The 70309-nt window shown below is 33.5% G+C and overlaps 3 protein-coding genes, 2 long non-coding RNA genes and 1 pseudogene across 6 annotated transcripts; 4 read left to right on the forward strand and 2 right to left on the reverse strand.

Annotated features, from left to right (window-relative positions):
* Positions 1-7739: 7739 nt before the first annotated feature.
* LOC117932072 lies at positions 7740-8780 on the forward strand. The gene is made up of 2 exons (XM_034853110.1): positions 7740-7996; positions 8303-8780. Exons 1-2 carry the CDS (start codon positions 7740-7742, stop codon positions 8778-8780), a joined length of 735 nt encoding a protein of 244 aa, XP_034709001.1.
* Positions 8781-15647: 6867 nt separating this feature from the next.
* LOC117932074 lies at positions 15648-16958 on the reverse strand (annotated as a pseudogene).
* Positions 16959-22745: 5787 nt separating this feature from the next.
* Positions 22746-40529, forward strand: LOC117932315 (lysine--tRNA ligase, cytoplasmic-like). 2 transcript variants are annotated; one of them, XM_034853506.1, is made up of 18 exons: positions 22746-22910; positions 24192-24302; positions 24471-24546; positions 26036-26104; positions 26236-26401; positions 26498-26591; positions 27409-27494; positions 31783-31901; positions 31981-32043; positions 35987-36112; positions 36230-36512; positions 36629-36725; positions 36819-36975; positions 39130-39273; positions 39376-39444; positions 39535-39678; positions 39865-39943; positions 40236-40529. In XM_034853506.1, exons 2-18 carry the CDS (start codon positions 24220-24222, stop codon positions 40241-40243), a joined length of 1863 nt encoding a protein of 620 aa, XP_034709397.1. In that variant the 5' UTR covers positions 22746-22910; positions 24192-24219; the 3' UTR covers positions 40244-40529. The 2 variants fall into 2 exon arrangements, with proteins under 2 accessions (XP_034709397.1, XP_034709398.1); XM_034853507.1 differs by having other exon boundaries at positions 22746-22903.
* Positions 40530-41891: 1362 nt separating this feature from the next.
* On the reverse strand, positions 41892-43909 carry LOC117931787 (UV-B-induced protein At3g17800, chloroplastic-like). Its single transcript, XM_034852854.1, has 3 exons — positions 43718-43909; positions 43131-43417; positions 41892-42895 (listed from the first exon to the last, which is right to left on the reverse strand). The coding sequence occupies exons 1-3, from the start codon at positions 43826-43828 to the stop codon at positions 42058-42060; spliced, it is 1236 nt and encodes a 411-aa protein (XP_034708745.1). The 5' UTR covers positions 43829-43909; the 3' UTR covers positions 41892-42057.
* A 6742-nt stretch (positions 43910-50651) lies between these two features.
* LOC117931788 lies at positions 50652-51748 on the forward strand. The gene is made up of 4 exons (XR_004654091.1): positions 50652-50731; positions 51248-51447; positions 51524-51567; positions 51703-51748. It is a non-coding gene; the product is annotated as an uncharacterized LOC117931788 (long non-coding RNA).
* Positions 51749-57342: 5594 nt separating this feature from the next.
* Positions 57343-59013, forward strand: LOC117931582. The gene is made up of 6 exons (XR_004654069.1): positions 57343-57488; positions 57660-57759; positions 58291-58490; positions 58567-58610; positions 58692-58828; positions 58917-59013. It is a non-coding gene; the product is annotated as an uncharacterized LOC117931582 (long non-coding RNA).
* The last annotated feature ends 11296 nt before the right edge of the window (positions 59014-70309 follow it).

Raw genomic sequence — 70309 nt, forward strand, 5'->3', positions numbered from 1 at the left:
CCCTGTCTTAGAAAGTTTGTACCCTCTCTTACAAAGTTCATACCCTGTCTTACAAAGTTCGTACTCTCTCTTAGAATATCCGTACCATCTCTTAGAAAGTTCATACCATGTCTTAGAAAGTTCGTACCCTCTCTTAGAAAGTCCGTACCCTCTCTTAGAAAGTTTGTACCTTGTCTTAGAAAGTTTGTACCTTGTCTTAGAAAGTTTGTACCCTCTCTTACAATGTCTGTACCCTCTCTTAGAAAGTTCGTACCCTCTCTTAGAAAGTTCGTACCCTCTCTTACAAAATATTGATGATAATTTCATAACAAATGACTAAATGCTCTCAATTTGATTAATAATAACTCAGAAAAAAAAATTAAAAAATCTAGATGTTTTATAAATCATTACATATTTAAATGTCATTTAACACGACATTTCTACCTACAATAGTTATATGTAAATGGAAAAAAAAAATCAAATGTTACCTTTTAAATTGTAATCACTTGACATCCTTCAAGACATATAAAGCTTCATCTTCAAATTTAATCTATGAACAAAAAAAAATTATATAAAAATATTAATAACAATTTGATAACAAAATTTTATAATAAACTCATAAAAAAATCTAAAATCATTATTTAACATCACATTTCTTCCTACAACAATTATATTTGGATAAAAAAATTATCAAATATTAGGTTTGACACTTGTAATCACTTGAAATCCTTCATCTTCTTCATATAATACAATTTTTAAATTTTCTTTCAAAAAGTTTTAAACTTGATCTTGAAATTTGATTCATCAAAATACATCTTACATATTTTGTAATTTGATAGTTGAAATTATTTAATTTTCATATTAAATTACTATCCCTTTTTTTATACATGAATAATGAGAGTATAAGAGTAGTTGGTAGGATTTTCTTTTTTTAGATAGAGTTAGGTAATGCATTAAATAAAAAATTATATTTTATATTTAATAATAAATTATAAAAAAGTTGTAATATTTAGATATATGTGAAATGCATGTGATTATTTCTCACCAATAAGTCATCTTTACCGGTTTGATAAGTTTTTATAAAATTTTTAATGATATGTACTTTACACATGTTATCTTTTTATTGGGGTCAAATGTGGGTAGGTACCCCCAAAATGAAGAGTGGGTACCATAGAACCCTAAAATTTTTACTTCCTAATAAAGTAATACCCTCATTGGATCCATTTTCATATATAGGGAAACAATCAAGCAATATTAAAGATGAAGAAAGACCTTAACTTTTCCCCACAAATTATGACACAAGTATCATGATCATGAAACCTATATGTAGAGCAATGCTTGTCACCCTTGGACTAATAGGTATATCCCTATCCTACTTACTATCCCTATATGTTATAGATATGTTAACCATTTAGGTTGGAACTATATTTATGCATTTAATTGCATGGTTGTTTGGATTAAGAGATGAGAGAAAATGAAAGCAAATAAAGGAAAGAATGTATGGTATGTTCAGATCATGGACCTTATGCTTAAATTTTCTAGCTATGACTACAATGGCACTTCTAGTGGATGTCATCCAGGGCTAATGCGGGATTTTCTTGATAGGAATGAGCCAAAGGATGAAGGTATGTAAAGCTCTCTCCTTCTCTCTTTCTAAACAATAACTAGGAAAATCTAAAAATGATCAAATAAAGTAAAAAATAAAGGATAAGAAAAGGTTTGCTAGATTTATTAACAAAGAGTTGATTAAGAGTAGATAATATTCGCAACAACCAAAGACTAATAAGGAATATAGATAAAGAGAATGACCAATTTGAAAGTTAAAATAAAAGTAATGTTCTCATAAACATTTAGGTTATGTTTGGTATATGGAAATTTTGAGAAAAAATGCGAAGGAAAGAAAATATAAAAGATAAGTAAAACGAAAGAAAAAGTGAAGGAAAATAAAAAATATATTTTAAGTCAATAAATTATATTCATATGTTTATTCAAACTTATTTCACTTATTTTTCTCCATTATATAAAGATTAAATAATTTCAAAATACATAAATTTCTAACTAATTTTAATTATATTTGATTTTCTTTCTTATTTTTCATAGTGAAACCAAACATGAGAAAACCATTTTTCTTACTATTTTTATTCTTACCTTAGTACTTTTCAGGAACCAAACATAGCCTTAATGAGCTTGGATTGTTTTTCTAATGGATTTTAATTGTTAATTTTGAATTTGTATATTAAAATATAAAATAATATTTTGGCCTATTCTTTGTTTGTTTTTATGGATTGTTTACTACTTGTTATATATATATTAGGAGATAATTGATTTTCTATTTAAAAAAAATTTATATGGAAACTATGTTTGATTAGGGATATTTCCTAGTTTAGCTACTACTTGGACACATTTGTGTTTTTGGTACTTAGCTCTCATTTGAGCTCATTGGATTATTTTTATTAAGAATAATGATAGAGTCAGAAACCATAGACTTATAATCCATTAATTTTGAAGAATAATGACTTGAAACTCAGGCACATGAATTATAAGACTCTCCTAAGAGGCATATTTATGTTAGAGAAACCTAGTCGACTTAGTCTCAATTTAAAAATCATAATTTACTCAAGAAAAATAAAATAGGAAACTTAGATAATCATAGAAATATTTACAAATATTTTCTTTTTAAGTTCAATTTTTTTTTTTTTGAAGTACTGTTCTATTTTTAAAATTATCAACTTACATTTGTTTCCATTTTTTGTTTTTTTGTTTTTTTTAATTTATGTACAAGCTAGTCTACTCTATGTCTTTTATTTTTCATTCCTAATTAACCGATCAATAATACAATCATCCTCTGTTAAGCCTAGAGATATAATCAGTTAGGATATTATTTTCTCTCTAGTCTTTTAGCTCCACGTGTACAGTTGGTTAGGATGTGTATCTTCAACTTGTATATAATGCCTGCTATGTTATTGTAGAAGACCACTGAGATAAATAATATCAGCATCTTTTCCTCTCATCTCTCTATTTCCCTCTGTTTCATCACCTCTATTATCTTAGTATTAGAGCTTCCATGGCTTCTTTCAATGAAACCTCCAAATCACCTTCTACTAGCACTATGAATGTGTGAAACCCACTATCTCAGTCAAACAACCTTCATCCACTAGTAACCACACCTTCTTTTTCTTTCCCATCTATGAATCAACCTCTCACAGTAAAGCTAGATAATTGGAACTACCTCATCTGGAATAATCAACTTTTGAATGTCATCATCGGTAATGGACTCGATGATTTCATTGACAAATCTCGATCTTGCCCTCCTCGGTTCCTCGATGTGCAACAACAAATCATTAATCTAGAGTACTCGGTTTGGAAGATATACAATCGACTTCTGATGAGTTGGCTATACGCATCCTTGTCTGAAGATATAATGGCTCAGATTGTTGGGTATTCAACAACTATGGAGATTTGGAACGCCCTTAATCAGATTTACTCTGCCTCTTCTATGGCGCGAGTTACCAAGCTTCAAACACTCAAGAAAGATGGACTCTTAACTGGTGAATATATTCAAAAGCTCAAATCCATTTGCAATAGTCTTGCAGCAATAGGAGAACCAGTTTCTAAGAAAGACCATCTCATCTATTTGTTCAATGGATTAGATCATGAGTATAATCCTTTTGTTACCTCCATTCAAAATCGATCTGATCAACCAACTATTGAGCAAATCCATAGCCTATTGCTTAGCTATGACTTCCATCTTGAACAACAAAACTTTGTTTCTCTCAATTCTACTCAAGTCCATATGGCTCATCTGAACAAGAAACCTTATAAATCAACTCCTCAACCTCCATTCAATCGTACTCACATTCAACCTAGATACTCTCCTCCACCTTTTAAGCCAACCACTAGTCAATATCAACCCAGCATTTTGGGCAAACCACAACCACAATAGCCTCAACCTCAATGGAAACCACATTTTTCAATCTAGAATCAAAAGCCTCAATGCCAAATTTTTGGAGAATTTGGACACACTGCTCTTATTTGCTTCCATTGCACAAATTTGAACTATTCACCTCAATCTTCTCCTAAATCTTTCAATACTGTTTTTCCCACAAATTCCCAGTTCTGTAATCCTTTAGAATTTTCTTACCCTGTAATGGCTCATCCTATTGCTACATATAACACTGTTCCTGATTCAAATCGGTACATGGACTTAAGTGTTACACATCACTTTACTCCGAACATCAACATGCTTGACATTGTGACATCATTTAGTGGTTCAGATTAGGTGACAGTTGGGAACGGTAAGCAACTCTACATCTCACATCTTGGTACTACAAAACTACCATCCTCGTATTCTCCTCTTGTTCTACATCAAGTCTATCACACTCCAAAATTTTCAAATAATCTTATTAGTGTTACAAAATTGTGTTCTGATAATAAAGTTTTTGTTGAATTATATGCCACTCATTTTCTTATCAAGGATTAGGTTTTGAAAAGGGTTCTCCTTCAAGGTCAACTTGATAGTGGCTTATACAAAGTTCAATCATCATGCTCTTCTTCTGTTATTTCCCTTCCTCCTCGAGTTTTCATAGCCAACATCAAGGATCCAAATCTGTGGCACAAGAGACTAGGCCACCCAGCTTTATCTGTTGTTAATCAAATCTTGGATTCTTATAATATTGCTCGAACACAGAAAATTCGTCTTGATTTTTGTAATTCTTATCAATTAGAAAAGAGCCACAGGCTTCATTTTTCTTTGTCTCCATTCATTACAGTAAAACCTTTTAAGTTAATTCATACAAACCTATGGGGTCCTTCTCCTACTCGCTCTATTTTTGGTGCTTGTTATTTTTACTTTTTATTGATGATCATACTCACTTTACTTGGTTTTATTTGCTCAAAAAAAAAAAAAAAAAGATGAAGCATATCCTACTTTTTTCAAGTTTCAAGCTCTCATTGAAAATCATCTTAATACCAAGATTAAGGTCGTCTAATCTGATTAGGGAGGTGAGTTTCGATCTCTCTCCATATTATTTTCTAATATGGGCATTGTCCATCATTTATTTTGTCCATACACATCACAACACAATGGGCGGGTTAAGCAAAAAAATCACCATGTGGTTGAAATGGGATTATCCCTTCTTGCTGACTTAGGTATGCCCCTATCTTATTGACCTTATGCCTTTCAAACTACCACTTACCTTATTAATCGTCTCCCCACCCCTGTGTTGCACAATCAATCCCCTTACTTTGCACTCTATCACAAACTCCCAGCTTACACTCATCTTAAGGTTTTTGGTTCCTCTTGTTTTCCATATATACGCCCTTATAATACCCATAAACTCCAATACAGGTCATTGGAGTGTGTTTTTCTTTGTTATAGTTCACACCACAAAGGTTTTTGGTTCCTCTACACTATTTTGTAGGCTTGGAGGTTCATCGCACCCCTACTGGTCTTCACCTCAGCCAAGCAAAGTATATCATTGATCTTCTTACCCGGGCTTCTATGTTGGATGCCAAGCCATGTCTCACTCCTATGTCCTCTAACACAAAAAATCTCTCTTCATGATGGTGTGGCTCTTGAAAATGGTTTAGATTATCACAGTTTTGTTGGTGCCCTTCAGTATTGTACCATGACAAGCCTAGATATAGCTTTTACAGTCAATAAAGTGTGTCAATTCATGCACCATCCCTCTGATGTTCACTGGCAGGCTGTTAAACGTATTCTTCGATACTTAAAAGGCACATCTCATTTTGGTCTCTTCCTACAACATTCCCTGAACTTCAACATCACTTGCTATACAGATGCCGACTGGGCCTCCTGCCCTGATGACAGGCGTAGCACCAGTGGCTACTGCCTCTTTCTTGGCTCTAATCTAGTTTCTTGGTCATCTTCCAAACAAAAAGTGGTATCCCGATCCAACACCGAATCAGAGTACCAAGGGGTAGCAAATGGGCCTACTGAAATTGCTTGGATTGAATCTCTTCTTCATGAACTTTCCATTACTCCCACTCAACCTCCCCTCATTCTCTATGACAATATCAGTGCCACATACTTAGCTGCCAATCCTATTTTGCATGCCCAAACCAAACATGTGGAAATCAACTACCACTTTGTCCGGGAACGTGTTCTTCAACGCTCTCTCTTTATCCAATTCACACCTTCTGATGATCAACTTGTTGATTGCATGACCAAGCCTCTTTCCACCCAACGTTTCATCACTCTACGTTCCAAGCTCACTGTTCTCACTAGACCAATGAGCTTGAGGGGGGATGTTAAGCTCAGAGATGTAATCAATTAGGATATTATTTTCTCTTTAGTCTCTTAGCTCCACATGTATAGTTTGTTAGGATGGTATCTTTAGCTTGTATATAATGCCTACTCTGTTAAAGGTATGTAAGTCATATAAAAATATAAAGAATCCTTAATCAAGATGGATAAAACAAAATTATCAACTTAGTCTAACTAAACTAATACACTAACACTTATGTTGGGTTTTCCAGCTTGATATATGACTTGATCAAGCTCCTTTTTTCCTTTTGATTTGAGGTGCCATAAAAATTTATAATGACATGCTTTCTTGCGTATGGATATTGTTCATTATTGGCTTAAGATCAAATTAAAGCCATTCTAACCTTAGGCTCAAAGTAAATGATATTATACATGAGGGAGTCCATTATCATAAATGGTTTTAGAGCCAAATTCTCTATCTAAATAGACGAGTGAATCAATTGGTTTAACCTAGTAATGTCAAGAGAAAAAATTAGGATATTTTGTCTTTATGGGAATGATTATGTTGTCTTACATCGTTTAGGAAAGGAAGTTTTTGTTACTTTATATGTAGTAGGCTCCATTTATCCATATAGATGCACTAGAGAATCATAAAAAAACTTAGACTCGAAAGGGATAATATCTATATACATGACGATATGAGAGTCTATTCCTAACCAAATGTAAAAGTCAACCAATCTATTTAATCTCGCAATCTCATAAGAGATGATATGTAGCATAAGAGCAAATTGTTATAAATGATATCATAGCAAATCCACAAATGGATATGGAAGTTATAATTTGTATGGCCTCGCAATCCCATAAAGCACAATAAGGACATCATGACCTTATGGAGAGATTGTACAACCCATATTGGTTAGAGAGAGAAGTTCTTGACACTTTGATATGTTTCTCTTAATTGTATAAATATGTTTTAAAGTCAAGGAAATTTAAGCCTTGAAATGAAAAATATCGGAACACAAGGGAGTGAGTTCTTATTGATGGTACATATTAGAACTAAGCTTCAATTGAATGTGAAAGCAAGTATGTCTTTCTAACTTTACAATCCTATGGGACGCATCAAATTTCTTATTACTCATAAAAAAAATAAAAATAAAATAAAATTCTACCTTATTCTTTTACTTTTACTTAGAGGAGAGATGATATTCAGTTGGTGTCTTTGTAAGTGACAAGAGAACGATTAGTTTACCTTCATACAAGAAACTTTTGTCCACAGATGGACAAGTTCAAACTAGTTAATTATGAATTTTGCACTTACAATTTTGAAAAATGGTCTACATATATATACTCTCAGCTCTCTCATTCATTAGAACCATATAATTCACACATTTATTAGAAGCATATAATTCAATAGTCAATTTTATAATGTTCAAATTTTTACAATCCAATGTTGGAAGGAGAATTGAGCTCCAAACAGCATCTCAAAGGAAGGGAGACACCAATACTACTGGCAGCGAAGAATGGTATAACTGAAATGGTTTCGACAATCCTAGCGTCTCTCCCCATGGCCATTCCGGACAGGGACTCAGACGGCAAGAATATAGTGCTTTTGGAAGTGGAAAATAGGCAAACCAAACTGTACGCGCAATTAGTCCGGAATATCACTTTTTACGAGAGTGCATTTCGTGTTGCTGATAATAAAGGGAACAGTGCGTTGCATGTTGCTGCAACTTTACGTGATCATCAGCCTTACCAATTTGCTGCACTACAAATGCAACGGGAAATCAAGTGGTATAAGTTGGATGTATATTCATATTTTTTGGTTTAATTAGTTTGAAAAAATCAAGTATCCAGTACTACTTGTGATATACCACCACATTAACACCCATTCCCATTTATAATCTGCACCTTCTCATGGTGACCTATTTTATACTGTTAGCTTAAATCGCATTACTTGGAATTGACGACAGTACGTGTAGTATTCTCTACCACGAGATTTCTTTATTGGTTGCAACAATGAAAACATGACACAAAAGGAAATATCTACAGGAAGTCACACCAAGTTTTGGTAAAAGAATGAGGCAAATGGCTAATCAGCACCTCTAATTCATGCTCTGTAGTGGCAACGGTTGTGACAACAGTGGCCTTTGCCACAACAGCCACCCCACTAGGCGGAATGAAGGAAGGCAGCAGCAGACCAAACCTTGAGCATCATCCAGGCTTTATTGTCTTTGCAATTTCATCTCTAATTGCTCTGTCATTTTCTCTCACCTCTATCGTCTCCTTTCTGGCCATTCTTACCCCTAGACACAGACCAAAGGATTTTGAAAAACAGTTGCCAGGAAAGTTCTTGTACGCCTTAACATATCTTTTTATATCGTTAGCGGCCAAGTTGGTTTGTTTCTGTGCAGGCCACTTCTTTCTGATGAGGGATGACTTGGAGCATAATGCTTTTCTGGTGTACGGGATAGCATGTCTGCCGGTAGCATATTTTGCTATGAAGCAGTTTCCCTTCTACATTGATCTTGTCCTCGATACCTTCTTAAAGGCGCCACGATATAAGCCTAGCTCATAGTTAAGGGCCTGGCCAGGTTTTCTTTTCTTTGTTTCCCTCCTGTTGGTTGGTTGATTGGTTGGTTTGTGTTTTTAATTTTTTTCTTTTGTATTTAAGCAAATGAAATGGAAACTACCGAAGTCAAAATAACCAGTCCTCCTTCTTCCTTTGTAGTCTATTTTTTTACAAATTTGGCATGCCTAAGTGCTTTTGTTTAGATTACAATTGATCTATCTCTATGAAAATTTACTCAAATTGTACACAAAAAAATTATTTGCCTCTTAATTTTTTTTCATTTTCATCAAGAGCAAGAAATCATAAGGGGTGGAACTAAAAAAATTAAAGGGGTGGAACAAAAATACTAAGAAAAATAAAAGAAATATGAAAAATTGTTTTTACTAGTTTTTAAAAATAAAAGGAAAACATGTAGAATTTTATAAAAAAAAAAACATAAAAAGCAAATAAAATTAAATATGATATTTTTTTCTTCTCTCTACAATTTAACACCAATACTAAAAGTCTTCAAATATGATTTTGTTTTAATTACACGTATTTTCATAATTTTCTTCAACTTCTTTAAATTTTTTTATCAAGCAAATAAATTCTAAATCAAACTATACTTGATACATAAAATTTATTAATTATTAAAAAAATTGATATTCAAAAATCGATTTAGTTAGTACTAGAAGGTAGAAAACTTAATTAGATTAGAATGTCATATACCAAAACTCATTTTGAATTAACTTAGCTAGCTAGATTCTTCTTTGCATAAAATCAAATTTTTACAAATTTTTTTATTAGGAAAATAAACTTTAAATTAAACAAGATTTGATGTGTTAGATTTATTAATGATCTAACAATGTTTAAAAATAACTTAAAACTCAAATAGTAACCCAATTAATACCCGAATTAATTTAAGAACAAAAATTGGTCTAAAATGATTTAATTTTTTCTCTTTTACATAAAACCATGATTTTATTTATTAAAAAAAAAATTCACTAAACAAATAAACTCCAAATTAAGTAAAACTTACTACATTGGATTCATTAATGAGTCTAGTAATTTTTTAAAATAATTTAAATGTGGACCCCGCATTTCGGCTCATGCGTTTCCCACTCGATGGCGAGCTCGATTTTGATTTGAAAAATTATGATTTTTATTTATTAAGAATGACTTGGAGTCGCCACTTATTTTTGTTTTATTTTTAAAAGGGTAAACAAAATAAGAAAGAAAAACCTTAAGTGCGACTCCTGGTTTTGGAAAAGGCGGTCTGTGAAAAGCCGGATCGGGTTCGGGGGTCCGGTTACTTATCGGGAAGGTACGGTAAAGACCGTAGCACCCCTCTAAGCCCCTAAAGTCGGGTCTCTACTAATAAAATGAAGCAATCATGGCAATTGATGAGGAAATCAATGAATATCCTGAATGATCATGCACATATGCGAATCGGAACATGTATAGTGAAGTATCAGAATGAGGGTGTATGCGTACCTGAGCCACGAGCCACAATGCGCTTTCAAGAAATGAGATTAGTACACAATTAACAAATACAAATTATAGCTCATGCATATCGGGGTGCAAAACGAAGATCAAGCAGAATATATTAAGCACAACAGTTGACAATCAATAGGGATCAAACATAGGGCCCCCACCAAAGTCCAATTTATTGCCCACGAACTAATCCCACAAATCTCGTGTTTTAGAATTATGAAGGAACCATTATTGCTTATGCAAAATCAAGAAGACTAGAAAATTATTTAGGGACTGAAAAGAGATTAAAACTATTCGGGTGAAAACTGGATTATTGGAGTTTATTGGAAAGTTGGAGATTTCGGGAATTAATTTTAAAAGATTAGAGCTTTGGTAGTCAAAATGGAAATTTGCCAAAGAAAACAAGAAATGAACTTCAGGGAATTAAACTGCAAGGATATGGATTTTGAAAGTCGAAGTTGTAACAACAATAAGGAATGAACTTTGGGAAATTAAACTGCGAGAATATAGATTTTAATAATAATAATAATAATAATAAATGAACTTCAGGAAATTGAATGGCTAGAGTGTAAATTTTTAATAATGATAATAATAATAATAAGAATAATAATAATAATAATAATATAATGAACTTTAGGAAATTGAATTGCGAGGGTACAAATTTTAATAATAACAATAATAACAATAAATCACTGATAATAATAATAATAATAATAATAATAATAATAATAATAATAATAATAATAATAATAAATAAGATTAATGATGAGATTTCGAAAGTTTGAATTAATAGCAATAATGATAATAAGGTTTGAAAAGTTTGAATTAATAATAATAATAATAAGATTTTGAAGGTTTGAATTAACAATAATAATAATGATAAGGTTTTGAAAGTTAGAATTAATAGTAATAATAATAATAATAATAAGATTTTGGAAGTTTAATTAACAATAATAATAATGATAAGGTTGTGAAAGTTTGAATTAATAGTAAAGATAAGAATAAGATTTTGAAAGTGGGATTAATAATAATAGTAATAATAAGATTAATGATAAGGTTTTAAAAGGTTGGATTAATAATAAAAATAAAGATAAGATCTTGAAGGTGGAATTAATAATAATAATAATAATAATAATATGATTAATGATAAGATTTTAAAAGGTTGGATTAATAATGAAAATAAGGATAAGATTTTGAAGGTGGAATTAATAATAATACTAATAAGATTAATGATAGGATTTTAAAAGATTGGATTAATAATGAAAATAAGGACAAGATTTTGAAGGTGGAATTAATAATAATAATAATAAGATTAATGATAAGATTTTAAAAGGTTGGATTAATAATGAAAATAAGAGTAAGATTTTGAAGGTGGAATTAATAATAATAATAATAATAATATGATTAATGATAAGATTTTAAAAGGTTGGATTAATAATAAAAATAAGGATAAGATTTTGAAGGTGGAATTAATAATAATAATAATAATAAGATTAATGATACGGTTTTAAAAGGTCGGATTAATAATAAGAATAAGAATAAGATTTTGAAAGTTGAACCGATTGTAATAATAATGATGATAATAATAATAAGAATAACGATAATAACAATAATAATAATAGTAACAATGATAATCAATAATAATAACAATAATAGAAATAATAATAACGATAATAATAATAATAATAATAACGATAATAAGGTTCGAGAAATTGAATTAATAATAATAATAACAATGATAACAATAATAACAATGGTAATAATAATAACAATTGATAATAATAATTGCAATAATAATAACTAACAAAAATAATATCCGCTAATAATAATTATAATAATATCAGTTAATAATAATAATAGTGGTAATAATAATATCCGCCGACAATAATAATAATAATATTTGTTAATTATAATAATATTAATAATAATAATAATGCCTTAAAAGTTGAATTAATAATAATAATAATGATATCAAATTACTAGAATATTGATTTTGAAAATTGAATTAATAAGGATAGTAATAATAAGCATCATCCAGGCTTTATTGTCTTTGCAATTTCATCTCTAATTGCTCTGTCATTTTCTCTCACCTCTATCGTCTCCTTTCTGGCCATTCTTACCCCTAGACACAGACCAAAGGATTTTGAAAAACAGTTGCCAGGAAAGTTCTTGTACGCCTTAACATATCTTTTTATATCGTTAGCGGCCAAGTTGGTTTGTTTCTGTGCAGGCCACTTCTTTCTGATGAGAGATGACTTGGAGCATAATGCTTTTCTGGTGTACGGTATAGCATGTCTGCCGGTAGCATATTTTGCTATGAAGCAGTTTCCCTTCTACATTGATCTTGTACTCGATACCTTCTTAAAGGCGCCACGACATAAGCCTAGCTCATAGTTAAGGGCCTGGCCATGTTTTCTTTTCTATGTTTCCCTCCTGTTGGTTGGTTGATTGGTTGGTTTGTGTTTTTAATTATTTTCTTTTGTATTTAAGCAAATGAAATGGAAATTGCCAAAGTCAAAATAACCGGTCCTCCTTCTTCCTTTGTAGTCTATTTTTTACAAATTTGGCATGCCTTAGTGCTTTTGTTTAGATTACAATTGATCTCTATGAAAATTTACTCAAATTGTACACAAAAAAATTATTTGCCTCTTAATTTTTTTCATTTTCATCAAGAGCAAGAAATCATAAGGGGTGGAACAAAAATACTAAGAAAAATAAAAGAAATATGAAAAATTGTTTTTACTAGTTTTTAAAAATAAAAGGAAAACATGTAGAATTTTATTAAAAAAAAATACATAAAAAGCAAATAAAATTAAATATGATATTTTTTTTCTTCTCTCTACAATTTAACACCAATACTAAAAGTCTTCAAATATGATTTTTTTTTTTTAATTACACGTGTTTTCATAATTTTCTTCAGCTTCTTTAAATTTTTTTATCAAGCAAATAAATTCTAAATCAAACTATACTTGATACATAAAATTTATTAATTAATAAAAAAAAATTGATATTCAAAAATCGATTTAGTTAGTACTAGAAGGTAGAAAACTTAATTAGATTAGAATGTCATATACCAAAACTCATTTTGAATTAACTTAGCTAGCTAGTTTCTTCTTTGCATATAATCAAATTTTTACAAATTTTTTTATTAGGCAAATAAACTTTAAATTAAACAAGATTTGATGTGTTAGATTCATTAACGAGTCTAACAATGTTTAAAAATAACTTAAAACTCAAATAGTAACCCAATTAATACCTGAATTAATTAATGAACAAAAATTGGTCTAAAATAATTTAATTTTTTCTCTTTTACATAAAACCATGATTTTTTTAAATATTTTTTTTTCACTAAAAAAATAAACTCCAAATTAAGCAAAACTTTGTACATTGGATTCATTAATAAGTCTAGTAATTTTTTAAAATAATTTAAAATTTAAGTAGCGACCTACTTGATACATGAAATTTTTATAAATAAAAATTTATCCACAATAACTGTATTATTTCTTTTCTATATATAATTATATTTTTACAAATTTTCTCACTAGAGAAATGAACTTCAAATCAAAACACATTGTATTAAATTTATTAATAAGTTTAATAATTTTAAAAAATAATTTAAAACTCAAAAATAGATCTACACTATAATAAATAATATACCAAAATCAATATCATGATTTTACTATTTCTACTCATATACACAACTATATTTTCTAAACTTTCTCACTATATAAATATATTCTTAACTATAAATTAAAAAATTCATTAAAGAATTAATTAAATCAATGCATTTCAAAATACTTTGCTCATAATTAAGTACTGTGTGCTTTTAATGAAAAGATTGGCTTATTTAATTACATATTAAAAAGTTAAACTTTATTTATTTTTAAATTCATTTTAAATAAAATATTATTGATTAACTACTATTATTTTAAAATTATTATTATTATTATTATTATTATTATAAAAAAGATCAAATATGCTTTTAGGATGATGCTAATATCCATATTTGTTATGATTTTGTTTTAATACTATTATTCATTATTATTTTAATTACAAAACCATTTTCATTTTTAACAAGACTTGAATTAAATTTAATTAGTATTATGTAAATAGAACTTACAATATTTTAAAAAAAAATCAAAATGAAAAAATTATTTTTAGAAACAATTTATGTAAACAAGTTTTTTCTTTTATGTTATTTAACTTTAAAATAATTTTTAAAAATAAATATTAGAAAATCGTTCAAACTGCGCTTAATTTTCTTCCCTTATATTTTTCATCCATGAGTAAAAACAAGACAAAAACTTTTAAACTTTTAAATTTTCTAACCTTTTTCCCTCTATATGTTTTTCCCTCCAATAACTTGAAATGATTGACGCTTTGGAGACTAAAAATGTACAAGTTTGTGATTCCATTTGAAAGAGAAAAATAATTAAAAGTACAATAGATATTTTAAAGTTATTTTATTCAAGAATTTGATATATGTATGTGTGGATCCCGTATTTCTGCTCATGCGCTTCCACTCAATGGCGAACTCGCTTTTTATTTGAAAATGATTTACCTTTTTTAGAAAATGACTTGGAGTCGCCACTTATTTTTATTTTATTTTTAAAGGGTAAACAAAATAAGAAAGAAAACACTAAGTGTGACTCCTTATTTGGAAAATGTGGTCTGTGAAAAACTAAATCTGGGCTCGGGGGTCAGGTTACTTATTAGGAAGATACAGTAAAGACCGTAGCACCCTTCTAAGTCCATAAAAACGGGTCTCTACTAATAAAATGAAGCAAGCATGACAATTGGTTAGTAGATCAAGAGATACCAAAATGATCACACGCAAGGGTGTCAAAGTAATGCATAGAGAATGGCCAAAGTGAGAGTGCATGTGTACCTTAGCAGCAAGCGAGTAATGCGCTATCATGAAATGAGGGTTAGTGCATAATAATGAGCATAAAATATGTCACATGCATCACTAAACAAAATAAGAAACCACCAATGGTAAACAGGGCATTTCACTTAAATTTATTTTTAGAGAGAAAACATCACTAATGTTGGGTCCCTACCAAAGCCTAATTTATTTCTTGTACAAATTAATTTCATAGATTCCATTACTTGAAATTATGAAATTTTTTCGCGCTTATTTTAAAACATTTAAAAATCATGGAAGATGTGAAAAAGGCTTGCCGAAGAGAATGGCAACCAGTTTTATTGAAAATGGAATTTTTTAGAACCTAAAACACTAAAGAAGAATGAAAAGTTGGATTATTTTGAAACTGGATTTTCAAAAACCAGTTTTGAAAGCCGTGGGCTTTGAAAATGGGCCTAGGAAGGATAACCATGCAAACAGGGATTGTGCCTGTGGGCCCGGGGTGCCACTAAGTCTGTTCTGTAGGTAGCTCATCGTCAATGGAAAAAATACCATGCAGACTTCTGATGGCCTGAGGGGTCTTTTAGTGTTACAGTTCTCACCACCTTCATAAGAACTCCACCAAAGATAACGGTAAGGCAAGACCAAAGATCCTCCTGCGTCTCTATAATCCGATCCTCTCTTTTCACTGCTGATGGAGCTTCACCCCCTCTCATCCAACATCCTCCAGCCATTCTCATCCGAACCGTGAAACACTCTCTTCTTACATGATCCAAAACAGGAATTTTTATTGAATCCTTTATTTGAAAAGCAAGATTATTGTTGCCTCTTGGGATTACAAGGTCGATCACATCGTCAAGCTTGAGGAGATCAGGGATCTCCTCTCTTGAAGTCACAAGTCCAATTAGTTTCTTCCCAACACTGTCTGGGATGGCTTCAGTTATAACCTTGTGCAAGATTGCATTAGATCGCTTGGCCTCTTTTCCACTTTTCAAGAGAAGTCTGTTCCCACTTCGGATTGCTAATGTAGCCATCTGCACTAGAGCATCTGGTTGAGACAAAAAAAAAAAAACAATTAGAAGCACACATAATGGGCATGGCATCTTCTCTAGGATAAGTCCATCTGCAACCTTAGTTCTCTTTAAAACATGATCAATTGGCTCTTCCATGTTTGCAAGCACACAAATTGAGTTTGCAAGGCTTGAAATCTTTTCTGGCTTTAGAACCAGCCTTGAAACCAATGATTTTTCATATCTTGCCAATTGTGCTGCCTTAACATCAGCATCATTTTCAACTTTAATGAGTTCTTCATTTGTTTCTAGCACATTGGCTATGACCAATAAAATCTTCTTCTTGTCTTGTGAAAACATTGCCTAAAGCCGCCTGGAACTTTCCCTTGCTGCAATTACCATCTCACGCGAGCCAACTTCTTTAACTTGCACCCATTTATAGGCATCCCTATGAAAGATAGTACCAATACGCTCCTCATTAAGTGCCCTTAAGATACTTCCAGTAGCATACCCATTGATAATAACCACAAGAATGCCAACCTGAGATGAATAAACTGCAGATTTTACTTTCGTAGTCATACCCTCTCTTCTAACCCTCGACTTTAGATGGCAGGAGCTAGAAAATGTCATAGATCTGATCCTTGAGACCTCGTGAAAGCATTTCATCAACTTCATCCAATACAAACATCTTAATGTAATGGGCGAAGTGACTGTCTCCTTAATCATCTCATCAACTCCTTCATCAGTCAGTTTCTCCTCAAATTTCAATCCAACAGTTGAGGCTTCTGGGTTCGCAACTCCGTCTTCCAATTCTCTGAAATCAATGCTTCGTTTCATGATAGGCGAGGGTGACGAGGATCTTCTTCATAGACAGCTAGGATGTAACGGCAGAGGTGAGGAACCGACTCAAATTCCTCAACAGTAGAAAGACCCCAAGTTTTACTATCATGGCCTGCAGTGTGGGGACATCTTTTCCATGCCCCACAGGTACAAGCTAGACAGTAAACTCATTCAAGGAGGGAGGTGTCACAAACGATCGACATTGACCTCTAAGGATTAAGCATGATGAGATTGATAAAGTAACACGGTCTTGGAGGCAAATGGCACTTTAATCAAGAGAATGAGTCACGGACAAGGAACTGGATTGGACACTGATAGTTTCCCCCTCAAAACCATCTTCTCCTCCTATTGGTTCTGATTTTTACTTTCTCAAATAAAGGAGTGGAGGCATGACAAGACTGGATCCACTTGTCGGAGTATTGAGCTTCTGGCCTGCTTTAAGAAGTTCTATTTCCTTTATGCTCATGAAGTGCCATCACAACCCGCAATTTCAGCTTGAACTCTCGGATGACGTAAAACAGTTCCCTATAACCAGACCGTATATATTATGTAGGCTCCATCCTTCAACAATACCCCAAAGCCTAATACTCCAGCATGAGATGACCCTTTTTATGGGTTAGGAAGTGTCCCAAATTCCTAATTAGTATAGATTCCTTTTTGTAAAGAATATTATATAGAATATTTCTAGGTTGATATATTATTATAATATTAGACTTCCTTATAAAATAAGGAATGTTGTTGGAAATATCTCTATAAATATTCTAGGTAATGAAGGAAAAAAGTTATGAGATGGAGATAGACCTGTAGAAACTATACGAGGTGGATAGAGATGTGAGGAAGAACGGGAGGTACTCGGTGGAGCGAGAGCTCGTAGTAGGGTATGGATACAAGGAGTGGGGAAACATGGGATTTTCGGGAACCAATAGTTGTATCTAATTATGTCCTCTATAATATTCCCTATTGTATAGTGAAATCATTCTCTCTCATCTGTGGACGTAGCTATGGTTGGCCGAACCACATTAAAACCTCGTATACCATATGTGTGATTGTTTTATCTTTGTGTTCTTGAACTAACATTGTTGGCATCAAAGTTTTCGCTGACACAACAACTGGTATCAGAGCTTGGGTTGAAGATTTTTGGAAGAGTAAAAGATCACAAAGCACACAAGATGAAAACAAAAGGAATTTTCACTGAAGGTGGAGTCGATTGCTCTTTCGTGGTGATATGATACAAAAAGGTTTGTGTCATGGAGAGATTGAAGATTAACTTCATGGAATTTGGTCCAAGGTGGAGATTGTTAGGAAGTGTCCCAAATTCCTAATTAGTATAGATTCCTTTTTGTAAAGAATATTATATAGAATATTTCTAGGTTGATATATTATTGTAATATTAGACTTTCTTATAGAATAAGGAAGGTTGTTGGAAATATCTCTATAAATATTCTAGGTCATGAGGGGAAAAAGTTATGAGATGGAGATGGACCTGTAGAGACTATACGAGGTTGATAGAGATGTGAGGAAGAACAGGAGGTACCCGGTGGAGCGAGAGGGCTCGTAGTAAGGTATGGATACAAGGAGTGGGAAAACATGGGATGTTTCGGGAACCCAATAGTTGTATCTGGTTCTGTTCTCTGTAATATTCTCTATTGTATAGTGGAATCATTATCTCTCATCTGTGGACGCTGGCATGGTTGGTTGAACCACATTAAAACCTCGTGTACCGTATGTGTGATTGTTTTATCTTTGTGTTCTTGAACTAACATTGTTGGCATCAAAGCTTTCATTGGCACTACACTGTGGTCTAAGGCCTATCCTTTATCTTCTTCTTGTTAGCGCAAATTTCAACATGGAAAACCAAAGTGTTGTTGTCTTCAATCTTTCTCAACCTTCTCCTAGAGTTCCTCCTTAGCTTCTCTAGGATACGAATATTGAAAGATGTAGCAATTACCACTGTACAATTTTGACTGGTCATAAGTTGAAAGAAGAGTCTTCTCTTGGCCATCTACACGCCAAACCTGCAGATTTCCTGCACAATCAACCTACGCTTAAGGTTCTTCTTTTCTCAAAGCAGCTTTCAAGAAACCTTTAGCATTAACCCCTTGGCATTTTAAAAGTGCACTAGGAGGAGAAGAAAGTAGGGAATGGGCCATTTCTACTTTTCTTTGGTGCACATTGGCCATAGGCCATGTCCTCTCCAACTGTCTCTCATGTTATCTCTTTGCACATCAGAGTTCTGGGAATGCTCCCAAGAACATGCCCTCCACCATGATGAACAACTTGAGAAACCAGATTCATCAAGCCAATATTCCCACATTTTCCATGCTGGAAAATATCATGTGTGTCATGCAGATAGGGGAATGGGAAGGGTGACAAGGAGATCGGGTAGAGGGTAGGGCATAGGTGGATGGTGGTGTGGGGACCCTTGAGGGTGATTGTGGGCATGGGACTTTATGTATGTAGGAAATGAGCCAAAAATGAGTAGTAGTGAGAGAAATGGGTATGATGGGTAGGGGGTGTGAGAGAAATGAGGATGACCATGCATAGCCATGAGTAGTGAGAGAAAGTGAGAAAAATAGGTTAGTGATCTTGTTCATGGGTGGAATGGATGATTTGGTGGTTGGAGAAGATGAAGATATGGGTGGTGAGCATGGACAGTGATGGGTACATGAGGTGTGAGAAAATGGGCATGATGATGGGTATCAAAATATGAGGGATGGAATAGAATGGTAGAAACATTTGCAAAGGTTCATGTGGCCATGCATGGCCATCCAAAGTTGGGGGAATGGGTTTAATGGGTATTGGAAAATGGGTATGAAGGGTACATGGTGTAGAGAAATGGGCATGGTGAGTATGAGGATTAAAAATGGAGTGAGATGGACTAAATGTGGGTTAATGGATATTGGAAAAAAAAAAATATGGGCATGGAGGTGGGTGTGATGGGTATGTGGTGAATATGAAAGGAATAAGTTAAAGGTGGCGGCCAAATGAGGAAGGAAAGACATAGAGGACAGTGAGCAAATGGGAAACGAACGGTGATGTGGATATGAGGTAAGCACTGTGGTTGAAAATGGAGAGGAAATGCACCCGCCGGTATTTCGAAATAACAATTTATTCCACCCAAATTGCAATTCAAATGAACTGTGGAGCCCACCTCTGGATTCTCATTCCTTGTTGCAAGGCTCCAACATGTGCATAAGCTGGCAGAATGCTAACCCAAATCCCTTGATTAGGTATGATCTTCTTGCACTCTTCAAGAAACTCCTCCACATGGAATATGTCACAGTACCCCAGCTTTGGCGATGTGAGATGATCAATTGAAGGGACGATTTGCACACCCTTGCAGTGAGATATACGTTCTGGAAGTAGCATTTTGATATTCAGAACGAGTGATATATCCTTTTCCAGAAGATGCTCTTGTGCAAATCGATATACTAACTTCCTTACCAAAAGAACATTGGGGCGATGAGCATTGATCTTTGCAACTGCCATCTTCAAATGTTCCATATACACTCTCAATCTCATCAAAACTGACTGCATCATAATATTCATCAGCCTGAGAAAAATGTCTGGTTTAGGAATTTGATTGATAAATACCATGTTCATCATCTTCATCGTCACTCCTATTATTTGGTCTTACTTAACAGCAACTGGATCCATTTGGGCAGACTGACGACGGTTGAGTCTAGAACTACATTGGACATGGTGGTAAGGTCCAGTTAAGTATGGAATTGAATTAACAATGTTGTCGGTGCTGTTACAAGTGCAACTAGACATTGTACTGGCCAAGCTTGTAGCTGATGAAGATGGGCTGAGGCTTGGGCTGGATGCATGGAGAGATGAGGTTTATATGATTGGAACACAATGGGATAACATGGGGTGTGGCATCTGGTGTTTCAGGGGGTCTTTCGAACCAAAACTTGCAGATGTCACCACTGAAATAACTAATCACGCTGGAATCTACATTTTCCTGAGCATTCAGTGACCCACTTTCTATATTACAACCACTAAGAGAAGAGTCGTTCCCTTCATTCAAACTTGATTTCTCATTTTACTTTTCAAATTTCATTCAGTTTTCCCCTCTGGAAGCACTTCCATAATCAAATCATCATCATCCCATTTTCTGCTCTTTTCATTGGCATCCCCTGTGAACTTCCTCTGGCACAAAGCTTACCCATTTTTTTCCTCCCAAAAATCTCAACCCATAAAACATTGGTGAAGTAGTTACCAGGAAACTTAGAGTCTCTCTTTGAGCAAAAGCAAATAGTGAAAGAAAAACAGAAAATGGAGGAAGATAACAAACATGAAAAATAGAAACCCAGTGAAGCCACAATCTTAGGATGGATCAATGGGCTCATACTGGTGGAGAAAAACATAAATAGATTCAAAATAAAAATGCCACCCACATCTCTAGATGCCCCATAATGGATATGATAAAGGTCCTTATCAGTTTTTCAAGCCAAATTAATGAAATAGAGAAAGAATCAATAGCACAGGTGCATGAATAATGCAAAAATCCACAGTGACACCAAGTAAAATAACATCCAAAAATGAGGAATGCATAGTTCACAGTGAATATACCTGAAATGTCTCCTCGAACCAGATTTAATCGTCTTTGAACTCTCTTGACCCTTCCAAAACTAGCCCAGAAATCCCTACTCCGTAACTTCAGCTCTCCAAAAAAAAAACTGCCTCCCAAAAATCCCTCCTAAGCTACTGAAAAAAACGTTTCTCTATAACTTGCTCCAGAAAGAATCACCCTAGGTATCCTCTCTCCCAAGTAACCCCCAAAAACACGCTCCTCCAAGTCTCCCTCTATTTCTCTGCCTTGCCTCCCAAGCTACCTATACCTCTCTGTAACAACAACCAAAATATCCTCTCCCTCTAATAGCCTCACTGTCCCTATCTAACATAATACGCTCCCTCCAGAATCTTCCATAGCACGTGTCAACCTCCCATTGCTTCTCCAAACCATTAACATGATTCTCCAACTGCCAACCACGAGGCTAAACGTGGTCTTCCAAAGCCTTCCACCTGGCAAAAAGATCTACACAAAAGTGAGCCCCAAAATGGGGTCTATAATATGATATGATTTATCATATTTGATAATAAATATCGTATACATCAATAAAAATATGAATTTTATAAGTATATAATTATTATTAAATTATATCAAATATATTCCATAATAATATTGTGATATTTAATTATAATATGTCTAATTTTAAAATATATTTAATACTAAAATTATGATTCATTTAACTCAATTGTATTAAATGATATAAAATAAATGATGTATATTTTTTTAATATATTAATAATATTACGAAGAAAATTATCATTATAATTTTTATATTTTTGGTAATCAATTAAATGAAATTTTTACATTTAATTATAAAATAATTATAATTTGTTTGTACTTTAAAATATTCCTTTTATATTTTGTTTATATGATTTGTTTTAAATATATAAATTTAGAGCATCATATTCAAATTGCCAGAGTCGTTGTAGTGTAAGCCTCATATGTGGGGTTCGAGTCTCTGTCAGCGCATGGAGCTTTGACCAAGTTTGACAACGAACATGTCGATTTTTTTTTGGGAAAAATCGGTCCTCTGACATATCGCTGACCGCTGAAACACGAAATTTCGCCAAAAATTTTCATCCCTGCTGGTGTGGGCTAGAAATCAGTGCACACATAGCCCAATTAGTCAAAAAATTTGGGCCGCCCTAGGCTTAGCCTGCTCTCACCTGAACGAACTCACGTTTCCACATTTTGGCCCCGTCTGGCTCAGCCCACTGTCATCTGAAAGACTTCACGCAGAAACCTCCAGCTCTCTAGGGTTTGCCGGCGGCAGCTGCAGCAGCAGAAGCCTCCATCTCTCCACTCAAAAGCATTCTATCTTTCCTTCACCAAACGCTGAGTTTCAGTCGATTGTTGAGTTCAAGTTACTAGGTACACTTCCAATCTCTATACCCAATTTATATACAATCGTTTGGGTGCTGAGAAAATAATGAGAAAATGAAAGAAAAATTTGAATCTTAAATTTTGCACCATCTAGGGCTCGAGATAGTAATCAAAGTGTGGTTTTCTTTTAGTTTTCTTCATTTTTCCTGGTAATCCAAACAGAGGGTCGGATTTCACGCTCAAGTGTTTAATAAATTGGGAATGCTAAAGCTGTAAGTTTTGAATTCTAGTGCTTCTCTTTGAACATCTGAACTATTGGCAGTTTGGATTACAGCTCACGAAATTTTTGTTGGATTATCGGTCTTTGTACCTGTGTCTATTTATTTATTTATTTCTTTTGTTTTACTATAATTTCAGTTGTTGCGTCGATGATATGAAATTGGCACAGTTGGTGGTTTAATATATATATTTTTTAAATTTTCTGCAACAAGGCTGTTTTTTTGTTGTCATCGGAGTCCTTTTTTTTGTTGTGATCCGCTTGCATGGAGGAAATAATGTTGAGTTGTTGGAATGTATCTTGTGGTTTTTCAGAAAATTTTGTTTTGATTGCCTGTTTTGGCTAGGTACTGCTTTGAGTAGTGTCCTAAAGTGGAGAAACTAATGTGTATGATGCATGCATTTGTCTTTGATCTAATGGAGAAACTGGGTGCTTGAGATGATACATGCATTTCATTTATTTTGTTGCAAGAAAAACATATTTGGTAGTGACAATGAAAACTGTTTTCCTATAAGGAATTTGCTTTTCTTATCAAAAAAAAAAAAAAAAAACTGTTTTCCTATAAGGAAAATGAACATGACATGGAAAACATGCTTGGTAGCATTTTTTTCAAAAACATTGTCTCAAATTGGGTTGGTTTCGGAGGACTTTTAACTATTGAAAAATGATTTGAGATTAACAAGATTTAACTTGTTCACTGTTTTCATTTTTGAGCCCCAGGAGAAAAATCATATGCCTTGCATTTGGTAGCAAGATTCTTACAAATCAAGAAAATGATTTGGGTCCTAATAAGTAAATGAGGTTTCCCTTATGATTGTTTCATATTTAATCAAATCTAAATTATAAGTGTAATTTTTGGGAATTCTTTTAAAAGAAGAGTGTTTAGATCTAATTCCCTAAGACTAAAGCTTTAGTATAAGCAGATCCATTTGATGGTGGATTCGATCTATTCTTATCCAATCATGGTGAACAGGTGAAGTAAATAATTGATAGGAAACAAGGTTCAGGTGATATTTACTCCATAATAAAAATAAAAATCTTTATTTTTACAGCCTGAAAAAACCTAAAGCTATATTCCCAATGGAGGGTGCTGCTGAAGAAGCTGCCAAAGCAATCTTGGATTTATCCGTGGATGGTTCTTCATCTGAAACCACAAGCAAAAAGTGAGTTTTTCGTACTATAATTCTCTGTGTATTTCCTGAGAAAATACAAGAAAACCCAGTGAAAATGGAGCCTTTGTGTTTCGTTTTTTGGCTGCAAATAGTGGCAATGTGGAACTAAGGTTTTGGTAGTGTCTTGACTGAAATTGTGTTGTTGATTGCTTTTGGTAGTGCTCGGAAGAAGGAGTTGAAGATGAAGCAGAGGGAGGAGGAAAAGAAGCGCAAAGAGGAGGAAAAAGCAAAGCAGGTGATTAGTTTCTTAGATCCTAATTGTCTGTTGGTTGAAGAGAAAATTTGATTTTCTTTTTGTTTCAGTTTTTCAGCTTTCTAAAACAGTGAAATTCAGCTTGCTTAAGCCATGCAGTTGACATAGGTTCAATTGAGAGGAGCTTTTATTTATTATCGATGTTTTAAAAGGCTAAAGGTGGTCTTGAGGTGTTTTGCCTAAATGAAGCAAAGCATAACACTCGAGGTGGAACAAGGCGTAAGCCTTGACTTTAATAATAATAAAAAGAAAAAAATCTTAAAACTTAGAAAAATAATAATAAAATCACATGAAAATCAAATGATAAGAAAACTATACAATGTATAATAATTAGATTAATTGTATGTTATTTTCAATAGCTTCTAATTTAGTTTCCTTGTCTTTTCTAAAATCCAATTCTCTCATGCATTTATCAAATAATCTTCAAAACTACCATCACTATCACTAGTAGGATCCTCTAATGAATCTTAATTATATCCAATTGTTCTATTATTTTTTTGATAGGACCAATTGTTCAATTATCCTCCCCATCAATGTTAATGTCAATCCATTTTTCTTCTTTATCCATTGATTATAGTGATTTTTTTTACTATACCCATGAAAATTAAGATAATGATTATATGTAAGCTTGATCACTGTAGTGATCAACAATTCTTTGATTTCTTCTTCCCAATCTCATCCTTTCATTTCAATTTAAAGGGTTAATTGGTAGTCAACTAAGCCCTTATTTTTTAAAAGTTTTAACCCTAATATTGGATGCAAGACAAAACTTATAAATCTATACGAAAACGCCATAAAAGCACAAGTCAGTACAACCAATAAATATTGAGGCTTAAACCTCTTAACAAATGTATACAAAAAGTCAATAAAGACCCTAAACCCATTAAAACCTTTTGAATATTTGAGACTTAAGCCTCAATAGCCTCAAGGCTATAAGCCTCAATCAAGTGAGACTTAAGCCTCAATTGCCCTCTATTGAGGCTATAACCTCAAGGCTAATTTGCATGGCCTCACCTTGAAGTGAGCCTCAAGGTGTAAGCCTCAATAGCCTTTTAAAACACCGTTTATTATTATTATTATTATTTTATATTATTATTGCTTTGAGGAATCTAGGCTCTGTTTGGTTTTGGAGAGAATTAAAGGAAAGAAAATGAAAGAATTTTGAAGTTCTAAACTCGATCATGAATGGATTTTTTTTTTCTTCTTGTGTTGGTTTTCCACAACAGGGGATGATGGAATCGTTTTTTTTTCCATAACAATTAAACTGAGAGTTAGAGGTCTTAGTCCAGTTCTAATGGTCAAATTCACCAGCCTTTTTACTAATTGAATCACAAGAGAGGGTTAACATTGATTTTTCTATTTTTTTTTTAATAAAGATATTTCTACTTCTAAAGTTTTCTATTTCCTGAGAAGATTTTAGTCTTTAATTCTTGTTTTTTTCCATTCTATATAAGTCCCTTTCTTTTTCTAGGCTGCTGCAGTCTCAAGCTCGAAGGTTCAGAAACCCATGGCTGCTGATGATGAAGATATGGATCCAACTGTAGAGCTTTGTCACCCCCTGATTAAATAACGTTTTTCTATTAATGGTTTCCAAGTGGACCTTTCTATTAATGTTTTTCTATATGGTATTAACCTTCAATTGCTGCTCTTTTTGCTTGATTTCTTGTGCAGCAATACTTTGAAAATAGGGTGAAATATCTTGCAGCTCAAAAGGCTGCTGGGAAAAATCCATATCCTCACAAATTCTTTGTTACACTATCTATCCTTGAATACATAAAGAAATATGGAGCCTTAAGCAATGGGGATCACCTTGAGGATGTCACAGTATCATTGGCTGGTATTGGAAATTTGGGGGTTCTACATATTTAGTGTTGTACCTGTTGTTATTTTGCATTTCTTTACACTAATCTTTATAACATTCCTCTTATATTAGGGCGAATAATGAGCAAACGGTCGTCCTCTTCAAAGCTATTTTTTTATGATTTGCATGGTGATGGTGCTAAAGTTCAAGTTATGGCTGATGCAAGGTATCTAATGATTATTATTTCTTCTTACTTACATATCCATATTCCATGCTCTTTTTGTATTTATGTAAGGTCACTGGGGCAAATAATTTTCAACAGGGGTTTGTGTTAGTATTTTGCCTGTCTAAACCCTTGATATTTAGATCAAAAGCTAGCTTCCATTATGGTTGTTCTGGTGACTTATTTAATATGAACTTTTTTTTTCTCTTTCTTTGTTATACTTCTTGAACATCTTCTTGAATTTCCTGATGGGTTCTATATAGTTCAGACGAGTCTATATCTATTCTATTATTGGTCTGTTATCTATTTGTAGAAGCTCAACTACTGTTCCATACTCTATGCTAAGTTGGTTTTCAGCTATATGTTCTTCAAATTGGCATTCTAAATTTCAATATTAAAGGTAACTTAGAGACATGAATTTGTTTCCTGTACACACAAACGCAATCGGCCTTGCACAACATCCCAATTCTCCCCTTTTCCACCTACGACCTAACCCCTTGAGTGTTTAGGAGTTTAAGACGACCTTTGTTGGTCTGTTTTATGCTTGTTGGGGGTTATCATCTGTGTTTAGCTGTATATGTGTGTGCTCCATGTGCAGGAGCTTGAGATACAATAAAAGTTCTTATCACTTTAGGATATTTTTTTTGTTGTGTAACTCATGCTTCAATATGTGTATAGCTTTTGTTTGAATATGTGAAGGTGTTAAAATGACAGTATCTATGAGTTCTCCGAGTAGATTCAATTATGTGTTATTATGTGTTTTCTTGTGGCTTTTGCCTTCATGAAAAGCACTAACAGACTATGTATTTCATTGATTCAGGAGCTCAGATATGGATGAGGCTGAATTTTCTAGGTTCCATTCTGGTGTGAAGCGGGGTGATATTGTTGGTGTCACTGGCTTTCCAGGTCCAGATATTACAATTATTAATCAAATATAGCATCTTTGATCTATCTTTATAAATATTTCATGTGTCTTTGGTTGAGTACATGAAATAAAATTATGGCTATAAATCAAGTTTCAATTGAATATACGATTTTTTTTATTTTTTATTTTTTTTATATATCTTGATCTGAAAATCAAACCATTGCTACTACAATGAAGCCTTGTGGATTTAACTTTTTGTTCTTGCAAATTGGTTTTCCAAATTCTAAGGATTGCATTAGAATTTTATTATCCTTTGTTAATGTTGTTAATCATGGCTGCGAAGAAAAAAAACCCAATCAACCACTTTTTAGTTAGGGAAACTCCTTATATTTATAAGAGAATTATAGAGTTCTAGATCACATAAAAACACCTTCCTATCTATTTAATAACTTAAAGAGTTCAAGATTATATCAAACTTCCTAACCATCAATAACTTTATAAACTAGATAGCTATATGCACAAATGAAATAAAAAAGAATAAATATATAACAAGATAACCATATGATAATAGGAGCCAATATCTTCAACACTCCCCCTTAAAGATGTGTAGATATTAATCAAGCCTAGCTTGGATAAAGCATACTGCAATGCAGTTCTAGAAAGGCTTTTGTAAACAGTAAACTAATCTACAAAACAAACATAAGGAATAGAAATTTCTTGATCTAGTACTTTTTCATGATCAAAGTGACAATCAATATCTATATGTTTTGTATGTTAATGAAAAATAGAATTAGATGTATTGTGAATGACCCCTTGATTGTCACAATGCATAGGGGAAGTAGATGAAATTGGAAAACCTAACTTAGCTACCAATTTTTTGAAGCCATATTAATTCACATCATGTCTAAGACATGACTCTATATTCAGCTTTGATACTACTATGAACAACCATGAATAGTTTTGTTTTTGGTACATCATATTACCAAGTTACCTCCCAAAAATATACAAAATCATGTAGTAGATCTTCTATCACCTAATGAACTTGCCCAATTCGCATTTGAATGGTCAACAATATTTAGATGGCCTTTATTTTGGGGCAAAATTCCTTTCCCTAGAGCATTCTTGATATAATGAAGAATTGATTTAACTACTTGCAAATGTTTAGTACATGGCACATGCATAAATTGGCTGATAAGACTAACTGAATATATTAGATCAGGTTGAGTAATAGTGAGACAAATTAGTTAATCAACCAGACTTTGATACAGTTGAGGATTAGGCAAAAGAGTGCCACTATGTGTAGGTAACTTTGTCTTTTTGTTCATATCAATAGGATTATCACTGGCTTGACATTTAAGAAAACCTATATGTTTTAACAATGCATTGCATACTTCCATTGACAAAGGAAACTGTTTTCTTCAAGTAAGAGACTTCTATCCCAAGGAAGTATTTAAGGTGGCCAAGATCTTCTACCTTAAAATTTCTCTTTAAGGAATTTTTAAGGCCAATTGGCACTTAACTATTAAGAAAATTTCACAATGAAGAAACATTTTTAGAATCAAGAATTGAACTCAGCCCAATCATACTCACAATAAGCTATGAGTGAGGATGGAAAGAGAGTGAAGTTTTGGAAAGATAGGTGATGTAGTGAGGAGCCTTTAAACATGTTCCCAATTTTGTTTGCCTTATCCAAGGCAAAAGAAGTGTGGGTAGCAAATTTATGGCAAAGGAAGGGAGGAGGGGATTGGTACTTCAATTTTGCTAGGAATCTAAATGATTGGGTGTTGGATTATGTGGAGAGGCTTCTACTTCAACTCCAAGGTCAATAGGTGAATAGGGAGCAAGAGAATAAAGTGGTTTGGAAGGGTGATAGCAAAAGAAGGTTTTCTGTATAAGCCCTTTACTCTTTGTTGGAACCAAATTGTGTTGTCTATTTTCATTTAGGGATTATTTGGAACTCCTGGGTTCCTTCTAAAGTGAGGTTTTTTTTTTTGCTTAGGAAGCTTAGGAGATGAAGGTGTGTTGACTTTGGACCAGCTCCAAAGAAGAGGCTGGTCGTTGGTCAATAGGTATGCTCTTTGCAAAGAGGAGGTAGAATTCATTGACCACATTCTTCTTCATTGTGCTAAAGTAAGGATCTTATGGCTGTTGGTGTTCTCTTTATTTGACATCCCTTGGGTTATTTCTACCTCGGGAAGGGATACCCTACTAGGGTGGCAAGTTTCTTTTGTGAGAAAAGAGCGTAGGAAGGTTTGGAGAGCGGCTTCATTATGTTTTTTTTGGACTATATAGAAAGAAAGAAATCAAAGAGTGTTTGAAGATGAGGAGACGTAAGATCAAAGGCTAAAAAGTTCATTCCTTAACAAACTTGCTATGTGGGTTCGCGTGTACATTAATGGGAGTTCTTTCTCATTAATTGATTTTTTAGATTAGATGGGCTTTGATTGAGGGAGGGAGTAGTTTTTTGTTTTCCCTCCTTTTTGCTTTGCATCTTTTGCTCATTGTATACATCCGGTGTACTCTTGTGCATTTTTTTGCACTTAATACATTCTTTTATAAATAAAAAAAAAAGAAAAAAAATTACTCACAGTAGGCTGAGACCATTGCAACACAAGACCACTTTCCTTTGCTTGATATGAACTTTTGTGTTGCTCTAGACCATTACATATAGTTTTTAGAATTACATAAGTAGTGGTAATTTTGAGACTTGGATTGTCATTTTGTTGAAAAACAATTATATTCTCAGAATCACCAAGAGACTCTTTTATTTCAGATATGGTAGCCATTACTACTAAAAATAAATAACTGCAAAAAAGCAATTACAGTAGCACTTATCTGTGCTTTGACATCCAGAATTTTGAGATCACATCATGAAAGCCTAAACTTAGAAAAAAACAGTAATAAAGACTGGGCAGTTACTAACATCAACATACTATAAGCTAGCCGCATTTACTTAAACAGTCAACAATCAGCAGCATTAAGGAGGATGGAAGAAAGAAAATAAGAGAGAAGAGAAGGAGAAGAAAAAGTTGAGTGATGGATATGAAAGAAAGAGAAGCGGAATCAAGTGGTGTGTATCCACAATCTGATCATGGCTCCCTGGTACGCTTTTTTCAAAGATCTAGGGGCTTAATGTAGGGGATCCCCTCTCACCCTATTTATTTGTGATTGCTATGAAGTCACTCAATTGCCTTTTAAAGAGGGCAGTGAAAGAAGGACTTTTATTGGGTTGTCCGGTGAGGGGTTCAAATATCCCATTTTTTGTTTGCTGATGATACTCTTGTCTTTTATGAGGCCTCTTAGAATCAAATGACTTATTTATGATGGTTGTTTATGTGGTTTGATGCCATTATGGGGTTGAGAATAAGTTTGGATAAAAGCGAGTTAACTCTAGTTGAAAGGTGGAAACTATAGATGATTTGGCTTCAAAGTTTGGTTGTAAGGTGGGTAGCCTTCCTCTTATTTCTCCCTTTGGGTGTACCATTTAAATTTGTGGCAGCTTGGGATGGAGTGGAAGAGAGGTTTCACCTAAGGTTGGTCATGTGGAAGAAACAATACATTTCCAAAGGAGGAAGAATTACCTTAATTCAAATCACTTTGTCTAGTTTGCCAATTTATTTTGTCTTTGTTGTGCATGCCACAATCGATAAGATTGAGGAAAGGGGGATTGGGAGTTAAGTGTCACTCAACTCTCAATAAGGCTCTCCTATGCAAATGGAGTTAGTGATTTGTGAGTGAGAGAGGGCCCCTTTGGAATCAAGTCATTAATGGGATGTATGGGGAAGGAGGGGGTGGTGTTCTTGAGAAGTGAGGGAGGGGTATGATGTTGGGTTTTGGGAAGTGAAGGAATGATTAAGACCTTTGAGTAGTAAGATTTCATTCTTGGTGGTAATGGGCAAAATGTGAAATTTTGGAAGGATAAGTGGTGTGGGTGCAGGATGTTTGGAATTCCTCAGTTGAGGAGGAGGGGAAGGGGGGGTTTTAAATTAAACCATTTATCTAAGGAACTTCTCCTTGCATGGATATTATTGATTGCAATCATTTAGAAGATGTTAAAATATTGTCAACATCTCAATGTGCAACTATTCTATATTGTTCTTTCATTTCTTTCATGTCATGTTCTCACTGTTATATTGAAGCTTTGTTTGTCATCTTACCTCTTTTATTATCCATGGGAGTCTGGTTTTTGGGTTAATGTTTATGGAAAGCATTTTGCATTATAGTTAATTGTAGAATTTCTAATGATGCTCATATTCAAGCTATGGTGATTTGTGTTGTTCCTTATTTTTAATTTGGTTTTTTTTTTTTTTTTTTTAAACTATCTTTCAGGAAAAACCAAAAGGGGGGAGCTAAGTATTTTTCCAAAATCTTTCATCGTGTTATCTCATTGTCTCCATATGATGCCAAGACAGAAAGCTGGTCCTGGTTCTGATAATGCCAATGTGAAGGTGAACAGATTTTGTTTTGTGATTGATTTAGTGCCGTCTGGCTTTTTCCTAACATCAATTTTTTATGGCTTTTGTACAGAAAACTGATGTATGGGTCCCAGGAAGTACCAGGAATCCTGAAACATATATTTTGAAAGATCAGGTATTAGTTAATAGCCTACAACTTAAAACATGACCTCTAACTGTTTGAAATTGTGTCAATTGTCCAAATTTTGTTCTTTTTGTTTTTCATTTGAGTTGAGTTTCTTGAATTGCTCTTATTGATTTCATCCTAGTTAAACGAAAAAAAAAATATGTGGTTTTCTATAATTAATTCATTTTACTCGTTCAATTTCTGTATCATTGTGTTGAATTTGAAATGCATGCATATTTACTGATTAAATATTCTTACACTTTTTTTTTATTCTTTTATTTCCATGGCTGTTGGTTTCACATGACCCACTTTGTCTCTTTCGAACAAGGCATATTAGTTATACTGGCTCATGATGTAGGTCTACAAATTACCTTGTTTTTGGTGGGAGAGGGGGAAGGGGGGATGGGATTTTTAGCAATGCAAAGAGCAAGGTAAAAAAAAGATTTTTTTTTTTTTGATAGGAAACGACAAAGGAATATATTGATAAAAAGAAGGTACAAATAGAAGGATGAGGAATCCTCCCAACAAAGAGAAACAAGACTACAAGTAATCAAAAATAAGAAAGTACAAAACGAGAAAAGTAGACACTCTAGTTACACGCTGCTAACCAATCAAGTTGTAATAAGTTAAGAGGAATCCCCTTAAAAACCTTAGAACAAAAAGCCCAAAAAGAAGTAAGAAAACAAATAGAATCCCAAAGATACTCGGCATTCCTTGCTTTGTCCTCAAAAATCCTTGCATTTCTTTCCCGCCACACCACCCACATTAACGCGATGCACGCGTTTTGCCATAAGACAATCCCTCTCTTGGAAGATCCAAAACCATTAAAATTACTATATAACATGTCAAAGATGCTCCTTGGGGAAACCCAATCCATCTTTGCTGATTGGAATAATCTGTGCCACAACCCCATCGTCAAAGAGCAATGAAGGAAAAGGTGATCTACTGTTTCTCCATTTTTCATACACAACTTACATATGTCAGGGCTAAGTGCTTTGTAGGGTCTTCTCAATTGTAGCAAGTCATTAGTATTAACCTTCTTGTGAGCCACCAACCAGACAAAGGACTTTGCAATGTCCATTTTCAATGTATTTTTGACCCACTTGGGAAACCTATCAGTTAGTTGATCAGCCTGAATTAGTTTTACCCCTTGAAAGAACCTGAACAATATTAGAGATACATGGACACAAACATGGGGTATTAGACATGTCAACTCCAAAAACTTTAGATGGAAGGATGTTTATATGTGAGTGATTGTGGATTTATTGTATTGAACATATAATATGATTTTTTTTTAGATTGGTAAATTTTTGTCCCATTGGGTCTTTAATCTGAAACCTCCCACAAACCCTTCTTAACCCTTTACCATTTGATCCAAGCCTCAAGGGTGAACATATATGTGAAACTTTATCTAGGTAGCTTTAATATATATAATACACATTTATCTATTTATGCATGAAGAATTCAAGATTATAATGACACCAAATAACTATCATGTAATTAGAACTGTTATGGTACTCATTTAATTGTTAAAAAGCAAATGGTAGTAGAAGTTCCTTATATAAATGGTATAATTTTCTTTTCTTTCTGATAATATCAAACTAAAAAGGAGATTTGATCTTCTTCAAGTGTTCAAACAGTTGGACATAGATGGATAGAGTCTTGAGTTGAAAAGCATTCATTGTGCCCCAATCAATAGGGCAAAGTGCTCTATATATCATTACACATTCTAATGTATGTTAGAGTGATTATCTATTGATGTAATCATCTAATTGAGAATTTGGAATCAAGATTGAGTTGGAATCCAATTGTGATTGTGATCTGATCTGATCATGATTGGATTTGATTTAGGGCATTTCAGGAAGAGCAACCCAAGTTATAAGCAAGGACGAAAATGTCGCTAAAAATTGGGGATATTTTTGATGAAATAACGTGTATCGGCAAATTCCAAAGAAAAAAAATGATGGAGACATCTTGGGAGGCTGATTTTTCTCAAAAATTGGCAAAATATTGCTGATATATCGGCAACATGGCAACAATGCTGATTGGTTTTGGCCGATTATTGTGATATATCAATTTTTCCAGCCTGTGGCACAGCTGTGGATGTTTGATGGAATGGAGGGCATTGCAGGAGAGAATGGGAGCAGGAGAGGATGGGAATGCCAAATATGGATGTTGCAGCTGCTCTCTTGCCATCGTTAATGGTGATTGTTAATATAATGATGTGTTTTTAGACTTATTTATATAAGTATAGTGTAAGGTTTACTTGGGAGTGCCCCAATCAATAGGGCAAAGTGCTTTATATATCATTACACATTCTAATGTATGTTAGAGTGATTATCTATTGATGTAATCATCTAATTGAGCATTTGGAATCAAGATTGAGTTAGAATCCAATTGTGATTGTGATCTGATCTGATCACAATTGGATTTGATTTAGGGCATTTCAGGAAGAGCAACCCAAGTTATAAGCAAGGACGAAAATGTCGCTAAAAATTGGGGATATTTTTTATGAAATAACGTGTATCGGCAAATTCCAAAGCAATAAACGATGGAGACATCTTGGGAGGCTGATTTTTCTCAAAAATTGGCAAAAGATTGCTGATATATCGGCAACATGGCAACAATGCTGATTGGTTTTGGCCAATTATCGTGATATATCAATTTTTCCAGCCTGTGACATGGCTGTGGATGTTTGATGGAATGGAGGGCATTGCAGGAGAGAATGGGAGCAGGAGAGGATGGGAATGCCAAATATGGATGTGGCAGCTGCTCTCTTGCCATCGTTAATAGTGATTGTTAATATAATGATGTGTTTTTAGACTTATTTGTATAAGTATGGTGTAAGGTTTACTTGGGAGTGCCCCAATCAATAGGGCAAAGTGCTCTATATATCATTACACATTCTAATGTATGTTAGAGTGATTATCTATTGATGTAATCATCTAATTGAGAATTTGGAATCAAGATTGAGTTAGAATCCAATTGTGATTTTGATCTGTTCTGATCACGATTGGATTTGATTTAGGGCATTTCAGGAAGAGCAACCCAAGTTATAAGCAAGGACGAAAATGTCGCTAAAAATTGGGGATATTTTTGATGAAATAACGTGTATCGGCAAATTCCAAAGCAATAAACGATGGAGACATCTTGGGAGGCTGATTTTTCTCAAAAATTGGCAAAAGATTGCTGATATATCGGCAACATGGCAACAATGCTGATTGGTTTTGGCCGATTATTGTGATATATCAATTTTTCCAGCCTGTGGCATGGCTGTGGATGTTTGATGGAATGGAGGGCATTGCAGGAGAGAATGGGAGCAGGAGAGGATGGGAATGCCAAATATGGATGTGGCAGCTGCTCTCTTGCCATCGTTAATAGTGATTGTTAATATAATGATGTGTTTTTAGACTTATTTGTATAAGTATAGTGTAAGGTTTACTTGGGAGAGTGTTAAGTTTATTAGGGCTAAAGTTGATTAAATGACTATTAGTGAACAATTTGGATGCAGGTTAGTTTACATTGATGGAAGTGCCTAGAACTCAACAAAACTAGTGAAGGGAAGTTTGGTTGTTTTGTTGCACCAAACCACACCTCCCTCCTATAGTCAATAACCTGAATGTTCTTTATAATATTAATGTGGCTAGTGCATTAATGTGAATAGTGTCTTATAGAATAACAGAAAAGTGAGTTTTTATCCCAGTGGCACACCGACGTGAGTTCCACTTCAATCATCTGAGCAGTATGGAGTTGTGTTGACATTATTAATTGTGCTGTTTGAAATTCTTTGTTTCCTATTTTTATAAGTTGTTGCATTATTTTTATTCTTGGTAGTTTAGAAAAAAAAACTCCCTTTCATTATTTGGTTATCAAGGTTTTTTTTTTTTTTTTAAATTTAATTTATTTCATTTTAAAAATTTTAAATTTATTTGCTTATTTATATTTTTGGTAGGAAACTCGATATCGTCAACGTTACCTGGATTTGATGTTGAATATGGAGGTTCGACAAATATTCAAGACCCGAGCTAAGATTATTTCATACATTAGAAGCTTTCTTGACAATCTTGATTTCTTGGAGGTTAGTCATCTGTTCGGGTGTTAATCTTCTTTATTATCAATATTGTTTAATATTATTAGCTGTCTAATGCCCAAGCTTTATCTCTTTTTCTCATTCATTCGAGTCTCCACACTTCAGGTTGAAACTCCAATGATGAACATGATTGCTGGAGGAGCAGCGGCTCGTCCATTTGTGACTCATCACAATGACCTAAACATGAAGTTATATATGCGTATCGCTCCTGAACTCTATCTTAAGGAGCTAGTTGTTGGTGGATTAGACCGTGTTTATGAAATCGGAAAACAATTTAGGAATGAGGGAATTGATTTGACCCATAATCCTGAATTCACTACATGTGAGTTTTATATGGCCTTTGCAGACTACAATGACGTGATGGAGCTCACTGAGCAAATGTTGAGTGGTAGGCACGGCATTTGGGTTGTTCCAAAAAAGCACTTTTTTTTTCCGTGTGGCATTTCATTATCCTTATTAATTTTTTCCCAGAATTTTTTTTCTAACCATAGTTCATTGAAACAGGCATGGTCAAGGAACTTACAGGTGGCTACAAAATTAAATATCATGCAAATGGCTTGGATAAGGACCCAATTGAGATTGACTTTACTCCACCTTTCAGGTTTATTGACTATATTAATTTATGGTGCAAAGTATAACCTCAAACATCTATCTTCTGGAATAACTTTTGTGATTGATGTTTTAAATATTGCAGAAGGATTGACATGATAGAGGATTTAGAGAAGATGGCAGACCTCAGCATACCCAAGGATCTCTCAAGCGATGAAGCAAACAAATATTTGGTGGATGCATGCTTGAAATTTGATATCAAATGCCCCCCTCCTCAAACAACTGCTCGTTTGTTGGACAAAGTAAATCCTCTATTTATTTTTGACCCATTCGTAAGCATCTCAATATTTGTCAGTGGAATCTGGGAATATGGTAAAGTTTGTGGTCTAATGTTATATTACTGCTTCCTTGCTGGGGAAGTTCCAGAACATGACTCTTCATGGTTCAGTAGCCCTTATGGGTTCAGCTAAGAGCTCATCTCAACCCTTGGTAGATGGCTGATAGCTGCACTGCCAACAAACTACATTTCTTCCACCTTAACCTCCTTCACCAGGCTAGCCATGTGCTGCTACACTTTACAATCACTACCAGCTCCTCTCAATACCACTGACACTAACACAACTACCGTTGTTTCTGCCACTGTTGTCTTCACCATTACTTACAATTTTGGAACCATGCCAGCATTGCTGCCACTATCATCACCCCCCTGTTAGTGCATGTTGCCGGCATCAGCATTTCTATGAATACTAGGATCACATAATGTTACTACATGCTATTGACAAGATCGTATTGATAGGTGGTCACCCCACTAAGCTATCCTCTTCAAAACTGATCTCAAATCCATGTAATTTTACAAGTATCACTTCTGCTGCCAACCCTTCAACATATGTGCCACCACCAATGGTATCTTGTCTAAGAACCACCAGCATAATTGCCTCACATTCACTGTCCACCACCACCACAAGTACTCACTTCTTTTAGATGTAACCACCTCTAACACCAAAGGCACTGTTGTCACTTCTAACATCCCTCCTTGATCTATTCCTCCCTAATCTCCAGCCTCGTTATCAGAGCCAAAATTTGTATATGATATTTCAAATTCTGGATTTTTAAATTGAGCTAGTGAAGGAGACAAGATTAGGGTTAATCTTTGTCACCTCCCTTGAGGTTTTGGCCAAATACACTTAACCTTTATTGGTTTGAAATTTCATCAAATGCTTTTATCCTTTTCATTTGTCATTTTTATTCACCTCTCCTCTCTCAAAATAAGGAGGGTATTTGATGAAACTTCAAACCAATGAAGGTCAAGCGTATTTAGCCAAATTCTGAAGGGAGGTGAGTGAAATTAATCCTAAAAAATTGTTTTAATTTCTTAAATTTTCTATGGAAATTTTTTCTATAAAAGAAAATTAAAAATGGAGCATTTTGACACATTTTTCCCACCATGAGCACTTTGAAAAACTCCTTTGGCTCCCAATTTTTGGAGTATTATTTGTTGTAGCGGTCCTTTAATTGAACTTAAGCTAATAGCAAAAACCTTTATTTGGTAGGGCTTCCTCCAATACCTTCTGAATTTTATTGGACCTGGTATTGATACATTATAAGAATCTATTTGGTCTTCTAATTCCTATGGATGAGCCGCTGCTCCCTCAGCAGTCATGTTCATCATTGGAGTTTCAACCTGAAGTGTGGAGACTTGATGAATGAACCAGAAAAAGAGATAAAGCTTGGGCATTAGACAGCTAATAATATTAAACCCATCAAAAAAGAAATTTGGTCATCTAATTCCTATGTCTTAAATTCAATCCCAATTCCTACAAGGAAAAGATGTTCTGATGAAGACATTTTATCTCCAAAATGAAAGCAATACATCCTTGAAAACTTGTTTTTTGGTTGTTTCATTGTTCAAGTGCTCGCTTTTCATAAAATGCAGAACACAACAGTTTGATCTTCCCTGAAGGTAGCACATGTAGGAAATATTTTCTGAAAACAGTTTCTGAAAATATACCATTTTTAAAGCCTGACATGAGAAAATGCTTAAAGCCCTTCGTGGTCTATTTGTTTTTCCTTTTCTTTTATCTTACCAATTTTTCAATCATCAATCTGGTGGAATGCTCTTACTTATGTTTTCTCACATGGATTATTTTTATTAAAATACAATTACTTGTATGCTGGCAGAGCATTCCTTCCCTCCCCCTGGCTCCCCTCTCTCTCTCTCAAACGTTTTTGTGTTTTTTTCTATTGGACGATAATAGTCTTCATTGGCTTGTAGGTTGTAATACTTTTAGTAAGTTGCATGAGCTTCTGAGTGAATTTTTGGTGCAATTTGAGACTTATGCACCACTTCTGACTTATTTTTGGTGCAACATTTTGTGATTTAAGTTGTATCTTTTATGATGTATAGCTCATTTTAAATTTTATGGATTTTTAATTATTGCCATTTTGCAATGTTGCAGCTTGTGGGGCATTTTCTTGAGGAGACATGTGTAAATCCTACTTTCATCACTAACCATCCTGAAATAATGAGTCCTTTGGCAAAGTGGCACAGATCGAAACAAAGCTTGACTGAACGTTTTGAATTGTTTGTCAACAAGCATGAAGTACCTATGCTACTTCAAGATTTGTTTTCTATTTTTATTTTTTGTTTTTTCTAAACCAACTCTCTCATTCATACTTATTACTACTACTCTGTAATTGCACAGCTTTGCAATGCTTACACTGAATTGAATGATCCTGTGGTCCAACGTCAGCGATTTGCCGAACAACTCAAGGTAGAAAAAATCATCAGAACTGTGCAACTGAGGTATCATCTTAAATGAATTACTGACTTTTTCTGAGGTGAATGTATTTCCAAATATCAGGACCGACAATCAGGTGATGATGAAGCAATGGCTTTGGATGAAACATTTTGTATGGCTCTTGAGTATGGATTACCACCCACTGGTGGCTGGGGATTGGGAATTGATCGACTTACAATGATGTTAACAGATTCACAAAATATTAAGGTTTGCATCTCACCTTTTTTTTCCATTATTTTTTTATTTTTACCTTTGTGGTATATTTGTGTTATGATCTCTCTCTTTCTCTCACTCATACACACACATGTGCATGTATTGAGGAACCATGGTATATATAAATGAGACTGTTAAATTCTTGGTTACTGCTCACATTTTGAATTCTATGGGGGACAGGAAGTTCTTCTCTTTCCAGCCATGAAACCTCAAGATGAGCCTTCTTCTGTCCAGCCTCCTGCTGAACCTTCTACCCAAGGTACTCGTTCGCATACTATGGCCTACATTTTCTGTCACCGATTCAATTTTGGCTAGTTCCTTGGTTGAGTGTAGTCATGGAAAAAACTCAATCATTAATCATGAGCATCAATAATAAAATCAATATAAATACTTTCCTTGTGGTTCTTTACTGAAAATGACAATGCAGCAACTTCTAGATATTGTATGACCTATCTGCTCTGAGTTTGCTTATTTATTATGGATGCCAAGTTTCAGTTGGAGCTTAACAGTGGATCATTTATTTATTTTCATTTTTCTTTTTAATCTTGCAGCTGTCTAGGGGTTGGAAGACTGAAATCTTGAATGGATATTACATCGGTGCACGTTTTTGGGCTTGCTGTCAAGTTTTGATCATTAATTTATCTTTACCATCACAACTCATCTTTTCTTCCTTTTTTTGTGGGGTTTGTGATTCAACCCTTCTTACCATACCATGCTTTTTATTATTTATAGCTAGATGTTTCACTTGTTTGCAAAATGCAAGCGACACTTGCTACTTCAACTCAGGATTTGAGCTCTTAGAACACTGTTAATTATAAATTGAGTTTAGAGCAGCAGTGTAATCTTTAGTGTGTGTGTGTGTTTTTTTTTTTTTTTTTGGAAATATTATGTGAGATGGAGTTACTTCAGTTCGAGTTTGATTAATTTAGCTTTTCAATTTTTTTAGGAGGGAGAATCTCCGATTTGTTGGTTTTTGTTACATAGTCTCTTGCAAGGTTTGACATGGGATCTGTAACATCTGGGTATGTGAAGGATGTTGGAAGACATGCTTACCATGAACTCTCTCAAGTTTACCAATTTGTGGAAACTGAGGCGAAAATTCAACCAAGCAACACAAAATTTTACAGGTTAAGTATCATATTTAACAACATTTGTGTTGTTTTCATGGGTAGCCCTCAGAAGATTATTCTGAGTTGATGTACAGGCCTCTTGACCATACAATCTTACTGTTGTTGTTAGGTTAACCAACCTCTATGGAGCAAATAACAGTGTCTCAACTAGAAGCAATAAACATGGATGATTCAATAAGATTTATACGAGACAAATGTAACAAATGGATTTATTGCTTTAATTGCAATAAGAAATTTAATCTTGGCAAGAGTGTAAAACTTGGGACTCTTTTCGGTTTTGATTGGAAAAAAACTATAAAGGAATTTCTAATTGATGAGCAACACTTTTGAATGTTAAAACCATTGTTTTTGGAACCAGAAAAATATAGTATTTGATAAAGGGTTAAAACCAGACCAGACATTGAAACAAAAAAAAAAAAAAAACATAAGAAGTGTTTGACACAATCAACACCATGAACTTTGTGGCAGGTTCCCGACGGTGTACTGATCCTGAATGCCAATAAACGCCCCATAGTTTCAGGAAGGGCCTTCACAATCTCCTCCTGCTGCAGTAAGATGCTGACCACAAAAAAATGAGCTCAACTGTAGGGCCTAGATCACTCTTACATGAGCATAATGCAAAAATTAAATAGCTTAAATGGAGCTTAAGAAACTTAAAGGTGACTGAAGAGCTTGTAGGAGCACATGCCATGGTGGGGCTTCATGAAACTCAACTTCCTATTAGCTAAGGATAAAGGTTATGCAATTTTGTACTTATGCACAAACCCTTGCTAGCAAGATGGGTTATCTAAAATCTTTCAAAATTCCTACTGGTAAGGGGCAAAGATGTACCTTAAACCCAAAACCCCAATACCACCACCTGCCAAATCATTAACCCCAAGTGGAATTGAAGATAATAGAGAGGCAACTTTTCCTAGATGGAGAGGAAACAGTCGTTGGTCAATGTAGCCTGGGATTCAGGACGTGTTTATATGGCAGACCATAGATTTGTTATATGTATATATACAAAGAGAGAGAGAGAGAGAGAGAGAGAGAGAGAGAGAGAGGAAGGACTAGTAATAATAGTATCTAGCATACTGAATTTCACTTTCGACTCTAGGATAGTGGATACCAAAATCACAAATTCAACTGTTTAAGATCCTTAACAAATTAAAATTGCGTAAATATATACAGATCAATTTGCTGGTCAGTTAATGACATCTTTACCAAGATTATTTCTGGCATGGACTCAAGCAAACAGAAGTTAGTTTACAATAAAATGTAACCTAGAATCCACAAAGCTCTCAACATCCCAGAGAAAAGAACCAAAAGTCAGAGCCTCCAAAACAAGTCTCTTCAAACCACCAAAGCTCATCTTGATGAGTTCATCCTCGGAAGAATCCAAGGTCCACATAGGAATATTGGGAATTATAGCAACGTCACGTCTTCCAAACAATGCCTGGGTGTGCTTCTGAATGATGCTTACAGCCTCCATGGATCTTATAGTTGTATACCTCATTAGTGTTTCTGCATCAATCGACTTCACATAGCTTCCAAGTGAGGACGGTTTTTTCCAATGACCAAAAGAACCGATGGTCAAGCCACCAGCCCAACATGAGACCTCAGGCTGGGATTCTAGACTTTGGACAGAGTCATCACTACCAAAGGGCGACATCCCCATAGCTTCCTCAACATAACCCTTGTCTCCATCCAAGGCATATGGAAGGATTTTCATTGTCTTCTCAAGCTGAAACCTCTCATCTACCCTCTTAAGGAAGTAACCATACATCACAGACGCGGCATACACCTGCCCAACCCTGAGTTTGCTCATCTTAGCCACTGAGGTTGAATCACCAAAGCGGTTTCCCAAAATGAAAGCTAGGTGGTTCTGGATCATCTCAGTGGCTTCAGGAGAGTGAAGCTCCCCAAGGTCCCTATCCAGGCTTGGCCAATTGTCTACTCGGCCAGATGAGCCCAGGGAAGAGGGGCTCATTCTGGGTATCAAAGGAACATTGGCATCCACAAATTTCTGCACAACCAATACATACAAGATTTCTTCAAGAGCTTTTTTCCTTTCATTAGCCTTAACTTTTGCAATCCTCCTACAAAGGGAAAACCCAACAAGAGTTATCTTCTAACGTATTTAAATTCTTGAAACTAAAAATTGAAAATTTTGGTTCACCAAGAAAAAAACAAAAATCAATCCAGAGATTTACCCATACTACTTGGAGCTAAATATAAGAATATATAAGCCTTAAAATTATTTTCTTACTTCTGTTTTAAGTTTTCTCAGCAAACAAACATAGCTTATGTTATGCGGCTGGGTCTGATACTAACCTGTATAATAATAACTCAATGCCAGAAGCTGAAGACTCTTGCTTGTGTCCCTCAGCATCACGGTCTGTTTGAAACTGTTCAAGCTGCCGTTCAACTGCAGCAGGCACGAGATGTGGGTGGCTTATCAAGATCTCAGTCAAAAACCGACCAATTGGAGATTCCAGGCGAAGTGGGGCGATTGGAGCTGCGGACTCATATGAGTCGTTGTCGACAGTTGCTGATGCCCTAACCATTGTCTGCTCCTTCCATCCAGAAGCCATTTTCCTATGTCCAGGCCTTGAGTGAGACTGCCATTCACAAATTAAACCAAAAATCAACCAAACAAATCAATCTACAGGCCCAAACTGTTCAAAATCTACGCAACAGAAGCCAAAGCATAAACTTATTTTATTGGAAAATCCCAAACAAACAGAAAAGCAAAAAAGAAAAACCGGTACAATTCTGAAATTTCAAGTAGTTTGGTCTCTGCCCAAGCTTTTCTCAGCAAGCAGAATGATGGGTATCGATCAAAATCTTAGCCAACAAAATTAAAATTGATCAACAAACAATTACATATGATTTCAAAATGCAAAAGACCAATTCGGTACCTTCAAATTAAGGTATCCATTGACATTGAAAACAGTCGATCTAGAACGGAAATTGGTAGCTCTGGAGAATCCTAAGGAAGATGGAATAACAGTGGCAATGGCTGCTTCCATGTTGTTCAAAGCCGGAAAAGAAAATCATAAACCCTAGACCCAAACATGAAACAAATCCCGGGAAGGAGTGATGGATTGGGTTTTAAACATTGGAATTTATAACGGTTTGGTTAAGATACAGTTTGAAAATTTTGAATATATATATGTATAGATAATGATAAAAAATGATTTATCAGATTATTTTTTTAAAAAAAGTGATTTAAAATTTGGATTGCATGATAAAATAAAATGTTATTTAAAAAAATAAATATTTAAAAAGCTATATGTGCAACCGTGTTGTTTTGAAAAATGTCTTTAATTTTACAATTTATCTTATCAATTATTTTTATTTAAAACTTATATTATATAAAATATTTAAGAATTTATTTTTTATTTATTGATATTTAAACTATTTGTCGATATGTTCATGAGTGTTTGTTAAATCAACCTAATAACTTAAAACCACTTAACAACTTAATTTAAGTCATTAAACAAATTAAGGATGTTTGCTAAAATAATTTAATAATATGATTTAAAGTAAAAAACAATTTTAAGGTAATAAGTTAAAATTATTAACTTATTCTTAAATTCATATATTTATTTTATCTTTTTACCTTATTTGTTATAATTACCTCTATAATCTTTTTTGCTATTTCATAACCTTTATTATTACTCGATCTTTTTTATTCTAATTATAATTTATAAAAGTAAATATATTAATTTGATGAGTTGGAATAAGTTTTAAGTTAGGTGATGTTTGTTTTTTTGGTTTTTTGCTGAAAGCAATTTGTTTTCAGAATTTAAATTATTTGTTTTTCTACTTTTTCATGATTTATTATAAACTTTTTACTAAATATAAAAAACCAAAATATGTAGCTTTTTCTAAATAGAAAAAATAACATATTGGTTTTTCTTTACTTTTTAATACTTAATAGAAATAAAATACTACAAAAACAAACAACCTAATATTTAACACTATTAAACATTAATGTTCTATTTAGGATTAAGTAAAAAAACAAACACCACCTTAATTTTATCAAACAATCTTAATACTTAAAATAAAAATTAAGTAATAAGTTTTAAGTCAATAACATAAGTATAATTTAATTTAAAATCAACTTAAATTATTAAGTAATAAGTATTTAGTTTTATCAAACATCTCTTTCATGTTATTCTTAAAAATTGTAAAAATTAAGTTTAAGTTATTTTCATATTAATCATATTAATTAAATTACAAAAAAATCTTGAGCCTTGACTTTATCTATACCTTTATCATAAATTTTTAAAAGAAAATTAATGGATTAATATGGGGAAAGTTAAATATATATATAAGGATAAATCACCAATTTTTTTTAGTAAAATAAAAAAAAAGAAGGAATATTATTGTGATGTGGAATCTTTTGTAATTATCTTTAAATAAAATTAGTGTGTTGAGCAAAAATTAAATGTAAAAAAGGTAAATCACTGTGTAAAAATTGCCGAAATATCCTTATTTTATATTTAATTTTTCATATTTACCAATTAATCTCATCATAATAATTATAAAAATTATATATTTGTCACATTAATATTTCCATATTAATGGCATTAATTAAATTACAAGAAATTCCTTGAGCCTTCACTTTTTTCTATACATTTATCAGCTTAATCTTTTTAATTTAATTTTTTTTAAATATTAAAAAAATATATTTATTGGTGGATAGGTGTGAACCCACATTTTCCACGTGCATCCTCATTCCATGGAGACTCGTATTTTGAAATTTTGATTTTTTTTTTTTTGTAAAAATTGTGTTCGGGTGGTCACTTTTTTTTTTTTTTTTATATATATATAAAGAAAAAGGAAAAAAAAATCACTCTTAAAAGGGAAACATAAGTATAAGAAAAACCAAGTTTGAGTGGCGGGTTAAATTATTGAGAAGGTACCATAATAACCCATTACACCCTTTTTAAGTCTTAAAATTAGGTTTCTACTAATTAAGTTAATTAAGTTAAGGCAAGTACAACAATTGATTGGTTGATCGAATACCAAGAAATATTAAGATATGCTATGGTTGAGAGAAACATAAAAAAATAATCAATGAGATGAGTAAAGATCAACAAGTACAAGACAATTAGAATCACCAATAAAATGGCAAAAATCTCATACATGGCTCCATCAATGTCCAATTTATTTTCATGAATTAATTCTATAAATTCTATATTTATGATGATCATGGAGAAAGATCATAAAAATGCAGAGGAATTCCATTATTTTTGGAATTATGTAATTTATTCATGTTATTATATAATTTTTTTAACTTTGAAATATTTATAGAGGAGTTTTTGAAGAATTTTTAAGAAAAGGAAAATGAATTTTATTTAAAAAGGAAGATGAAAATCAAAGAAAAGCAGATAAAAAACATCAAATGGGAGAGTACACCAAGAGGAGTGAAGGTGGTCATGCATGGCCATGCAAGAGTGCGGCCGCCTGTGTATTGGGAGGGATTATGCTGGCCAACATGTCTAAGCAAATGGAACCTGGAAGACCGGCTTGGTTTGAATCTCTATCACATCGAAAGTCTCACTTCAAATTCCAAAATTTGATGAGGTTTTCACGGTTTCACCCCTGCTTCCATCTTTGATACAAAAAAACATCCATAGTAGCTACAGTCTTCATGTCATCGTCAAGCCTCATGTAGAATGTCTTTCACCTTCGCAAGCATGCTTATCTCCTCGGGATGATCAACACAGTACTGCATGTGTTCCTTCAATTTTGAACTAAAATCCTTGTTAAGGCTGTTTACAGGAGCTGTGACAGTCTTGATCTTACCCCCATATCATGACACAAAGTCATCTCTGATGCGCTCCAGGAAAGCCATGGGAGTCATCATTCAACCTTGATCAAGCATCAGAAATAAGCCTTCGCTAACAACAGGTTTAGTCGACATCGCATTTGGAGAAGCATCTGGCTTTATCTCAGAACGCTCCTTCATTTCTGATTTTTCCAAACCATCAACAGCAATGGGTAGTGTCCGATCCTCATCCCAAGCTCTACCACTGTTTGCAGGCTTTAACATTTCCGTATTCCTGTAACAAATGAATTTCGCATCTGTAAAACACGTCGGAGGTCATCCCTTTCCTTCAGAATCTTTGAACAAGAGGGACGTCGAGCAAAGTAAACCTTTGCAAACCATGAACCAGAATCTCCAATGCCCAGAGATCACAGCAGAGAGCTATTGGAAATTAGACCAAATCTTTGTCGTTCTAGGGGCAGGAAAAACTCTCCTGCAACTGTCATGAACTGTCAAGCAGCAGAATGATCAGATGTAATCTTTGGATCAACCCAGCTAACTGTGTATCCCTTACAAAACCCTTCGACCATGTCAAAATAACTTTCTCTAACTTACTCTTCCCATCAACAGCATTCTCATCAGAATTTTCAGGATTTCCATTAGCTTCGTTCTTGTCTCCATCCAGTGAAAACTTTAGATTTGAAAATATATCCTGTATCTCTCTCAAGGAATACCCTGGTAAATTTGTATCTGGATTTTCAGTTCCTTCATCAATTCTTTGCCACTGTGGATGCCTTGGTTTGCAACTGACTATTTTGATTAGATAAGTCTAACAATGCTCTGGCCATGAGAAGAGATGAATACTTTTCAACCCATTCTTTGGGAGTGTAATCTTCCCATTTCTTTTCCATCTTCCAAGGTTCTCTCAAATTTCTGCAGTGCATTGACTGGTTCAGGAGCTGGTGTTCTTGTAGATTGGTCCAACTGCTTGAATCCTCAGGCATTTTTTCTATACTTTCCAAACATGACAATATAATGCTTTCTTCATGATGGTGCAAGGAGTTATTGTATGGGTACTCAAAGAAGAAAACGAGGATTCGTTGAATGGCACCAGAGCTGACTAATTCCTTTTCTGCAATGTCATTGCCAGTTCGCAATAGTAGTGCAATAAACTCTACATTCTTGATCAGTCGACGTTTCCCGAGAGGAGGTCTAAGTTCACCAGGCGGCTGTGGGTAAAATTTTCTCATCAGATGACACATTTCAAAAGCATAAGCAAATCACTAAGTTTAGATAGCATTGCGTCAACAGCCTCAGGGTTGACAGAGATGTGTGATTTATACATGTGCTGATTCCGGATAGACTGACTGAAAAGAGAAGAAACAGCTCTTTTCGGATCCAACAAAGAAATACAAATAGACGATGAGCGGACAAGACCAGATTCAGTATGTGAATCTTCCCATGCACGATCAAATATCCTTTCAACAAAACTTGGACTGGAAAGTTTTGCAGCAGGAGCTGGAACTACAGATTCTTCCTTCATTAACTGCAACTTCTGATTTCCCATACGCTCTCTTGAACTGGGAACCTTCATGACTTCCAAATCCGATAAAGCTTTGGACGTGCCTCCTTTTGTTGCAAAAAGGTTTCACCAATGTTCCCTGTTGAATTAAGTGGGATGCCGGTAGCATTTCCTGAACTGCATAATTGCTGATTCGGCTGTATCAGGTTCTGAAGACATACAAATTGTTCCTCCAGTTCTTGCCAGTAGGCAGCTTTCTTCATTGGAAGCTCGTGGCCCGACACCACAGAAGAAACAAAATGAAATGACAAGCGTGAGGACTCCCACTGCCACGGGGCTCAGTCAGGAACGAGAGCCTGATGTTCTGGTTCAGTCCCTTGACATGTGACTGCATCCTCTGGTTTTCTACTTGCATCATCTGCAGGACCTTTCACCCTTTCAAAATTGATAATCACTGCCCATGTGGTCTGATCCTTGATACAGAAAGATGGGGAATTTTCCTCGACCCTTGTACAAATCGTTTGGGACCAATTACCCCTGTTTTCTTTTTCTGAGAGCCTAACTCTGTGAACAGACCAGCCAAACATGTAAGAAGATTCTCTTCTGGATACACAAGATTCTTGCTTTTAGCATAATATTCTACAACTGCTCATGAAACTGAACTCAGAAGTAAAGAGCCTGCAAAACACTGTGTTGATTTTCTTGCGACAATTCCTGGTGAAGAAATTAGAGCAAAACAAAATACACAGATCTTATGTGGTTAAGTAGATTGTTTACGTCCACGGGAATAGGAAGGAAAATTTTCACTATATCCAAATTTAGGGTTATATAAAAGGGTATTTATATTAACCCTTAGATATTGAAATTCCAAAAATACCCCTAAACCGTACCGTTTCGACATTTACCCCTTCTTTTCCATATATGTCTTTCACTCAATATGAGTCACATACTATAACATTATTGGATTTAATGAATACTTCCTCATAAGAGTTGATTCACTAAGATTCAATTTGATCCCTTATTGTGACATCTCTAGGGTTAGTGTTTGAGATTAGTATATGGCTTTATAGGTTGAAAACTGAATGCAAAAGAGTGTGATTGTCATAGGAACATATTGGATCCTACTTTCCTTGAGATTTGAACTTAGGAGTGAGCTTGTTTCTAGATAATTTTATCATTATTTGATCACTTCATATTCATAGTATGTTTTTCTACATTTTGAAACTTAAAAAGCTCTTCTTTCTAATTCAATTACATTAGGTTAAAAATAACATAGGATTTAGGCTTGAAATCTTAGATCTTTACACCATTAGGTATCACAATACCTGTCCCTATAGGATCGATCAAGCCACTATACCAATAGTTGCTTGTTCTTTTTAGTTGTTTTTGGTTGGGAGAACAACGGTCTTTGACCTTGGCTTACCAAGACCAATTTTAGAATAGAGTACTAAAGTTAGAATCAAACCAAAGAAGGTACAATAGTACTTTATAGATGTACTAGTGTTTTTTTGTCATCCCTTAATCACTAGTTAACTAAGCTTATCCTGTCATTAGATATCCTAAAGCCAAATCTATGAGAGAAGTGAGAACCTAAACGTTGTGACATACTTCAATTTGATGCATTAAATGGTAATTAAGGATCTGAACTAAGAAAATATTTTAGATATAATTTTGAGTTATAGAACTTAACTTGATCACGAATAACCCAAGGTCCTAAAAGGAAAATAAGTTTAAAAATCCATATTCAATTTCCAAAGGACTTGATCATAGAAGCTATGATTTATCAATGCCAATTATAAATCTAAGTAAACATTGTATTTTCATATTAATGATATTATTAAAGGATCATAGAAAGTTTCTAATTTGTATGGTTTAAATTATTTATTAAAGAATGGAAGTATTGAAATTGGTTTTATGAAAAGAAGATATCATTTCTAAAAGATTGTAAATTATTTTGTAACACAAATGCTAGACCAAAAGTACCTTGTCAAAACTTATATTTCCTTGAAACGACAATACAATATTCAGTGGAATGAGTAGTGAAGTATAACTAATTTTGGAAGGCGATGATATTTATTTTATTGTACTTACCCAATGAATATTTTAATGAAAATAATGCACTACATCCTTAAGATAGAGCAAAATGAAAATTGTAGAATATTTTATTACAGTTACCCAATAGGCGTTTTAATAAATTACTATGACACATTCTTAATATAGAGCAAAATAAAAATTATAGAATATATTATATTTTTTTTAAACTAATAGAACAAAATATTTGATCATTGTTTCAAAAGAAAAATAAAAGGTAATTTAAAAAATTCATGATCCAAACAAGGGATACATTTGTAATATGCTTTCTATTTGATATTTGCCTCGATGGCAAGGTGGTAATATAATATGAAGGTGGTTGAGCTTACTGATAATCTTGCATAACTGTATATAATCATCACTACTCCTCTTTCACGTTCATAATCGTCTTGCTTTCGAACAAATAACAAACTCTCGCTTTTTCTCACGTTCCCTAGAAAATTCAACCTGCTAGCTTTCACCAGTTCGAGACAATCTTATAATTTGAAGATCGTTGATTTCATATTCAACAATCTCCTGGTTTCTTTGGTCATCAATCCGGTAAAACTCTCCTAACCCTTTTCTTTCTTTCTGTATGGATCTATTTCTTCAAGTTCATTTTCTTTGTTTCCTATATAAGAATCATAACTGTTTCTCTCACTTTCTCTAGCTTTCGCTCACTTTCTCCAGAAAATTAAATTCAAGTTTGCTAGTTTTCAAGAATCTGATAACTTGGGTGTCGTTGATTTCACATTCATAACTGTTTGGCTCTCAGTTTCTTGGTTAAGAATCTGAAACTCAATTTCACTTGGAAGTTATTAATTTCCTTCTTTTTTTCTAATCAGATTCCCTTTCCACGTGGAAGTTGTTGCTTTCTAATTAAAAACAGGAAAAACAGGAGCGATTTTTGGTTTTCTAAAACAAAATAACTTCCCCTCCCTCCCTCCTCTCTCATTTTGGTTTCTTTCATTTTCTTGGGAAAATTTAAGCTGTTGAGTGGTTTCATACACCTTGAAGCCTTCTTCATAAATATCTGGTATTATTCTTTCTTTTCCTAATTTGCAAATGATACTGCAGGATCCATCAAGAAGAGTAGCTGATAATCTCTGATATTCCAAGTTCCAATGGCGGAAATGCCTAACAGTGACCCTCTTCCACCAGCAACTGCACATATGCTTCAGGCTCTTGAAGCCTTTCTGGATACCCCACCACTTCCCTGTGTGTTCCGCTGTATCTTTTGCCATAATCCCATTGCTCAGGGCCATAACTATATTCAGGTACTTTTTCTTTTCTATTAATTAAGATTCACTTGCAAGATTTCATGCTTAATTAATTTCTTTGCTATTCTTGTAGGATCTTCATCCATTTTCCACGGCTCAGCTCCTCTTTGATAACGCGTAAGGTTCCAATGCTATCAGAACGCATTTTGATAGTCTTTTTAACTGTTCTTGATTTTTGATCTATTCTGATGTTCCAAGTGTGCAGTGCTGGTGTGAATATTAGAGAACATTACTCAGTGCTAGCATATGTAGGTGAATCTCCTGCAGGGAGTCTTGTGGATAAGGTTTATATCTACTGTATTTCATGTGGAAGCTGGCTTGGGTGGAGAATAGTAAGGATTTATATATTTAACAAATTAATTAATTTTCTCCTTGATTTATTTGATATTCAGATTGATAATCATGGCCATTTTGTTACAGATTCGGCTGCATGCTTACCACCCTGTAATCCGTGTAGGCCATTTTGTACTCGTATGTGGTGGTGATGTAGGCATAGAGGCTGTGTTTCCGATGTAAAGTTTTCTATACATTTCTGTTCAGTGTAAATGTTGTGATGTCGATGACTGTGAATGTAATAGCAATTGTTACTACTACTTGCTGAAGTATATAGTGTTGCCTCCTTTATATTAATCCCCTTGACAAGTGTGAGTAACAATTACAATTCATCAAAATTTGATAATATAATCCTAACTAGTTAAATCAATGTCATAAGGAATGTGTTTTACCTAAACAAATGTTATCTATCCAAAGACATTTGTTAAAATTTATTCCAATTAACTATATATTTCTATTATCTCTTTCTTGCGAATATGTGATTTTAATAATTTATTCGCTAAGGAATGTGATTTCAATGCTCATTTCTAATTTTATTGACCGAAAAAATTACTTTGGACGAGTATTGAGTAAAACCAAAGGTGGAGTTGTTCCCGATTAAGTGGGAAGTTCTGATGTATGCTTTGCATGATGATGATGACAAGCCAAGAAAGCTTCAAGGAAGCTATATATCCCTTAATTGTGAAATGTGAAAAGCTGCAACCAACTCCATCTCGGAGCTAGTTGAACTTCCACTTGGGCTTAATTAATTAGGAGCAAGTGGGCTTAAGATAATGCTTTGACTCATGGCAAAAGGTTACAATCAAAGAGAGAATGTAGACTATAAGGAAACCTTCTCATCGATGATGCCGTATGCCTCAATTTGCCCAATTCTCTTTCCCCATCCCCCCTTTGAAGTAAAAGAAAGCTCCTCGATCTATTTATAGGAAAATTTAGAGAGGATTTTACTTATTTGATATTTGAAATTCTTTTTAAATTTAAAAAATTAAATTGGAAGGCTTTAATCACAAACTTATTCTTGATTTTGGCAAATATGTCGTAAAGAATGTATCTTGATATGATTTGGGTCCCACTAAAATTTTGATATTTAGTCCTAAAGGTAGCACTACTTACATGAATATTATTTTTTAATATACTAGAGAAAGAGAAAAAAAAATTTCAAGAATGGAAATTAACATTTGAAAAAGAAAAGGTTAAATTATTATTATTATTATTTGAGAAATTCATCATATGATCTATTGCATCATTTAAATGACCACAAAATATTCTTTGAGTGTATTTTAGATGATATTTTTTCAAAAGTCGAATCTTGTAAATTCATCTTATTTGATGACATATATAAATTATCAATTACTTATGAATTGAAATCATATAAAAACCACTTTGGATATATAAGTTATGATGGTTTATATATCTATATTGCAAATCGAATATGTTTAGGTACAAAAAGTACTATTGTTATGTATGTTCTAGTAAAAAAAAAAACTACTTTGTGATGTATAACAAAAAGGGCTACTCACTCCAAAATAAAATTACTCGTCCAACTTTTTTTTTTTTTTTTGTTAATTAAAAACCACTTGATTTATTAAGATGATAAGAAGTTTTTAAAAAATTTATAATTTATGGATAAACTAAATCCTTATATTAAGCTAACTTAACTAATCTTCAGGGTTTTTTCCTTTTTTTTTTTTTTTATTTTATTATAAACATAAAAAAGTTTGATAGCTTATTAATATATTAAAAAAAGTAGAACTCATATGTGTTGTCTGTGCTCGCGAACCTGAATGCAAAATTATTCACCCATAAGATTGGAACTCATATATATGAAATAAAATTAATTAATTTGTGAGTTATAAAGCAATATATATGATATATCCTAACTATTCTCCACCCAACAAAAGTTTGGCATGAAATGCAATAGAGATGGGCAATATCCACTTGAGTTTTTATATTACTACCAATAATTATACCCAAAGTAAGGTCATATTACCACTACATATGTAGAAAATCAAAATTCATATAGGTCCACTTTCATCTTAATATGAATGCCATGTAGTCTTGAATTTTTGGCACAAAGCCAATAGCTAGAGATTTGAAAAAAGGTAAATCTTGTGAAACAAAAATATAAAACTTAAACGTTATTGATGTGGCACTGGACTATGTTGGAATGGTCATTGGAGGCAACATCTACAAGAACAGTAGAGAAAACATGAAATCTTGCAAGCCAAACTTTCATTACAAGTTATATATGAATCAAGATAAGACCAAAAAAGAAAAGGTCCAAAGAGAATCTAGTCAGTTTTACTGTAGGTTTTGATAGAAACAAAGGGTAGAAACTCTTAAGAAGCAACAAAACGTTGAGGAATCTGAAGTTATTTATTATTAAGCTTCAAAGCACTTATTTATACAACTAGCTTAAAACAGAAAAAAACATAAAAATAGCAACAAACCTGCTGCCTATAGATCCTTCCTAAAGAACAGAAACAAACCAACAAATACTTCCTAAGGAATAGGTAAATCTTCCACATGACTAACTTATTTTGACTACTTCCACTTCATTCTACTCAGCTCCATGTCAGCAGCTCCTAGGACATGTCATTCAACATTTACAACATCATATTCAACTCTAATGTATTTCCTCAATTGCATAATGTATTATTTGTCTCAATTATATGAAATTCTTCATCTATAGCTTCAAGCCAACAATCATCTTAAGCAACTTTCTTAAAATTTAATAAATCAAAATTCATCATTTTTTCCCTTGTTAGGTCCTTGTCACAACCAACCACATAATCATGCAAACATATAGGTAAAACATGTTGACATTATGGACACCTTGATGACTCTATCAGACATGGAGTCATAATTGGTGTACTAGTAGGATTCATACTTTGATCTTCACTTTGTTCTTCAAGATGAATATGTACACTTGATGGTCCTTTTTTATTAGAGGACCAGTCTCATACTAATTGCTCATAAAAAATCGCATCATGATTGACAATAACCTTCTTGGTTTGTGGATTGTACAATTTATAGCCTTTTGTTATAACAAACAAAAATATACTTTTCACCTTTATTTATTTATTTGCAATGCATCAAGTACATAAGCATATGTTATGCCACTAAACACCCTTAGATAACCAATGTTAGACTTCCTATGACTCCAACCTTCTTTTGGGGTTTTTGCATAAACACTTTTAGTGGAGCACCTATTCAATAAATCAATAAACCGCACAAGAAATTGTTTAGGCCCAAAAATATTCTAGGCAATTGTTTAAGTGCAACATGCACCTCACCATAACCATAATTATTCTATTTTTTCTCTCTGCAATTTTGTTTTGTTATAGAGCATACCTTGTGGCCAATTGATTCTTAATATCACATTTTTTTAAAAAAAAATAATCACTAATAGTATATTTAGTACCCTAATATATTCTCAAAATTTTGATTGTATATTCACTTTGTTTTTCCACATAAACTTAAAAAAATTTGAAATTTTCACATGCATCTCCTTTTTTCTTTAAAAACTAAACCCAAGCCTTCTTACTAAAATCATTAAAAAAATGTTAGAAAATACTTGTGATCTTCATTTGAGAGAACCTCCATTGGACGTAGATTTGAATGAATCAACTTGTGAGACATCCTAGCTCCCCATGATTTTTTTATAGGAAAATTATCTCTAAGCTTTTTTCCTAAAACCTCATTTGAAGAATTAATAAAAAGCGACTCAAAAACCATATTCTTAGTAGCAGGTAATTTTAGACTTTTAAAATTTAAATGTTCAAAATGTGAGTGTCATAACCAATTTCTATCATCAATTATAGAGCTAAAGAAAGGTAATTATCCACAATTAATATTTAATGAAAATAAATGATTTTATGTCATATTTACCTTTTCACTAGTCCTTTTTTTTATCATCATTGATGGTATAGATGCCCTTATAGATCTGCATATCATATTTGTTTTCTGAAAGTTTCCCCATTTTGATAGATTTTGATGAAGACATGGAACATAGAACAAATTAAAGATAAAATTTTAAGATTTATCTTTCAATTTAATGGAAATCTTACATTTACTCTTAACTGGTACTACTGATTCATTCCCAAATTTTACCTCTGAATTAAAAGTCTTCTCTAACTCAGAAAACATCTCTTTCCTACCAAACATATGATTACTATAGCCTATATAAAAAACCATATACTTTTTTTTTTCATCCCTTCCAGCACTATAAGCTGATAACAAGGTCTCTAAATTTTCATTTTTATCTTCTATAGCATTAACCTAGAAATTCCTCTCATCATATCTCCAAGCCCTACATTCTTACTTGTAATGACCATATTTTTTTCAATTATAATATTAAAAATGAGATTTATTATTTCTTTAAATTGAAGTATTACCTCTTCCTTCTTTTTAGCATGAGCTAGAATTTTCTTATCCTCTATTCTATAAATTTTAACCTTTTTTACTTGATTTAAAATTATTTTGAGACTTATTTTTTCTCCTCTAAGACTTACTTGGCTTTCTAGTGCTTCTTTTACCTCAATCTAAGACCTTTCATCTAAGTGTTATTCATGGGCTTGTAAGGAATCCATCAATTCACCCAACATCATAGTACAAAGATCTTTCAATAATTATTGTTACCTTGTACTCAAATTACATGGTTAAGATTTGACGAATTTTCTCCACAACTTGGAGATTTGAAACATTTTCACCATTAGATTTCATTTGATTAAGAAGAGTTAATGTTTGTAAAAAATAGTCAATGACTCTTTTTTGTTTTCAAAATCTAAAAAAGCCTGAATTGTTTTCTCAAAATCTATGATTGAGCCTTCTGCTCCTTCTCTACCCCTTTGTCGGTATTCAAAAGATTGTCACATGCACCTTTCTTCTGTGATTGCAATTGTAAATAGTTGTTTCTATCGACTAATAGATGCAAAGGTGCGAGCCTTTGAATTTTTCTTTTTGGAATTTTCCAAATTGTACATTTGTACTTGTGTGAGTTGTGCTTGATTTGTTGGTACAACAAATCATTGATTTACTACTCCCCGAATATCTCCTTGACATGACCATATAATATTCAGTGGAATGAGGAATGAGGTATAACTAATTTTGGTAGGTGATGATATTTATTTTATTGTACTTACCCAATGAATATTTTAATAAAATAATGCACTACATCCTTAAGATAGAGCAAAATAAAAATTATAGAATGTTTTATTGTAGTTACCCAATGGACATTTTAATAAAATACTATAATACATTCTTAATATAGAGCAAAATAAAAATTATAGAATATCTTATTTCTTTTATAAAAAAATAATAGAACATGATATTTAATCATTGTTTCAAAAGAAAAATAAAAGGTAATTTAAAAAATTCATGATCCAAGTAAGGGATAAAATTTTAATATGCATTCTATTTGATGTTTGACTCTAAATATAAAAACATGTGATGGCACGGTGGTAATATGAAGGTTGTTGAGTGTAATGACAATCTTGCATAAAACTGTTTAGAGTATATAATCATTACTATTCCTCTTTCACATTCATAACTGTCTCTCTTTCCCGCCAATATCAAACTCGCTTTCTATCACTTTCCCTAGAAAATTCAACTTGCTAGCTTTCACCCATCTGAGACAATCTTATAATTTGGAAGTTGTTGATTTCACATTTAACAATTTCTTGATATTTTTGGTCATCAATCCGGTAAAATTCTCGAAGCTCTTTTCTTTCCTTCTTTCTTGCTTGCTTGCTTTCTTTCTTTCTTTCTCTCTCTCTGGAGATCCATCTCAAGTAGTCCATTTTCTTTGTTTCATATTCAAGAATCTTAACTGTTTCTCTCTCACTTTCTCCCACTTTCGGTCTCACTTTCTCCAGAAAATTAAATTCAGAGTTTGCTAGCTTTCAAGAATCTGATAACTTGGAGGTTGTTGGCTTCACATTCAGCAATTTCTTGGTCTTTTTGGTCACCAATCCGGTAAAATTCTCCTAACCCTTTTCTTTCTTTTTTTCTTTCTTTCTGTAAGGATCTATTTCTTCAAATTCATTTTATTTGTTTCCTATATAAGAATCATAACTGTTTCTCTATCACTTTCTCTCGCTTTCGCTCACTTTCTCCAGAAAATTAAATTCAAGTTTGCTAGTTTTCAAGAATCCGATAACTTGGCTGTCGTTGATTTCACTTTCATAACTGTTTCGCTCTCAGTTTCTTGGTTAAGAATCTGAAACTCAATTTCACTTGGAAGTTATTAATTTCCTTTCTTTTTTTTCTAATCAGATTCCCTTTCCACGTGGAAGTTGTTACTTTCTAATTAAAAACAGGAAAAACAGGAGCGATTTTGGTTTTCTAAAACAAAATAACTTCCCCTTCCTCCCTCCTCTCCCATTTTGGTTTCTTTCATTTTCCTGGGAAAATTTAAGCTGTTGAGTGCTTTCATACACCTTGAAGCCTTCTTCATAAATATCTGGTATTATTCTTTCTTTTCCTAATTTGCAAATGATACTGCAGGATCCATCAAGAAGAGTAGCTGATAATCTCTGATATTCCAAGGTCCAATGGCGGAAATGCCTAACAGTAACCCTCTTCCACCAGCAACTGCACATATGCTTCAGGCTCTTGAAGCCTTTCTGGATACCCCACCACTTCCTTGTGTGTTCCGCTGTATCTTTTGCCATACTCTCATTGCTCTGGGCCATAACTTTATTCAGGTACTGTTTCTTTTCTATTAATTAAAATTCACTTGCAAGATTTCATGCTTAATTAATTTCTTTGCTATTCTTGTAGGATCTTTATCCATTTTCCACGGCTCAGCTCCTCTTTGATTACGTGTAAGGTTCCAATGCTATCAGAACGCGTTTTGATAGTCTTTTTAACTGTTCTTGATTTTTGATCTATTCTGATGTTCCAAGTGTGCAGTACTGGTGTGAATGTTAGAGAAGGAGACTATCCAATGCTATCATATGTAGGTGAAGCTCCGGCAGGGAGTCAGGTGGATGAGGTTTCTATCTACTGTATTTCATGTGGAAGCTGGCTTGGGTGGAGAATAGTAAGGATTTATATATTTAATAAATTAATTAATTTTCTCCTTGATTTATTTGATATTAAGATTGATAATCATGGCACATATGTTACAGATTCGGCAGTATGCTTACCACCCTGTAATCCGTGAAGGCCAATTTGTACTCACATGTGGTGGTGGTGCAGGCATAGAAGTTCTATTTCCGATGTAAAGTTTTCTATACATTTCTATTCAGTGTAAAAAAAAATTCAAATGTTGTGATGTCGATGACTGTGAATGTAATAGCAAATGTTAATCCCTTTGACGAGTGTGAGTAACAATTACAATTCATCAAAATTTGATAATATAATCCTAACTAATTAAATCAATGTCATAAGGAATGTGTTTTACTTAAACAAATGTTATTTATCCAAAGACGTTTGTTAAAATTTATTCCAATTAACTATATATTTCTATTATCGATCTCTTTCTTGCGAATATGTGATTTTAATAATTTATTCGCTAAGGAATGTGATTTCAATGCTCATTTCTAATTTTATTGACTGAAAAAATTACATTGGACGAGTATTGGGTAAAACCAAAAGTGGAGTTGTTCCCTATTAAGTGGGAAGTTCTGATGTATGCTTTGCATGATGACGATGACAAGCCAAGAAAGCTTCAAGGAAGCTATATATCCCTTAATTGTGAAATGTGAAAAGCTGCAACCATTTTCATTTTTATCTTCTATAGCATTAACCTAGAAATTCCTCTCATCATATCTCCAAGCCCTACATTCTTACTTGTAATGACCATATTTTTTTCAATTATAATATTAAAAATGAGATTTATTATTTCTTTAAGTTGAAGTGTTGCCTCTTCCTTCTTTTTAGCATGAGCTATAATTTTCTTATCCTCTATTCTATAAATTTTAACCTTTTTTACTTGATTTAGAATTATTTAGAGACTTATTTTTTCTCTTCTACGACTTACTTGGCTTTCTAGTGCTTTTTTTGCCTCAATCTAAGACCTTTCATCTAAGTGTTGTTCATGGGCTTGTAAGGAATCCATCAATTCACCCAACGTCATAGTACGAAGATCTTTCAATAATTATTGTTACCTTGTACTCAAATTACATGGTTAAGATTTGACGAATTTTCTCCACAACTTGGAGATCTGAAACATTTTCACCATTAGATTTCATTTGATTAAGAAGAGTTAATGTTTGTAAAAAATAGTCAATGACTCTTTTTTGTTTTCAAAATCTAAAAAAACCTTAATTGTCTTCTCAAAATCTATGATTGAGCCTTCTGCTCCTTCTCTACCCCTTTGTTGGTATTCAAAAGAATGTCGCATGCACCTTTCTTCTGTGATTGCAATTGTACTCTTCTTAAAAATAGTTGTTTCTATCTACTACTAGATGCAAAGGCACGAGTCTTTAAATTTTTCCATTTTGGAATTTTCCAAATTGTACTTTTGTACTTGTGTGAGTTGTGCTTGATTTGTTGGTACAACAAATCATTGATTTACTACTCCCCAAATATCTTGATACTCAAATTCAAAATTATTTTTTCCATCAAAATTTGGAAACTGGAATTGGATTATATTATTATAATTAATTGCTTGCATCTTTAATCACCAAGTGCTTATACCAAATGTGAGCAACCAAAAATAATCTTTCCAGCACAAGAACAATTTCTCCACACAAAAGGAATGAAAAAACTAAATAAATAAAGGAGATGATAAATAATTATGTAAAAATTATCACAATATGTTTTCTATTGTTTTTTAATATATTTATAAACAATTATAAAAACCTAATATATTTAAAACTAAACTCCTAATAGAATTAGGATTCCAACATAAGAAGACCAAAATCAAATATTAATAATTCTGGTATACTAAAGAAACAAAGTCTAGGTTTAATTAGGATTCCTATGGGTATATATAAAGCACACATTGTATAACCAATTCATTGTCGTAATTTAATAAATAAAAAAACACACACAAAATACCAAGCTTTTTAGAGAGTTAAAGAAGAACAACCAAGCTTGGAGATAAAAGAAAACCTAGCACATTTGGTTTTTTAAAACAAATAACTTTGCCTCCCCCTCTATCTCTTTGTGGCAATTGGTTTTAGACTCATTGATTATCCGTTTTCCACGAGTCAGCTCCTCTTTGATTACGGGTAAGGTTCTGCTGCTATCAGAATGCGTTTTGATAGTCTTTTTAACTGCTCTTGATTGTTGATCTATCCCGATGTTCCACGTGAGCAGTAATAATGTGAATTTTGGAGAAGAAGATTATCCAATTCGTGATGCATATGTAGGTGAAGCTCCTGCAGGGAGTCATGTGGATGTGGTTTCGATCTACTGTATTTGATGTGGAACCTGGCTTGGGTGGACAATAGCAAGGATTTATATATTTCACAAATTAATTAATTTTCTCCTTGATTTATCTATATGTTATTTGATACTAAGACTGATAATCATGGCACATATGTTACAGATTGGGCAGTATGCTTGCCACCCTGTAATCCCTGAAGGCCAATTTGTACTCGCATGTGGTGGTGGTGTAAGAATAGAAGTTGTATTTCCTATGTAAATTTCTCTAACGTTTCTTATTTGATTTAGAATTATTTTGAAACCCGGTTTTTCTCTTCTAAGACTTACTTGGCTTTCTAGTGCTTCTTTTGCCTCAATCTAATACCTTTCATCAAAGTGTTGTTTATGGGCTTGAAAAAAACCCACCAATTCATCTGATGTCATGGTACTAAGATCTTTCAATTATTCGATTATTGTTACCTTGTACTCAAAACACATGGTTAAGCTGTGAAGATTTTTTTCCATAACTTGGAGATTTAAAACATTTTCACCATTAGATTTCATTTGATTGAGAAGAGGTACTGTCGGCAAATTATAGTCAAAGACTCTTTTTGTTTTCTCCATCTAAAAAGCTTGAATTATCTTCTCAAAGTTTGTAATTGAACCTTCTACACCTTCTCTACCCCTTTGTAGGCATTCAAAAGAATGTCCCATGCACCGTTTTCTTTGGTTGCATATGCAATCTTCCTCAAAAAGGTGGTTCTATCAACTGATAGATGTAAAGGTGAGCCTTTAAATCCTTTTGGTTTTTTTTTTTTTTTTGGAATCCAAGTTGTCCTTTTGTGTTTGTGTGAGATGTGCTTGATTTGTTAGTACAATAAATCATTGATTTACTACTCCCCAAATATTTGATACTCATTCAAAGTTATTTTTTCCATTGAATTTTGGAAACTAGAATTGGATCATATTATTATTGGTTGCTTACTTCTTTAATCACCAAGTTCTTATAATAAATGTGAGCAACCAAAAATAATCTTTCTAGCACAAGAACAATTTCTACGCACAAAAAGAATGAAAAATAAAAATAAATATATATATATATATATATACATATACGCAGACACAATTATAAAATCCTAATTATATTTAAAACTAAGCTTGTAATAGAATTAGGATTCCAAATCCTAAAGAACAAAATTCAAATATTAATAATTCTAGTATACTAAATAAATGAAGTCTTGGTTTAATTAGGATTCCTATAGGTATAAAGCACACAGTGTAGAACCAAGTCATCATCTTAATTTTTTTTTTTAAAAAAAAAAGAACACAAAAAAATATATATAAAGATTGTGAGGTTTTAGAGAAAAGAGTTAAAGAAGAACAACCAAGGTTGAAGATAAAAGAAACCCTAGTTCATGAGAGATTGATTCTCTTTCAACCATATGAATAGAACTCGGGGTTCAAAAAATCGGTCGAGTCCTATCTGCCTCGACGTCGGCTGCGACGAGTTCGATACAAGATACAGATACAGATTTATACCCATACTCAGTCTTAAATTGGTTGGACTCAGATGAATCGGTCGATATTCCAAGTTAACTCGACCAACTCATTTAAAAAAAAAAAAACAAAAACAAAAACCCAATCAAGATATTCCCTCTCATTTCCCATCACAACAAGAATCAAAGATTTTCAAAGAAATCAGAGATTCCTCTGCAAAAGAAAACACCTGTGAATTTGTGATTCACGAAGCCAATATTTCAACCACAACATCAAACAAGAAGAAGAAAAAAACAAGTTTGAAACAAAGTCGCGACCCTTTCAAAAGGCCTTAAAAAAAGAAAAATCAATAAAGGATGAGACACGATTGAAGATTTATTTGCTTGACCCTAAATCTACCATTGCCGGAGTGTAGATCTTTGGTGCACCGTCGGTGCCACAATGGTGACTAGACGCCAGCAAGGCAATCCTTCCTTCGATTGTGGTTGTGTGGTGTCATGACTACTACAAACGTGTGACTGTTTGTGGTAGTGTGGATGTGTTTGGGGAAAGTTCAACGATCTATAGAATGTGGTGTGTTAGGGAAGATAGCCAGCAAATCGTGGTGTGTTGGGTCCTTGGGGAAGACAAGCTAGCAAAAAGGAAATTGAAGATATATTGGTAAAGGTAAAATTTGATTTACCTTATTTAAATCAACACACCCACACTACCACACACAGTCACACCACGTTGAGATTATATTTTAAATTTATTGAATCAAATTATATAAATTGGAAATTATATTTTGCTGGCTAATTTGATTCATAATTTGATATTAGATTAAAAAATTTACATAATTTGAATCAATTAAAAATATATTTAAAATTTGATTTACTTTGTTATGTTGAGATTATATTTTTAATTTATTAAATTATATAATTTTTATTTTATAATATTAAATTTGATAAAACAAAGGCTATGAATTAATTAAGGAAAATACCCAAAAGGGGGGTGAATTGGGTTTTTCAAAATCTTTTTCCACACAATAATATATGCACAAAATAAATAAAGGAAAGAGATAAGGTTAGAGAATTCAAACTCGGGTTTATAGTGGTTCGGCCCTTCCTTGCCTACGTCCACTCTCCTCAATCTCCTAACCGAATGAGGGTTCCACTAACTTGATGCTTCAATCAAGCTTTCAATCATCTTACACTTGGATTCCGGCTCCAATGGGCTCTTATACAATCACTTCAAGATTTGAACCACTTGAAGACTTTCACACTTAGTTTACACAAGGATGAAACTCTCAACCTAGCTTAAGGATGGCTCAAGTTACAAGAGAAGGCTAGGATGAATTGCAAGAGTGCACTAAGAATATGCAATTGATGGTTTGATGCACTTAGAAAGAAATGGAGAGCTTTTTGATCAAGAACAGGTAGGTAGGCTTTAAATGCAATAGTTCTCTTACTCATAAATGAAGAGGAGCTCTCAATTTATAGGTTTCTAAGCTCGGGAGACAAAAACAGCAGAAAAGTAGCCTCGACCGGATGAGCAAAGGGTCGACCGGATCACTAGCCGTTGGTGCATTTAATGCATGGCAGGTTACCGTTGCCTCGACCGGACATCAACCGGACCTCGACCGGACAAGGGGTGAGGCTCGACCGGGAAGAACAAGCTACTGGGAGAGAGAGAAAGTTTTTTTGCTCCCTCGACCGGACCTCGACCGGACAAGGGTAATCGGTCGACCGGTTCCCCAACCGGTTGAGCCGGTTGGCCATAGCCTCGACCGGTTGAGCTTTTTGGCCCCGAAAACCTATCCTTTTTTATTTCTTTCTTTTCCAATACTTAGGCAAAGTCTTTAGGTGAGTTAATATGCCAATTTTGAATCAATTTGCCTAAGGTATATTTGATAAAACTCGGGTTTTAAAGAAAAACAAGTTTTAGAGAATAAACCGAGTTTTCTAAGATGCATGAAAAGGTATGAACATCCTAAGTGCACTCATGCTATCATCTTACATTCATTTCCTATGATTACAAGTCTTCCAAATGATCTCGATCCCGTTTTCGTTTGGTCCTTGATGAATTTTTTAGATTAAGCCTGAGATTCTTAACAGTTTAAAACAATTAGTCACTTAACCATGGTTTGTTATCATCAAAACCTTATTAGGAGAACCCTTGGGCTAACAAAATTGATTTACATGTATTTAAATTAGTAAAATTAGGAAATTTTTGCATGCAATGTAAAGTAATGTTTAGATGTAATGTTATGAAATTGAAGAATTGAAAAGTAATGTTTATATGAAATTGGAGAATTCATAATGATAATATTATGAAGATATTAAATATATTTATATGTAATGTTTTTATTTTATATAGAGATTATATTTTTAATTTATTAAATTATGTAATTTTTTATCTTGTAATATTAAATTGGTTCACTAAATTATTTTTATATGGTATAGAAATTATATTTCTTAATATAAAATACATTTATATGGTAAACTTTATATAGTACAGATATTATATTTTTAATTTATGTTTTTATCTTATAATATTGAAAAATTAAATTACATTAGAAAATTAATAATTATTTAAAAAAAATTTATTTTCAAATAATCATAATTATAAAAGTAATGATTTAATAATACAGATTGAAACATATGCATTTACATGGTATAGAGAAATTACATTTATATTAGAATCAATTTTACTTCATTATATCATGTAGTTTATAATATTCTACAATTAAATTACAATAGGAAATCAATAATTATCAAAACAAAATTCTTTTTTAAAAGAATTTTGTTTTATAAAAATATTCATTTATTTAACTATTATTTATTTTAATTAAAAAACATATAAATAAGTGGAAAATAAAAGATGGTGAACTTAGGTGAGATCGTGTTTATCGCTTTTTTAGTATAATTTATTTTTATATGGTAACAATACAAAGCATATAAGTGAGTGGAAAATTGAATCTTATAATTCTTATATAAATGTGTTTATATATATTTAATTTGAAAAGTAAGTTGTTTTCCTTTTATACATGGTTAGGTTAAAATTTCAAAATAGCTTCAAAACATGATATTAGTTGGGAGCATGCAAAACCTGTTGGTGGTAGTAGAAGAACCACGAAGTGTAAATATTGTGGGAAAGTTATACATGGCGGTATAACAAGATTAAAGCAATACATCGTGTTAGCCCAAGGGTTCTCCTAATCAGGTTTTGATGATAACAAACCATGGTTAAGTGACTAATTGTTTTAAACTGTTAAGAATCTCAGGCTTAATCTCAAAAATTCATCAATGACCAAACGAATACGGGATCGAGATCATTTGGAAGACTTGTAATCATAGGAAATGAATGTAAGATGATAGCATGAGTGCACTTAGGATGTTCATACCTTTTCATGCATCTTAGGAAACTCGGTTTATTCTCTAAAACTTGTTTTTCTTTAAAACCCGAGTTTTATTAAATATACCTTAGGCAAACTGATTCAAAATTGGCATATTAACTCACCTAAAGACCTTGCCTAAGTATTGGAAAAGAAAAAAATCAAAAAGGATAGGTTTTCGGGGCCAAAAGGCTCAACCGGTCGACCGGTTACCCTTGTCCGGTCGAGGTCCGGTCGAGGGAGCAGAAAAATTTTCTCTCTCTCCCAGTAGCTTGTTCTTCCCGGTCGAGCCTCACCCTCGTCCGGTCGAGGTCCGGTCGAGGTCCGGTCGATGTCCGGTCGAGGCAACGGTAACCTGCCATGCATTAATTGCACCAACGGCTAGTGATCCGGTCGACCCTTTGCTCGTCCGGTCGAGGCTACTTTTCTGCTGTTTTTGTCTCCCGAGCTTAGAAACCTATAAATTGAGAGCTCCTCTTCATTTATGACTAAGAGAACTATTGCATTCAAAGCCTACCTACCTGTTCTTGATCAAAAAGCTCTCCATTTCTTTCTAAGTGCATCAAACCATCAATTGCATATTCTTAGTGCACTCTTACAATTCATCCTAGCTTTCTCTTGTAACTTGAGCCATCCTTAAGCTAGGTTGAGAGTTTCATCCTTGTATAAACTAAGTGTGAAAGCCTTCAAGTGGTTCAAATCTTGAAGTGGTTGTGTAAGAGCCCATTGGAGCCGGAATCCAAGTGTAAGACGATTAAAAGCTTGATTGAAGCATCAAGTTAGTGGAACCCTCACTCGGTTAGGAGGTTGAGGAGAGTGGACGTAGGCAAGGAAGGGCCGAACCACTATAAACCCGAGTTTGAATTCTCTAACCTTGTCTCTTTCCTTTATTTGTTTTGTGCATATATTATTGTGTGGAAAAAGATTTTGAAAAACCCAATTCACCCCCCCTTTTGGGTATTTTCCTTAATTAATTCATAGCCTTTGTTTTATCAATTGGTATCAGAGCTAGAACTCTTGCTTAAGACTTAATCGTCTAAGAGGAAAATGGCTATTCCATCAAGCTCAACTCAACCTGAAAATTGTTCAAAACATAGAGCTCCATTCTTTACGGGAACCGACTATCCCTATTGGAAATCTAGAATGACTTGGTTCTTACAATCAACTGATTTAGATGTATGGGATGTCATTGAAGATGGCTCAACTCTTCCCACTAAATTAGTTGATGGAGTTTTGGTTCCAAAACCCAAGAAAGAATGGAATGAGCTTGATAGAAGAAATTTTCAATTAAATGCTAAAGCCGTTTATACTTTGCAATGTGCTATGGATAGGAATGAATACAATAGAATATGCCAATGTAAATCTGCTAAGGAAATTTGGAGATTGCTTGAAATAACTCATGAAGGAACTAATCAAGTGAAAGAGTCAAAAATTAATATACTTGTCCATAACTATGAATTGTTTTCAATGAAAGAAACTGAAACTATTGTTGAGATGATTACTAGGTTCACTGAAATTGTCAATGGCCTTGAAGCATTGGGAAGGGTCATAAATGAATCCGAAAAAGTGATGAAGATATTGAGGTCTCTCCCCTCAAAGTGGCATACAAAGGTCACCGCTATTCAAGAAGCTAAAGATTTGACCAAGCTACCTATGGAAGAACTCTTAGGGTCATTAATGACCTATGAAATCAGTTTGACAAAGCAACTACAAGAAAGTGAAGACAAAAAGAAGAAAAGCATAGCTCTCAAGGCTACAACCAAGGAAGAAGAAGATGTTGAAGAAGAAAAACCAAGTGAAGAAGATGATGATTTAGCTCTCATCACAAGAAAGCTAAACAAGTACATGAGAGGTGAAAGGTTTAGCGGAAAAAAGTTTATCTCTAGAAGAAATCCCTCAAGAAGAGAATCCTCATCACATGGTGACAAGGAAAAATGGGAAGAGAAAGGAGATTTGATATGCTTCAAATGCAAAAAACCGGGACACATTAAATATGATTGTCCTCTCTACAAACTTGAAGCCAAGAGAAGAATGAAGAAGGCAATGATGGCTACTTGGAGTGAGAGTGAAGAATCTTCCGAGGAAGAAAAGGAAAAAGAAGTGGCAAACATGTGCTTCATGCAATAGATGATCTTGATGAGGTAAACTCTTACTCTAGTGATGAAGATATGCATGCTATTTTTGAAGAACTATATGATGATTTTGAAAAACTTAGTTTGAAAAATAATTCTCTTAGAAAGAGAATTCAAGAACTTGAAAAAGAACTTGAGGAAGTGAAAGAAAAGTTTTCGATTGATGAAATCTCTAAAACTCATCTTGAAAAAGAGAATGAGATTTAAGAAATGAAAATGAAATTTTGAAAAAGAAAAATGAATGGTTGACCTCCTCTCTTTCAATTTTCTCTTGTGGACAAAAGTCCTTTGAAATGATCTTAGCAAGCCAAAATATGTTTTTGACAAACAAGGACTAGGATTCAAATCTTCAAAGAACCAAAAGTATTTTAAAAACTATTTGTAAAAGAATCCTCAAGTAAATGTCCTTCCACTATTTGTAACTTTTGTGGAAGAGGAGGGCACATTAGTAGTACATGTCCCTTAAGAAATGGTGCTCAAAAGAATTCAAATGCTAAGGTTAAAAAGGTTTGGGTTGAAAAATCCAAAGTCACTAACCCTCAAGGACCCAAAAAGACATGGGTACCTAAATCAACTTGAATCCTATTTTGTAGGGCTCAAAGGAGGATAAATGGTTCTTGGATAGTGGGTGCTCAAGACACATGACCGGTGATGAATCCAAGTTTGCCTTCCTTACAAAGAGAAAAGGAGGATATGTCACCTTTGGAGACAATGCAAAAGGAAGAATCATTGGTCAAGGTAACATAGGTAATGGTACATCCTCCCTTATTGAAAGTGTTTTATTAGTAGATGGTTTAAAACACAATCTTTTGAGTATTAGTCAACTTTGTGACAAAGTTTTAAAGTAATTTTTGAAGCATCTCATTGTATCATCAAGGATATTCAAAATGACAAAACCATCTTCATGGCCATAGATGTGAAAATGTATATGCTATAAATATTTCAAAATATGATGGCCATGATAGATGTTTTCAAGCATGCATGATCAAAGTTGGTTGTGCATAGGAGGTTGGGACATGCTAACATGGACCTCATTTCCCAACTCAACAAAGATGAACTCGTTAGAGGCCTTCCCAAAATTAATTTTCAAAAAGACAAAATTTGTGAAGCTTGTCAAATGGGAAAGCAAATCAAAAACTCTTTTAAAAACAAAAATTTCATCTCAACATCTAGACCTCTTGAATTGCTACACATGGATTTATTTGGTCCTTCTAGGACACCTAGTCTAGGAGGAAAATCTTATGCTTATGTCATTGTGGATGATTTCTCTAGATACACATGGGTCTTGTTTTTAAGTCAAAAGAGTGAAGTTTTTTATGAGTTTTCAAAATTTTGTAACAAGGTTCAAAATGAAAAAGGCTTTTCTATTACTTGCATTAGAAGTGATCATGGGAGAGAATTTGAAAATTTTGACTTTGAGGAATATTGCAATAAGCATGGTATCAATCACAATTTTTCGGCTCCTAGAACTCCTCAACAAAATGGGGTAGTTGAAAGGAAAAATAGAACTCTTCAAGAAATGGCTAGAACCATGCTAAATGAAAACAATTTGCCAAAGTATTTTGGGCCGAAGCGGTAAACACCTCTTGCTATGTTTTAAATAGAATATTGTTGAGGCCCATTCTTAAGAAAACTCCCTATGAGCTTTGGAAAAACAAGAAACCAACATTAGCTATTTCAAAGTCTTTGGGTGCAAATGTTTTATATTAAACACCAAAAATAATCTTGGAAAATTTGATGCAAAATCCGATGTTGGAATTTTTCTTGGCTACTCAATTTCAAGTAAAGCTTTTAGAGTTTTCAATAAAAGAACCATGGTTGTAGAAGAGTCCATCCATGTCATTTTTGATGAATCTAACAATTCTCTTCAAGAAAGAGAAAGTTTTGATGATGATTTAGGATTGGAGACCTCCATGGGAAAATTGCAAATTGAAGACAAAAGACAACAAGAAGAAAGTGGAGAGGATCCCAAGAAAGAAGAATCACCTTTGGCACTACCTCCTCCTCAACAAGTGCAAGGTGAATCAAGCCAAGACCTTCCAAAAGATTGGAAGTTGTCATCAATCATCCACAAGATCAAATCATTGGTAATCCATCAAGTGGGGTAAGAACAAGATCATCCCTTAGAAATATTTGTAACAATCTTGCATTCATCTCTCAAATCGAACCTAAAAACATAAAGATGCTATAGTTATGAAAATTGGAT

The sequence above is a fragment of the Vitis riparia genome, chromosome 15 (assembly GCF_004353265.1).
Source record: "Vitis riparia cultivar Riparia Gloire de Montpellier isolate 1030 chromosome 15, EGFV_Vit.rip_1.0, whole genome shotgun sequence".
NCBI lineage: Eukaryota > Viridiplantae > Streptophyta > Magnoliopsida > Vitales > Vitaceae > Vitis > Vitis riparia.

Excerpts from the sequence above, each read along its gene's own strand:
- LOC117932072 (XM_034853110.1), top strand. The coding sequence starts at position 7,740 with ATGGTTTCGACAATCCTAGCGTCTCTCCCCATGGCCATTCCGGACAGG. Across the intron at positions 7,997-8,302 it reads ATGCAACGGGAAATCAAGTG|CACCTCTAATTCATGCTCTG; the intron begins GTATAAGTTGGA and ends ATGGCTAATCAG.
- LOC117932315 (XM_034853506.1), top strand. The coding sequence starts at position 24,220 with ATGGAGGGTGCTGCTGAAGAAGCTGCCAAAGCAATCTTGGATTTATCC. Across the intron at positions 24,303-24,470 it reads TCTGAAACCACAAGCAAAAA|TGCTCGGAAGAAGGAGTTGA; the intron begins GTGAGTTTTTCG and ends TGCTTTTGGTAG. Across the intron at positions 39,679-39,864 it reads CAGATTCACAAAATATTAAG|GAAGTTCTTCTCTTTCCAGC; the intron begins GTTTGCATCTCA and ends TATGGGGGACAG.
- LOC117931787 (XM_034852854.1), bottom strand. The coding sequence starts at position 43,828 with ATGGAAGCAGCCATTGCCACTGTTATTCCATCTTCCTTAGGATTCTCC. Across the intron at positions 43,418-43,717 it reads ATGGATACCTTAATTTGAAG|TCTCACTCAAGGCCTGGACA; the intron begins GTACCGAATTGG and ends TGTGAATGGCAG. Across the intron at positions 42,896-43,130 it reads ATTGAGTTATTATTATACAG|GAGGATTGCAAAAGTTAAGG; the intron begins GTTAGTATCAGA and ends TTCCCTTTGTAG.